We start from the raw sequence: 72,089 nt of genomic DNA, 5'->3' as shown, positions 1-72,089 counted from the left end.
GCATGTGCAATTTACGTAGAGATGTTAATGTCTTATTTGTGTTAAACAGAGGAGCGGCAATCGAAAACCCAAAAAATTCAGAATTCCTAGCATGTTCCGGTTTTTTGTTTTCGGCGAATAAAGTATATGGGCCAATAAAACATAATGTATCACCTAGAGGACAACCCGATTGTTCATAATCACAATCATACACCCGCCTACCATAAACAGGAGCGCGGCAATTGACCAAAAACATTTCAAGTTTACATTTTACACTTTAGGGCCTAACCAGGGTGAATTAGAAGGATTAAACTATTTGATTGCGATCGCCGCACATGTGCACTTTACGAAGAGATGTCAAGGTCTTATATGCGTTAAACAGAGGAGCGGCAAATTAGCGCCTAACGAGGGTGAATTAGAAGGATTAAACTATGTGATTAGGGTGAATTAGAATGATTAAGCTATTTGATAGCGATCGCCGCGCATGTGCAATTTACGTAGAGATGTTAATGTCTTATTTGTGTTAAACAGAGGAGCGGCAATCGAAAACCCAAAAAATTCAGAATTCCTAGCATGTTCCGGTTTTTTGTTTTCGGCGAATAAAGTATATGGGCCAATATAACATAATGTATCACCTAGAGGACAACCCGATTGTTCATAATCACAATCATACACCCGCCTACCATGAACATTAGCGCGGCAATTGACCAAAAACATTTCAAGTTTACATTTTACACTTTGGGGCCTAACCAGGGTGAATTAGAAGGATTAAACTATTTGATTGCGATCGCCGCGCATGTGCAATTTACGTAGAGATGTTAATGTCTTATTTGTGCTAAACAGAGGAGCGGCAATCAAAAACCCAAAAAATTCAGAATTCCTAGCATGTTCCGGTTTTTTGTTTTCGGCGAATAAAGTATATGGGCCAATATAACATAATGTATCACCTAGAGGACAACCCGATTGTTCATAATCACAATCATACACCCGCCTACCATGAACATTAGCGCGGCAATTGACCAAAAACATTTCAAGTTTACATTTTACACTTTGGGGCCTAACCAGGGTGAATTAGAAGGATTAAACTATTTGATTGCGATCGCCGCGCATGTGCAATTTACGTAGAGATGTTAATGTCTTATTTGTGTTAAACAGAGGAGCGGCAATCAAAAACCCAAAAAATTCAGAATTCCTAGCATGTTCCGGTTTTTTGTTTTCGGCGAATAAAGTATATGGGCCAATAAAACATAATGTATCACCTAGAGGACAACCCGATTGTTCATAATCACAATCATACACCCGCCTACCATAAACAGGAGCGCGGCAAATGACCAAAAACATTTCAATTTTACATTTTACACTTTAGCGCCTAACCAGGGTGAATTAGAATGATTAAGCTATTTGATAGCGATCGCCGCGCATGTGCAATTTACGTAGAGATGTTAATGTCTTATTTGTGTTAAACAGAGGAGCGGCAATCGAAAACCCAAAAAATTCAGAATTCCTAGCATGTTCCGGTTTTTTGTTTTCGGCGAATAAGTATATGGGCCAATAAAACATAATGTATCACCTAGAGGACAACCCGATTGTTCATAATCACAATCATACACCCGCCTAGCATAAACAGGAGCGCGGCAAATGACCAAAAACATTTCCATTTTACATTTTACACTTTAGCGCCTAACCAGGGTGAATTAGAAGGATTAAACTATCTGATTACGGTCGCCGCACATGTGCACTTTACGAAGAGATGTCAAGGTCTTATATGTGTTGAACAGAGGAGCGGCAATCGAAAAGCCAAAAAATTCAGAATTCCTAGCATGTTACGGTTTTTTGTTTTCGGCGAATAAAGTATATGGGCCAATAAAACATAATGTATCACCTAGAGGACAACCCGATTGTTCATAATCACAATCATACACCCGCCTACCATAAACAGGAGCGCGGCAAATGACCAAAAACATTTCAATTTTACATTTTACACTTTAGCGCCTAACCAGGGTGAATTAGAATGATTAAACTATTTGATTGCGATCGCCGCGCATGTGCAATTTACGTAGAGATGTTAATGTCTTATTTGTGTTAAACAGAGGAGCGGCAAATTAGCGCCTAACCAGGGTGAATTAGAAGGATTAAACTATCTGATTACGGTCGCCGCACATGTGCACTTTACGAAGAGATGTCAAGGTCTTATATGTGTTGAACAGAGGAGCGGCAATCGAAAAGCCAAAAAATTCAGAATTCCTAGCATGTTACGGTTTTTTGTTTTCGGCGAATAAAGTATATGGGCCAATAAAACATAATGTATCACCTAGAGGACAACCCGATTGTTCATAATCACAATCATACACCCGCCTACCATAAACAGGAGCGCGGCAAATGACCAAAAACATTTCAATTTTACATTTTACACTTTAGCGCCTAACCAGGGTGAATTAGAAGGATTAAACTATCTGATTACGGCCGCCGCACATGTGCACTTTACGTACAGATGTCAATGGCTTATATGTGTTGAACAGAGAAGCGGCAATCTAAAACCAAAAAAAATCAACATTCCTAGCATGTTCCGGTTTTTTGTTTTCGGCGAATAAAGTATATGGGCCAATATAACATAATGTATCACCTAGAGGACAACCCGATTGTTCATAATCACAATCATACACCCGCCTACCATGAACATTAGCGCGGCAATTGACCAAAAACATTTCAAGTTTACATTTTACACTTTGGGGCCTAACCAGGGTGAATTAGAAGGATTAAACTATTTGATTGCGATCGCCGCGCATGTGCAATTTACGTAGAGATGTTAATGTCTTATTTGTGTTAAACAGAGGAGCGGCAATCAAAAACCCAAAAAATTCAGAATTCCTAGCATGTTCCGGTTTTTTGTTTTCGGCGAATAAAGTATATGGGCCAATAAAACATAATGTATCACCTAGAGGACAACCCGATTGTTCATAATCACAATCATACACCCGCCTAGCATAAACAGGAGTGCGGCAAATGACCAAAAACATTTCCATTTTACATTTTACACTTTAGCGCCTAACCAGGGTGAATTAGAATGATTAAGCTATTTGATAGCGATCGCCGCGCATGTGCAATTTACGTAGAGATGTTAATGTCTTATTTGTGTTACACAGAGGAGCGGCAATCGAAAACCCAAAAAATTCAGAATTCCTAGCATGTTCCGGTTTTTTGTTTTCGGCGAATAAAGTATATGGGCCAATATAACATAATGTATCACCTAGAGGACAACCCGATTGTTCATAATCACAATCATACACCCGCCTAGCATAAACAGGAGCGCGGCAAATGACCAAAAACATTTCCATTTTACATTTTACACTTTAGCGCCTAACCAGGGTGAATTAGAATGATTAAGCTATTTGATAGCGATCGCCGCGCATGTGCAATTTACGTAGAGATGTTAATGTCTTATTTGTGTTAAACAGAGGAGCGGCAATCGAAAACCCAAAAAATTCAGAATTCCTAGCATGTTCCGGTTTTTTGTTTTCGGCGAATAAAGTATATGGGCCAATATAACATAATGTATCACCTAGAGGACAACCCGATTGTTCATAATCACAATCATACACCCGCCTACCATGAACATTAGCGCGGCAATTGACCAAAAACATTTCAAGTTTACATTTTACACTTTGGGGCCTAACCAGGGTGAATTAGAAGGATTAAACTATTTGATTGCGATCGCCGCACATGTGCACTTTACGAAGAGATGTCAAGGTCTTATATGCGTTAAACAGAGGAGCGGCAAATTAGCGCCTAACCAGGGTGAATTAGAAGGATTAAACTATTTGATTGCGATCGCCGCGCATGTGCAATTTACGTAGAGATGTTAATGTCTTATTTGTGTTAAACAGAGGAGCGGCAATCGAAAACCCAAAAAATTCAGAATTCCTAGCATGTTCCGGTTTTTTGTTTTCGGCGAATAAAGTATATGGGCCAATATAACATAATGTATCACCTAGAGGACAACCCGATTGTTCATAATCACAATCATACACCCGCCTACCATGAACATTAGCGCGGCAATTGACCAAAAACATTTCAAGTTTACATTTTACACTTTGGGGCCTAACCAGGGTGAATTAGAAGGATTAAACTATTTGATTGCGATCGCCGCGCATGTGCAATTTACGTAGAGATGTTAATGTCTTATTTGTGTTAAACAGAGGAGCGGCAATCAAAAACCCAAAAAATTCAGAATTCCTAGCATGTTCCGGTTTTTTGTTTTCGGCGAATAAAGTATATGGGCCAATAAAACATAATGTATCACCTAGAGGACAACCCGATTGTTCATAATCACAATCATACACCCGCCTACCATAAACAGGAGCGCGGCAAATGACCAAAAACATTTCAATTTTACATTTTACACTTTAGCGCCTAACCAGGGTGAATTAGAATGATTAAGCTATTTGATAGCGATCGCCGCGCATGTGCAATTTACGTAGAGATGTTAATGTCTTATTTGTGTTAAACAGAGGAGCGGCAATCGAAAACCCAAAAAATTCAGAATTCCTAGCATGTTCCGGTTTTTTGTTTTCGGCGAATAAGTATATGGGCCAATAAAACATAATGTATCACCTAGAGGACAACCCGATTGTTCATAATCACAATCATACACCCGCCTAGCATAAACAGGAGCGCGGCAAATGACCAAAAACATTTCCATTTTACATTTTACACTTTAGCGCCTAACCAGGGTGAATTAGAATGATTAAGCTATTTGATAGCGATCGCCGCGCATGTGCAATTTACGTAGAGATGTTAATGTCTTATTTGTGTTAAACAGAGGAGCGGCAATCGAAAACCCAAAAAATTCAGAATTCCTAGCATGTTCCGGTTTTTTGTTTTCGGCGAATAAAGTATATGGGCCAATAAAACATAATGTATCACCTAGAGGACAACCCGATTGTTCATAATCACAATCATACACCCGCCTACCATAAACAGGAGCGCGGCAATTGACCAAAAACATTTCAAGTTTACATTTTACACTTTAGGGCCTAACCAGGGTGAATTAGAAGGATTAAACTATTTGATTGCGATCGCCGCACATGTGCACTTTACGAAGAGATGTCAAGGTCTTATATGCGTTAAACAGAGGAGCGGCAAATTAGCGCCTAACCAGGGTGAATTAGAAGGATTAAACTATGTGATTAGGGTGAATTAGAATGATTAAGCTATTTGATAGCGATCGCCGCGCATGTGCAATTTACGTAGAGATGTTAATGTCTTATTTGTGTTAAACAGAGGAGCGGCAATCGAAAACCCAAAAAATTCAGAATTCCTAGCATGTTCCGGTTTTTTGTTTTCGGCGAATAAAGTATATGGGCCAATATAACATAATGTATCACCTAGAGGACAACCCGATTGTTCATAATCACAATCATACACCCGCCTACCATAAACAGGAGCGCGGCAAATGACCAAAAACATTTCAATTTTACATTTTACACTTTAGCGCCTAACCAGGGTGAATTAGAATGATTAAGCTATTTGATAGCGATCGCCGCGCATGTGCAATTTACGTAGAGATGTTAATGTCTTATTTGTGTTAAAGAGAGGAGCGGCAATCGAAAACCCAAAAAATTCAGAATTCCTAGCATGTTCCGGTTTTTTGTTTTCGGCGAATAAAGTATATGGGCCAATAAAACATAATGTATCACCTAGAGGACAACCCGATTGTTCATAATTACAATCATACACCCGCCTACCATAAACAGGAGCGCGGCAAATGACCAAAAACATTTCAATTTTACATTTTACACAGGCGCCTAACCAGGGTGAATTAGAATGATTAAACTATTTGATTGCGATCGCCGCGCATGTGCAATTTACGTAGAGATGTTAATGTCTTATTTGTGTTAAACAGAGGAGCGGCAAATTAGCGCCTAACCAGGGTGAATTAGAAGGATTAAACTATCTGATTACGGCCGCCGCACATGTGCACTTTACGTACAGATGTCAATGGCTTATATGTGTTGAACAGAGAAGCGGCAATCTAAAACCAAAAAAAATCAACATTCCTAGCATGTTCCGGTTTTTTGTTTTCGGCGAATAAAGTATATGGGCCAATATAACATAATGTATCACCTAGAGGACAACCCGATTGTTCATAATCACAATCATACACCCGCCTACCATGAACATTAGCGCGGCAATTGACCAAAAACATTTCAAGTTTACATTTTACACTTTGGGGCCTAACCAGGGTGAATTAGAAGGATTAAACTATTTGATTGCGATCGCCGCGCATGTGCAATTTACGTAGAGATGTTAATGTCTTATTTGTGTTAAACAGAGGAGCGGCAATCAAAAACCCAAAAAATTCAGAATTCCTAGCATGTTCCGGTTTTTTGTTTTCGGCGAATAAAGTATATGGGCCAATAAAACATAATGTATCACCTAGAGGACAACCCGATTGTTCATAATCACAATCATACACCCGCCTAGCATAAACAGGAGTGCGGCAAATGACCAAAAACATTTCCATTTTACATTTTACACTTTAGCGCGTAACCAGGGTGAACTAGAATGATTAAGCTATTTGATAGCGATCGCCGCGCATGTGCAATTTACGTAGAGATGTTAATGTCTTATTTGTGTTAAACAGAGGAGCGGCAATCGAAAACCCAAAAAATTCAGAATTCCTAGCATGTTCCGGTTTTTTGTTTTCGGCGAATAAAGTATATGGGCCAATAAAACATAATGTATCACCTAGAGGACAACCCGATTGTTCATAATCACAATCATACACCCGCCTAGCATAAACAGGAGCGCGGCAAATGACCAAAAACATTTCCATTTTACATTTTACACTTTAGCGCCTAACCAGGGTGAATTAGAATGATTAAGCTATTTGATAGCGATCGCCGCGCATGTGCAATTTACGTAGAGATGTTAATGTCTTATTTGTGTTAAACAGAGGAGCGGCAATCGAAAACCCAAAAAATTCAGAATTCCTAGCATGTTCCGGTTTTTTGTTTTCGGCGAATAAAGTATATGGGCCAATATAACATAATGTATCACCTAGAGGACAACCCGATTGTTCATAATCACAATCATACACCCGCCTACCATGAACATTAGCGCGGCAATTGACCAAAAACATTTCAAGTTTACATTTTACACTTTGGGGCCTAACCAGGGTGAATTAGAAGGACTAAACTATTTGATTGCGATCGCCGCGCATGTGCAATTTACGTAGAGATGTTAATGTCTTATTTGTGTTAAACAGAGGAGCGGCAATCAAAAACCCAAAAAATTCAGAATTCCTAGCATGTTCCGGTTTTTTGTTTTCGGCGAATAAAGTATATGGGCCAATAAAACATAATGTATCACCTAGAGGACAACCCGATTGTTCATAATCACAATCATACACCCGCCTACCATAAACAGGAGCGCGGCAAATGACCAAAAACATTTCAATTTTACATTTTACACTTTAGCGCCTAACCAGGGTGAATTAGAATGATTAAGCTATTTGATAGCGATCGCCGCGCATGTGCAATTTACGTAGAGATGTTAATGTCTTATTTGTGTTAAACAGAGGAGCGGCAATCGAAAACCCAAAAAATTCAGAATTCCTAGCATGTTCCGGTTTTTTGTTTTCGGCGAATAAGTATATGGGCCAATAAAACATAATGTATCACCTAGAGGACAACCCGATTGTTCATAATCACAATCATACACCCGCCTAGCATAAACAGGAGCGCGGCAAATGACCAAAAACATTTCCATTTTACATTTTACACTTTAGCGCCTAACCAGGGTGAATTAGAATGATTAAGCTATTTGATAGCGATCGCCGCGCATGTGCAATTTACGTAGAGATGTTAATGTCTTATTTGTGTTAAACAGAGGAGCGGCAATCGAAAACCCAAAAAATTCAGAATTCCTAGCATGTTCCGGTTTTTTGTTTTCGGCGAATAAAGTATATGGGCCAATAAAACATAATGTATCACCTAGAGGACAACCCGATTGTTCATAATCACAATCATACACCCGCCTACCATAAACAGGAGCGCGGCAATTGACCAAAAACATTTCAAGTTTACATTTTACACTTTAGGGCCTAACCAGGGTGAATTAGAAGGATTAAACTATTTGATTGCGATCGCCGCACATGTGCACTTTACGAAGAGATGTCAAGGTCTTATATGCGTTAAACAGAGGAGCGGCAAATTAGCGCCTAACCAGGGTGAATTAGAAGGATTAAACTATGTGATTAGGGTGAATTAGAATGATTAAGCTATTTGATAGCGATCGCCGCGCATGTGCAATTTACGTAGAGATGTTAATGTCTTATTTGTGTTAAACAGAGGAGCGGCAATCGAAAACCCAAAAAATTCAGAATTCCTAGCATGTTCCGGTTTTTTGTTTTCGGCGAATAAAGTATATGGGCCAATATAACATAATGTATCACCTAGAGGACAACCCGATTGTTCATAATCACAATCATACACCCGCCTACCATGAACATTAGCGCGGCAATTGACCAAAAACATTTCAAGTTTACATTTTACACTTTGGGGCCTAACCAGGGTGAATTAGAAGGATTAAACTATTTGATTGCGATCGCCGCGCATGTGCAATTTACGTAGAGATGTTAATGTCTTATTTGTGCTAAACAGAGGAGCGGCAATCAAAAACCCAAAAAATTCAGAATTCCTAGCATGTTCCGGTTTTTTGTTTTCGGCGAATAAAGTATATGGGCCAATATAACATAATGTATCACCTAGAGGACAACCCGATTGTTCATAATCACAATCATACACCCGCCTACCATGAACATTAGCGCGGCAATTGACCAAAAACATTTCAAGTTTACATTTTACACTTTGGGGCCTAACCAGGGTGAATTAGAAGGATTAAACTATTTGATTGCGATCGCCGCGCATGTGCAATTTACGTAGAGATGTTAATGTCTTATTTGTGTTAAACAGAGGAGCGGCAATCAAAAACCCAAAAAATTCAGAATTCCTAGCATGTTCCGGTTTTTTGTTTTCGGCGAATAAAGTATATGGGCCAATAAAACATAATGTATCACCTAGAGGACAACCCGATTGTTCATAATCACAATCATACACCCGCCTACCATAAACAGGAGCGCGGCAAATGACCAAAAACATTTCAATTTTACATTTTACACTTTAGCGCCTAACCAGGGTGAATTAGAATGATTAAGCTATTTGATAGCGATCGCCGCGCATGTGCAATTTACGTAGAGATGTTAATGTCTTATTTGTGTTAAACAGAGGAGCGGCAATCGAAAACCCAAAAAATTCAGAATTCCTAGCATGTTCCGGTTTTTTGTTTTCGGCGAATAAGTATATGGGCCAATAAAACACAATGTATCACCTAGAGGACAACCCGATTGTTCATAACCACAATCATACACCCGCCTAGCATAAACAGGAGCGCGGCAAATGACCAAAAACATTTCCATTTTACATTTTACACTTTAGCGCCTAACCAGGGTGAATTAGAAGGATTAAACTATCTGATTACGGTCGCCGCACATGTGCACTTTACGAAGAGATGTCAAGGTCTTATATGTGTTGAACAGAGGAGCGGCAATCGAAAAGCCAAAAAATTCAGAATTCCTAGCATGTTACGGTTTTTTGTTTTCGGCGAATAAAGTATATGGGCCAATAAAACATAATGTATCACCTAGAGGACAACCCGATTGTTCATAATCACAATCATACACCCGCCTACCATAAACAGGAGCGCGGCAAATGACCAAAAACATTTCAATTTTACATTTTACACTTTAGCGCCTAACCAGGGTGAATTAGAATGATTAAACTATTTGATTGCGATCGCCGTGCATGTGCAATTTACGTAGAGATGTTAATGTCTTATTTGTGTTAAACAGAGGAGCGGCAAATTAGCGCCTAACCAGGGTGAATTAGAAGGATTAAACTATCTGATTACGGTCGCCGCACATGTGCACTTTACGAAGAGATGTCAAGGTCTTATATGTGTTGAACAGAGGAGCGGCAATCGAAAAGCCAAAAAATTCAGAATTCCTAGCATGTTACGGTTTTTTGTTTTCGGCGAATAAAGTATATGGGCCAATAAAACATAATGTATCACCTAGAGGACAACCCGATTGTTCATAATCACAATCATACACCCGCCTACCATAAACAGGAGCGCGGCAAATGACCAAAAACATTTCAATTTTACATTTTACACTTTAGCGCCTAACCAGGGTGAATTAGAAGGATTAAACTATCTGATTACGGCCGCCGCACATGTGCACTTTACGTACAGATGTCAATGGCTTATATGTGTTGAACAGAGAAGCGGCAATCTAAAACCAAAAAAAATCAACATTCCTAGCATGTTCCGGTTTTTTGTTTTCGGCGAATAAAGTATATGGGCCAATATAACATAATGTATCACCTAGAGGACAACCCGATTGTTCATAATCACAATCATACACCCGCCTACCATGAACATTAGCGCGGCAATTGACCAAAAACATTTCAAGTTTACATTTTACACTTTGGGGCCTAACCAGGGTGAATTAGAAGGATTAAACTATTTGATTGCGATCGCCGCGCATGTGCAATTTACGTAGAGATGTTAATGTCTTATTTGTGTTAAACAGAGGAGCGGCAATCAAAAACCCAAAAAATTCAGAATTCCTAGCATGTTCCGGTTTTTTGTTTTCGGCGAATAAAGTATATGGGCCAATAAAACATAATGTATCACCTAGAGGACAACCCGATTGTTCATAATCACAATCATACACCCGCCTAGCATAAACAGGAGTGCGGCAAATGACCAAAAACATTTCCATTTTACATTTTACACTTTAGCGCCTAACCAGGGTGAATTAGAATGATTAAGCTATTTGATAGCGATCGCCGCGCATGTGCAATTTACGTAGAGATGTTAATGTCTTATTTGTGTTACACAGAGGAGCGGCAATCGAAAACCCAAAAAATTCAGAATTCCTAGCATGTTCCGGTTTTTTGTTTTCGGCGAATAAAGTATATGGGCCAATATAACATAATGTATCACCTAGAGGACAACCCGATTGTTCATAATCACAATCATACACCCGCCTAGCATAAACAGGAGCGCGGCAAATGACCAAAAACATTTCCATTTTACATTTTACACTTTAGCGCCTAACCAGGGTGAATTAGAATGATTAAGCTATTTGATAGCGATCGCCGCGCATGTGCAATTTACGTAGAGATGTTAATGTCTTATTTGTGTTAAACAGAGGAGCGGCAATCGAAAACCCAAAAAATTCAGAATTCCTAGCATGTTCCGGTTTTTTGTTTTCGGCGAATAAAGTATATGGGCCAATATAACATAATGTATCACCTAGAGGACAACCCGATTGTTCATAATCACAATCATACACCCGCCTACCATGAACATTAGCGCGGCAATTGACCAAAAACATTTCAAGTTTACATTTTACACTTTGGGGCCTAACCAGGGTGAATTAGAAGGATTAAACTATTTGATTGCGATCGCCGCGCATGTGCAATTTACGTAGAGATGTTAATGTCTTATTTGTGTTAAACAGAGGAGCGGCAATCAAAAACCCAAAAAATTCAGAATTCCTAGCATGTTCCGGTTTTTTGTTTTCGGCGAATAAAGTATATGGGCCAATAAAACATAATGTATCACCTAGAGGACAACCCGATTGTTCATAATCACAATCATACACCCGCCTACCATAAACAGGAGCGCGGCAAATGACCAAAAACATTCCAATTTTACATTTTACACTTTAGCGCCTAACCAGGGTGAATTAGAATGATTAAGCTATTTGATAGCGATCGCCGCGCATGTGCAATTTACGTAGAGATGTTAATGTCTTATTTGTGTTAAACAGAGGAGCGGCAATCGAAAATCCAAAAAATTCAGAATTCCTAGCATGTTCCGGTTTTTTGTTTTCGGCGAATAAGTATATGGGCCAATAAAACATAATGTATCACCTAGAGGACAACCCGATTGTTCATAATCACAATCATACACCCGCCTAGCATAAACAGGAGCGCGGCAAATGACCAAAAACATTTCCATTTTACATTTTACACTTTAGCGCCTAACCAGGGTGAATTAGAATGATTAAGCTATTTGATAGCGATCGCCGCGCATGTGCAATTTACGTAGAGATGTTAATGTCTTATTTGTGTTAAACAGAGGAGCGGCAATCGAAAACCCAAAAAATTCAGAATTCCTAGCATGTTCCGGTTTTTTGTTTTCGGCGAATAAAGTATATGGGCGAATAAAACATAATGTATCACCTAGAGGACAACCCGATTGTTCATAATCACAATCATACACCCGCCTACCATAAACAGGAGCGCGGCAATTGACCAAAAACATTTCAAGTTTACATTTTACACTTTAGGGCCTAACCAGGGTGAATTAGAAGGATTAAACTATTTGATTGCGATCGCGCACATGTGCACTTTACGAAGAGATGTCAAGGTCTTATATGTGTTGAACAGAGGAGCGGCAATCGAAAAGCCAAAAAATTCAGAATTCCTAGCATGTTACGGTTTTTTGTTTTCGGCGAATAAAGTATATGGGCCAATAAAACATAATGTATCACCTAGAGGACAACCCGATTGTTCATAATCACAATCATACACCCGCCTACCATAAACAGGAGCGCGGCAAATGACCAAAAACATTTCAATTTTACATTTTACACTTTAGCGCCTAACCAGGGTGAATTAGAATGATTAAACTATTTGATTGCGATCGCCGCGCATGTGCAATTTACGTAGAGATGTTAATGTCTTATTTGTGTTAAACAGAGGAGCGGCAATCGAAAACCCAAAAAATTCAGAATTCCTAGCATGTTCCGGTTTTTTGTTTTCGGCGAATAAAGTATATGGGCCAATAAAACATAATGTATCACCTAGAGGACAACCCGATTGTTCATAATCACAATCATACACCCGCCTAGCATAAACAGGAGCGCGGCAAATGACCAAAAACATTTCCATTTTACATTTTACACTTTAGCGCCTAACCAGGGTGATTTAGAATGATTAAGCTATTTGATAGCGATCGCCGCGCATGTGCAATTTACGTAGAGATGTTAATGTCTTATTTGTGTTAAACAGAGGAGCGGCAATCGAAAACCCAAAAAATTCAGAATTCCTAGCATGTTCCGGTTTTTTGTTTTCGGCGAATAAAGTATATGGGCCAATATAACATAATGTATCACCTAGAGGACAACCCGATTGTTCATAATCACAATCATACACCCGCCTACCATGAACATTAGCGCGGCAATTGACCAAAAACATTTCAAGTTTACATTTTACACTTTGGGGCCTAACCAGGGTGAATTAGAAGGATTAAACTATTTGATTGCGATCGCCGCGCATGTGCAATTTACGTAGAGATGTTAATGTCTTATTTGTGCTAAACAGAGGAGCGGCAATCAAAAACCCAAAAAATTCAGAATTCCTAGCATGTTCCGGTTTTTTGTTTTCGGCGAATAAAGTATATGGGCCAATATAACATAATGTATCACCTAGAGGACAACCCGATTGTTCATAATCACAATCATACACCCGCCTACCATGAACATTAGCGCGGCAATTGACCAAAAACATTTCAAGTTTACATTTTACACTTTGGGGCCTAACCAGGGTGAATTAGAAGGATTAAACTATTTGATTGCGATCGCCGCGCATGTGCAATTTACGTAGAGATGTTAATGTCTTATTTGTGTTAAACAGAGGAGCGGCAATCAAAAACCCAAAAAATTCAGAATTCCTAGCATGTTCCGGTATTTTGTTTTCGGCGAATAAAGTATATGGGCCAATAAAACATAATGTATCACCTAGAGGACAACCCGATTGTTCATAATCACAATCATACACCCGCCTACCATAAACAGGAGCGCGGCAAATGACCAAAAACATTTCAATTTTACATTTTACACTTTAGCGCCTAACCAGGGTGAATTAGAATGATTAAGCTATTTGATAGCGATCGCCGCGCAGGTGCAATTTACGTAGAGATGTTAATGTCTTATTTGTGTTAAACAGAGGAGCGGCAATCGAAAACCCAAAAAATTCAGAATTCCTAGCATGTTCCGGTTTTTTGTTTTCGGCGAATAAGTATATGGGCCAATAAAACATAATGTATCACCTAGAGGACAACCCGATTGTTCATAATCACAATCATACACCCGCCTACCATAAACAGGAGCGCGGCAAATGACCAAAAACATTTCAATTTTACATTTTACACTTTAGCGCCTAACCAGGGTGAATTAGAATGATTAAGCTATTTGATAGCGATCGCCGCGCATGTGCAATTTACGTAGAGATGTTAATGTCTTATTTGTGTTAAACAGAGGAGCGGCAATCGAAAACCCAAAAAATTCAGAATTCCTAGCATGTTCCGGTTTTTTGTTTTCGGCGAATAAGTATATGGGCCAATAAAACATAATGTATCACCTAGAGGACAACCCGATTGTTCATAATCACAATCATACACCCGCCTACCATAAACAGGAGCGCGGCAAATGACCAAAAACATTTCAATTTTACATTTTACACTTTAGCGCCTAACCAGGGTGAATTAGAATGATTAAACTATTTGATTGCGATCGCCGCGCATGTGCAATTTACGTAGAGATGTTAATGTCTTATTTGTGTTAAACAGAGGAGCGGCAAATTAGCGGTGAATTAGAATGATTAAACTATTTGATTGCGATCGCCGCGCATGTGCAATTTACGTAGAGATGTTAATGTCTTATTTGTGTTAAACAGAGGAGCGGCAAATTAGCGCCTAACCAGGGTGAATTAGAAGGATTAAGCTATCTGATTACGGTCGCCACACATGTGCACTTTACGTAGAGATGTCAATGGCTTATATGTGTTGAACAGAGAAGCGGCAATCTAAAACCAAAAAAAATCAACATTCCTAGCATGTTCCGGTTTTTTGTTTTCGGCGAATAAAGTATATGGGCCAATATAACATAATGTATCACCTAGAGGACAACCCGATTGTTCATAATCACAATCATACACCCGCCTACCATGAACATTAGCGCGGCAATTGACCAAAAACATTTCAAGTTTACATTTTACACTTTGGGGCCTAACCAGGGTGAATTAGAAGGATTAAACTATTTGATTGCGATCGCCGCGCATGTGCAATTTACGTAGAGATGTTAATGTCTTATTTGTGTTAAACAGAGGAGCGGCAATCAAAAACCCAAAAAATTCAGAATTCCTAGCATGTTCCGGTTTTTTGTTTTCGGCGAATAAAGTATATGGGCCAATAAAACATAATGTATCACCTAGAGGACAACCCGATTGTTCATAATCACAATCATACACCCGCCTACCATAAACAGGAGCGCGGCAAATGACCAAAAACATTTCAATTTTACATTTTACACTTTAGCGCCTAACCAGGGTGAATTAGAATGATTAAGCTATTTGATAGCGATCGCCGCGCATGTGCAATTTACGTAGAAATGTTAATGTCTTATTTGTGTTAAACAGAGGAGCGGCAATCGAAAACCCAAAAAATTCAGAATTCCTAGCATGTTCCGGTTTTTTGTTTTCGGCGAATAAGTATATGGGCCAATAAAACATAATGTATCACCTAGAGGACAACCCGATTGTTCATAATCACAATCATACACCCGCCTACCATAAACAGGAGCGCGGCAAATGACCAAAAACATTTCAATTTTACATTTTACACTTTAGCGCCTAACCAGGGTGAATTAGAATGATTAAGCTATTTGATAGCGATCGCCGCGCATGTGCAATTTACGTAGAGATGTTAATGTCTTATTTGTGTTAAACAGAGGAGCGGCAATCGAAAACCCAAAAAATTCAGAATTCCTAGCATGTTCCGGTTTTTTGTTTTCGGCGAATAAGTATATGGGCCAATAAAACATAATGTATCACCTAGAGGACAACCCGATTGTTCATAATCACAATCATACACCCGCCTACCATAAACAGGAGCGCGGCAAATGACCAAAAACATTTCAATTTTACATTTTACACTTTAGCGCCTAACCAGGGTGAATTAGAATGATTAAACTATTTGATTGCGATCGCCGCGCATGTGCAATTTACGTAGAGATGTTAATGTCTTATTTGTGTTAAACAGAGGAGCGGCAAATTAGCGGTGAATTAGAATGATTAAACTATTTGATTGCGATCGCCGCGCATGTGCAATTTACGTAGAGATGTTAATGTCTTATTTGTGTTAAACAGAGGAGCGGCAAATTAGCGCCTAACCAGGGTGAATTAGAAGGATTAAGCTATCTGATTACGGTCGCCACACATGTGCACTTTACGTACAGATGTCAATGGCTTATATGTGTTGAACAGAGAAGCGGCAATCTAAAACCAAAAAAAATCAACATTCCTAGCATGTTCCGGTTTTTTGTTTTCGGCGAATAAAGTATATGGGCCAATATAACATAATGTATCACCTAGAGGACAACCCGATTGTTCATAATCACAATCATACACCCGCCTACCATAAACATTAGCGCGGCAATTGACCAAAAACATTTCAAGTTTACATTTTACACTTTAGGGCCTAACCAGGGTGAATTAGAAGGATTAAACTATTTGATTGCGATCGCCGCACATGTGCACTTTACGTACAGATGTCAATGGCTTATATGTGTTGAACAGAGAAGCGGCAATCTAAAACCAAAAAAAATCAACATTCCTAGCATGTTCCGGTTTTTTGTTTTCGGCGAATAAAGTATATGGGCCAATATAACATAATGTATCACCTAGAGGACAACCCGATTGTTCATAATCACAATCATACACCCGCCTACCATAAACATTAGCGCGGCAATTGACCAAAAACATTTCAAGTTTACATTTTACACTTTGGGGCCTAACCAGGGTGAATTAGAAGGATTAAACTATTTGATTGCGATCGCCGCGCATGTGCAATTTACGTAGAGATGTTAATGTCTTATTTGTGTTAAACAGAGGAGCGGCAATCAAAAACCCAAAAAATTCAGAATTCCTAGCATGTTCCGGTTTTTTGTTTTCGGCGAATAAAGTATATGGGCCAATAAAACATAATGTATCACCTAGAGGACAACCCGATTGTTCATAATCACAATCATACACCCGCCTACCATAAACAGGAGCGCGGCAAATGACCAAAAACATTTCAATTTTACATTTTACACTTTAGCGCCTAACCAGGGTGAATTAGAGTGATTAAGCTATTTGATAGCGATCGCCGCGCATGTGCAATTTACGTAGAGATGTTAATGTCTTATTTGTGTTAAACAGAGGAGCGGCAATCGAAAACCCAAAAAATTCAGAATTCCTAGCATGTTCCGGTTTTTTGTTTTCGGCGAATAAGTATATGGGCCAATAAAACATAATGTATCACCTAGAGGACAACCCGATTGTTCATAATCACAATCATACACCCGCCTAGCATAAACAGGAGCGCGGCAAATGACCAAAAACATTTCCATTTTACATTTTACACTTTAGCGCCTAACCAGGGTGAATTAGAATGATTAAGCTATTTGATAGCGATCGCCGCGCATGTGCAATTTACGTAGAGATGTTAATGTCTTATTTGTGTTAAACAGAGGAGCGGCAATCGAAAACCCAAAAAATTCAGAATTCCTAGCATGTTCCGGTTTTTTGTGTTCGGCGAATAAAGTATATGGGCCAATAAAACATATGGTATCACCTAGAGGACAACCCGATTGTTCATAATCACAATCATACACCCGCCTACCATAAACAGGAGCGCGGCAATTGACCAAAAACATTTCAAGTTTACATTTTACACTTTAGGGCCTAACCAGGGTGAATTAGAAGGATTAAACTATTTGATTGCGATCGCCGCACATGTGCACTTTACGAAGAGATGTCAAGGTCTTATATGTGTTGAACAGAGGAGCGGCAATCGAAAAGCCAAAAAATTCAGAATTCCTAGCATGTTACGGTTTTTTGTTTTCGGCGAATAAAGTATATGGGCCAATAAAACATAATGTATCACCTAGAGGACAACCCGATTGTTCATAATCACAATCATACACCCGCCTACCATAAACAGGAGCGCGGCAAATGACCAAAAACATTTCAATTTTACATTTTACACTTTAGCGCCTAACCAGGGTGAATTAGAATGATTAAACTATTTGATTGCGATCGCCGCGCATGTGCAATTTACGTAGAGATGTTAATGTCTTATTTGTGTTAAACAGAGGAGCGGCAAATTAGCGCCTAACCAGGGTGAATTAGAAGGATTAAACTATCTGATTACGGCCGCCGCACATGTGCACTTTACGTACAGATGTCAATGGCTTATATGTGTTGAACAGAGAAGCGGCAATCTAAAACCAAAAAAAATCAACATTCCTAGCATGTTCCAGTTTTTTGTTTTCGGCGAATAAAGTATATGGGCCAATATAACATAATGTATCACCTAGAGGACAACCCTATTGTTCATAATCACAATCATACACCCGCCTACCATAAACATTATCGCGGCAATTGACCAAAAACATTTCAAGTTTACATTTTACACTTTAGGGCCTAACCAGGGTGAATTAGAAGGATTAAACTATTTGATTGCGATCGCCGCACATGTGCACTTTACGAAGAGATGTCAAGGTCTTATATGTGTTGAACAGAGGAGCGGCAATCGAAAACCCAAAAAATTCAGAATTCCTAGCATGTTCCGGTTTTTTGTTTTCGGCGAATAAAGTATATGGGCCAATAAAACATAATGTATCACCTAGAGGACAACACGATTGTTCATAATCACAATCATACACCCGCCTACCATAAACAGGAGCGTGGCAAATGACCAAAAACATTTCCATTTTACATTTTACACTTTAGCGCCTAACCAGGGTGAATTAGAATGATTAAGCTATTTGATAGCGATCGCCGCGCATGTGCAATTTACGTAGAGATGTTAATGTCTTATTTGTGTTAAACAGAGGAGCGGCAATCGAAAACCCAAAAAATTCAGAATTCCTAGCATGTTCCGGTTTTTTGTTTTCGGCGAATAAAGTATATGGGCCAATAAAACATAATGTATCACCTAGAGGACAACCCGATTGTTCATAATCACAATCATACACCCGCCTACCATAAACAGGAGCGCGGCAATTGACCAAAAACATTTCAAGTTTACATTTTACACTTTAGCGCCTAACCAGGGTGAATTAGAATGATTAAACTATTTGATTGCGATCGCCGCGCATGTGCAATTTACGTAGAGATGTTAATGTCTTATTTGTGTTAAACAGAAGAGCCGCAATCGAAAACCCAAAAAGTTCAGAATTCCTAGCATGTTCCGGTTTTTTGTTTTCGGCGAATAAAGTATATGGGCCAATAAAACATAATGTATCACCTAGAGGACAACCCGATTGTTCATAATCACAATCATACACCCGCCTACCATAAACAGGAGCGCGGCAATTGACCAAAAACATTTCAAGTTTACATTTTACACTTTAGGGCCTAACCAGGGTGAATTAGAAGGATTAAACTATTTGATTGCGATCGCCGCGCATGTGCAATTTACGTAGAGATGTTAATGTCTTATTTGTGTTAAACAGAGGAGCGGCAATCAAAAACCCAAAAAATTCAGAATTCCTAGCATGTTCCGGTTTTTTGTTTTCGGCGAATAAAGTATATGGGCCAATAAAACATAATGTATCACCTAGAGGACAACCCGATTGTTCATAATCACAATCATACACCCGCCTACCATAAACAGGAGCGCGGCAAATGACCAAAAACATTTCAATTTTACATTTTACACTTTAGCGCCTAACCAGGGTGAATTAGAATGATTAAGCTATTTGATAGCGATCGCCGCGCATGTGCAATTTACGTAGAGATGTTAATGTCTTATTTGTGTTAAACAGAGGAGCGGCAAATTAGCGCCTAACCAGGGTGAATTAGAAGGATTAAACTATTTGATAGCGATCGCCGCGCATGTGCAATTTACGTAGAGATATCAAGGTCTTATTTGTGTTAAACAGAGGAGCGGCAATCGAAAACCCAAAAAATTCAGAATTCCTAGCATGTTCCGGTTTTTTGTTTTCGGCGAATAAAGTATATGGGCCAATTAAACATAATGTATCACCTAGAGGACAACCCGATTGTTCATAATCACAATCATACACCCGCCTACCATAAACATTAGCGCGGCAAATGACCAAAAACATTTCAATTTTACATTTTACACTTTAGCGCCTAACCAGGGTGAATAAGAATGATTAAGCTATTTGATAGCGATCGCCGCGCATGTGCAATTTACGTAGAGATGTTAATGTCTTATTTGTGTTAAACAGAGGAGCGGCAATCGAAAACCCAAAAAATTCAGAATTCCTAGCATGTTCCGGTTTTTTGTTTTCGGCGAATAAAGTATATGGGCCAATAAAACATAATGTATCACCTAGAGGACAACCCGATTGTTCATAATCACAATCATACATCCGCCTACCATAAACAGGAGCGCGGCAAATGACCAAAAACATTTCCATTTTACATTTTACACTTTAGCTCCTAACCAGGGTGAATTAGAATGATTAAACTATTTGATTGCGATCGCCGCGCATGTGCAATTTACGTAGAGATGTTAATGTCTTATATGTGTTAAACATAGGAGCGGCAAATTAGCGCCTAACCAGGGTGAATTAGAAGGATTAAACTATCTGATTACGGTCGCCGCACATGTGCACTTTACGTAGAGATGTCAATGGCTTATATGTGTTGAACAGAGAAGCGGCAATCTAAAACCAAAAAAAATCAACATTCCTAGCATGTTCCGGTTTTTTGTTTTCGGCGAATAAAGTATATGGGCCAATTAAACATAATCTATCACCTAGAGGACAACCCGATTGTTCATAATCACAATCATACACCCGCCTACCATAAACAGGAGCGCGGCAAATGACCAAAAACATTTCCATTTTACATTTTACACTTTAGCGCCTAACCAGGGTGAATTAGAATGATTAAACTATTTGATTGCGATCGCCGCGCATGTGTAATTTACGTAGAGATGTTAATGTCTTATTTGTGTTGAACAGAGGAGCGGCAATCGAAAAGCCAAAAAATTCAGAATTCCTAGCATGTTACGGTTTTTTGTTTTCGGCGAATAAAGTATATGGGCCAATAAAACATAATGTATCACCTAGAGGACAACCCGATTGTTCATAATCACAATCATACACCCGCCTACCATAAACAGGAGCGCGGCAATTGACCAAAAACATTTCAAGTTTACATTTTACACTTTAGGGCCTAACCAGGGTGAATTAGAAGGATTAAACTATTTGATTGCGATCGCCGCACATGTGCACTTTACGAAGAGATGTCAAGGTCTTATATGTGTTGAACAGAGGAGCGGCAATCGAAAACCCAAAAAATTCAGAATTCCTAGCATGTTCCGTTTTTTTGTTTTCGGCGAATAAAGTATATGGGCCAATTAAACATAATGTATCACCTAGAGGACAACCCGATTGTTCATAATCACAATCATACACCCGCCTACCATAAACAGGAGCGCGGCAAATGACCAAAAACATTTCCATTTTACATTTTACACTTTAGCGCCTAACCAGGGTGAATTAGAATGATTAAACTATTTGATTGCGATCGCCGCGCATGTGCAATTTACGTAGAGATGTTAATGTCTTATTTGTGTTAAACAGAGGAGCCGCAATCGAAAACCCAAAAAATTCAGAATTCCTAGCATGTTCCGGTTTTTTGTTTTCGGCGAATAAAGTATATGGGCCAATAAAACATAATGTATCACCTAGAGGACAACCCGATTGTTCATAATCACAATCATACACCCGCCTACCATAAACAGGAGCGCGGCAAATGACCAAAAACATTTCCATTTTACATTTTACACTTTAGCGCCTAACCAGGGTGAATTAGAATGATTAAGCTATTTGATAGCGATCGCCGCACATGTGCACTTTACGTAGAGATGTCAATGGCTTATATGTGTTGAACAGAGAAGCGGCAATCTAAAACCAAAAAAATCAACATTCCTAGCATGTTCCGGTTTTTTGTTTTCGGCGAATAAAGTATATGGGCCAATATAACATAATGTATCACCTAGAGGACAACCCGATTGTTCATAATCACAATCATACACCCGCCTACCATAAACATTAGCGCGGCAATTGACCAAAAACATTTCAAGTTTACATTTTACACTTTAGGGCCTAACCAGGGTGAATTAGAAGGATTAAACTATTTGATTGCGATCGCCGCACATGTGCACTTTACGAAGAGATGTCAAGGTCTTATGTGTGTTGAACAGAGGAGCGGCAATCGAAAACCCAAAAATTCAGAATTCCTAGCATGTTCCGGTTTTTTGTTTTCGGCGGATAAAGTATATGGGCCAATTAAACATAATGTATCACCTAGAGGACAACCCGATTGTTCATAATCACAATCATACACCCGCCTACCATAAACAGGAGCGCGGCAAATGACCAAAAACATTTCCATTTTACATTTTACACTTTAGCGCCTAACCAGGGTGAATTAGAATGATTAAACTATTTGATTGCGATCGCCGCGCATGTGCAATTTACGTAGAGATGTTAATGTCTTATTTGTGTTAAACAGAGGAGCCGCAATCGAAAACCCAAAAAAAATCAACATTCCTAGCATGTTCCGGTTTTTTGTTTTCGGCGAATAAAGTATATGGGCCAATATAACATAATGTATCACCTAGAGGACAACCCGATTGTTCATAATCACAATCATACACCCGCCTACCATAAACATTAGCGCGGCAATTGACCAAAAACATTTCAAGTTTACATTTTACACTTTAGGGCCTAACCAGGGTGAATTAGAAGGATTAAACTATTTGATTGCGATCGCCGCGCATGTGTAATTTACGTAGAGATGTTAATGTCTTATTTGTGTTAAACAGAGGAGCGGCAAATTAGCGCCTAACCAGGGTGAATTAGAAGGATTAAACTATCTGATTACGGTCGCCGCACATGTGCCCTTTACGTACAGATGTCAATGGCTTATATGTGTTGAACAGAGAAGCGGCAATCTAAAACCAAAAAAATCAACATTCCTAGCATGTTCCGGTTTTTTGTTTTCGGCGAATAAAGTATATGGGCCAATTAAACATAATGTATCACCTAGAGGACAACCCGATTGTTCATAATCACAATCATACACCCGCCTACCATAAACAGGAGCGCGGCAAATGACCAAAAACATTTCCATTTTACATTTTACACTTTAGCGCCTAACCAGGGTGAATTAGAATGATTAAGCTATTTGATAGCGATCGCCGCACATGTGCACTTTACGTAGAGATGTCAATGGCTTATATGTGTTGAACAGAGAAGCGGCAATCTAAAACCAAAAAAATCAACATTCCTAGCATGTTCCGGTTTTTTGTTTTCGGCGAATAAAGTATATGGGCCAATTAAACATAATGTATCACCTAGAGGACAACCCGATTGTTCATAATCACAATCATACACCCGCCTACCATAAACAGGAGCGCGGCAAATGACCAAAAACATTTCCATTTTACATTTTACACTTTAGCGCCTAACCAGGGTGAATTAGAATGATTAAACTATTTGATTGCGATCGCCGCGCATGTGCAATTTACGTAGAGATGTTAATGTCTTATTTGTGTTAAACAGAGGAGCGGCAATCGAAAACCCAAAAAATTCAGAATTCCTAGCATGTTCCGGTTTTTTGTTTTCGGCGAATAAAGTATATGGGCCAATAAAACATAATGTATCACCTAGAGGACAACCCGATTGTTCATAATCACAATCATACACCCGCCTACCATAAACAGGAGCGCGGCAAATGACCAAAAACATTTCAATTTTACATTTTACACTTTAGCGCCTAACCAGGGTGAATTAGAATGATTAAACTATTTGATTGCGATCGCCGCGCATGTGCAATTTACGTAGAGATGTTAATGTCTTATTTGTGTTAAACAGAGGAGCCGCAATCGAAAACCCAAAAAATTCAGAATTCCTAGCATGTTCCGGTTTTTTGTTTTCGGCGAATAAAGTATATGGGCCAATAAAACATAATGTATCACCTAGAGGACAACCCGATTGTTCATAATCACAATCATACACCCGCCTACCATAAACAGGAGCGCGGCAAATGACCAAAAACATTTCCATTTTACATTTTACACTTTAGCGCCTAACCAGGGTGAATTAGAATGATTAAACTATTTGATTGCGATCGCCGCGCATGTGCAATTTACGTAGAGATGTTAATGTCTTATTTGTGTTAAACAGAGGAGCCGCAATCGAAAACCCAAAAAATTCAGAATTCCTAGCATGTTCCGGTTTTTTGTTTTCGGCGAATAAAGTATATGGGCCAATAAAACATAATGTATCACCTAGAGGACAACCCGATTGTTCATAATCACAATCATACACCCGCCTACCATAAACAGGAGCGCGGCAAATGACCAAAAACATTTCCATTTTACATTTTACACTTTAGCGCCTAACCAGGGTGAATTAGAATGATTAAGCTATTTGATAGCGATCGCCGCACATGTGCACTTTACGTAGAGATGTCAATGGCTTATATGTGTTGAACAGAGAAGCGGCAATCTAAAACCAAAAAAATCAACATTCCTAGCATGTTCCGGTTTTTTGTTTTCGGCGAATAAAGTATATGGGCCAATATAACATAATGTATCACCTAGAGGACAACCCGATTGTTCATAATCACAATCATACACCCGCCTACCATAAACATTAGCGCGGCAATTGACCAAAAACATTTCAAGTTTACATTTTACACTTTAGGGCCTAACCAGGGTGAATTAGAAGGATTAAACTATTTGATTGCGATCGCCGCACATGTGCACTTTACGAAGAGATGTCAAGGTCTTATGTGTGTTGAACAGAGGAGCGGCAATCGAAAACCCAAAAATTCAGAATTCCTAGCATGTTCCGGTTTTTTGTTTTCGGCGAATAAAGTATATGGGCCAATTAAACATAATGTATCACCTAGAGGACAACCCGATTGTTCATAATCACAATCATACACCCGCCTACCATAAACAGGAGCGCGGCAAATGACCAAAAACATTTCCATTTTACATTTTACACTTTAGCGCCTAACCAGGGTGAATTAGAATGATTAAACTATTTGATTGCGATCGCCGCGCATGTGCAATTTACGTAGAGATGTTAATGTCTTATTTGTGTTAAACAGAGGAGCCGCAATCGAAAACCCAAAAAAAATCAACATTCCTAGCATGTTCCGGTTTTTTGTTTTCGGCGAATAAAGTATATGGGCCAATATAACATAATGTATCACCTAGAGGACAACCCGATTGTTCATAATCACAATCATACACCCGCCTACCATAAACATTAGCGCGGCAATTGACCAAAAACATTTCAAGTTTACATTTTACACTTTAGGGCCTAACCAGGGTGAATTAGAAGGATTAAACTATTTGATTGCGATCGCCGCGCATGTGTAATTTACGTAGAGATGTTAATGTCTTATTTGTGTTAAACAGAGGAGCGGCAAATTAGCGCCTAACCAGGGTGAATTAGAAGGATTAAACTATCTGATTACGGTCGCCGCACATGTGCCCTTTACGTACAGATGTCAATGGCTTATATGTGTTGAACAGAGAAGCGGCAATCTAAAACCAAAAAAATCAACATTCCTAGCATGTTCCGGTTTTTTGTTTTCGGCGAATAAAGTATATGGGCCAATTAAACATAATGTATCACCTAGAGGACAACCCGATTGTTCATAATCACAATCATACACCCGCCTACCATAAACAGGAGCGCGGCAAATGACCAAAAACATTTCCATTTTACATTTTACACTTTAGCGCCTAACCAGGGTGAATTAGAATGATTAAGCTATTTGATAGCGATCGCCGCACATGTGCACTTTACGTAGAGATGTCAATGGCTTATATGTGTTGAACAGAGAAGCGGCAATCTAAAACCAAAAAAATCAACATTCCTAGCATGTTCCGGTTTTTTGTTTTCGGCGAATAAAGTATATGGGCCAATTAAACATAATGTATCACCTAGAGGACAACCCGATTGTTCATAATCACAATCATACACCCGCCTACCATAAACAGGAGCGCGGCAAATGACCAAAAACATTTCCATTTTACATTTTACACTTTAGCGCCTAACCAGGGTGAATTAGAATGATTAAACTATTTGATTGCGATCGCCGCGCATGTGCAATTTACGTAGAGATGTTAATGTCTTATTTGTGTTAAACAGAGGAGCGGCAATCGAAAACCCAAAAAATTCAGAATTCCTAGCATGTTCCGGTTTTTTGTTTTCGGCGAATAAAGTATATGGGCCAATAAAACATAATGTATCACCTAGAGGACAACCCGATTGTTCATAATCACAATCATACACCCGCCTACCATAAACAGGAGCGCGGCAAATGACCAAAAACATTTCAATTTTACATTTTACACTTTAGCGCCTAACCAGGGTGAATTAGAATGATTAAACTATTTGATTGCGATCGCCGCGCATGTGCAATTTACGTAGAGATGTTAATGTCTTATTTGTGTTAAACAGAGGAGCCGCAATCGAAAACCCAAAAAATTCAGAATTCCTAGCATGTTCCGGTTTTTTGTTTTCGGCGAATAAAGTATATGGGCCAATAAAACATAATGTATCACCTAGAGGACAACCCGATTGTTCATAATCACAATCATACACCCGCCTACCATAAACAGGAGCGCGGCAAATGACCAAAAACATTTCCATTTTACATTTTACACTTTAGCGCCTAACCAGGGTGAATTAGAATGATTAAACTATTTGATTGCGATCGCCGCGCATGTGCAATTTACGTAGAGATGTTAATGTCTTATTTGTGTTAAACAGAGGAGCCGCAATCGAAAACCCAAAAAATTCAGAATTCCTAGCATGTTCCGGTTTTTTGTTTTCGGCGAATAAAGTATATGGGCCAATAAAACATAATGTATCACCTAGAGGACAACCCGATTGTTCATAATCACAATCATACACCCGCCTACCATAAACAGGAGCGCGGCAAATGACCAAAAACATTTCCATTTTACATTTTACACTTTAGCGCCTAACCAGGGTGAATTAGAATGATTAAGCTATTTGATAGCGATCGCCGCACATGTGCACTTTACGTAGAGATGTCAATGGCTTATATGTGTTGAACAGAGAAGCGGCAATCTAAAACCAAAAAAATCAACATTCCTAGCATGTTCCGGTTTTTTGTTTTCGGCGAATAAAGTATATGGGCCAATATAACATAATGTATCACCTAGAGGACAACCCGATTGTTCATAATCACAATCATACACCCGCCTACCATAAACATTAGCGCGGCAATTGACCAAAAACATTTCAAGTTTACATTTTACACTTTAGGGCCTAACCAGGGTGAATTAGAAGGATTAAACTATTTGATTGCGATCGCCGCACATGTGCACTTTACGAAGAGATGTCAAGGTCTTATGTGTGTTGAACAGAGGAGCGGCAATCGAAAACCCAAAAATTCAGAATTCCTAGCATGTTCCGGTTTTTTGTTTTCGGCGAATAAAGTATATGGGCCAATTAAACATAATGTATCACCTAGAGGACAACCCGATTGTTCATAATCACAATCATACACCCGCCTACCATAAACAGGAGCGCGGCAAATGACCAAAAACATTTCCATTTTACATTTTACACTTTAGCGCCTAACCAGGGTGAATTAGAATGATTAAACTATTTGATTGCGATCGCCGCGCATGTGCAATTTACGTAGAGATGTTAATGTCTTATTTGTGTTAAACAGAGGAGCCGCAATCGAAAACCCAAAAAAAATCAACATTCCTAGCATGTTCCGGTTTTTTGTTTTCGGCGAATAAAGTATATGGGCCAATATAACATAATGTATCACCTAGAGGACAACCCGATTGTTCATAATCACAATCATACACCCGCCTACCATAAACATTAGCGCGGCAATTGACCAAAAACATTTCAAGTTTACATTTTACACTTTAGGGCCTAACCAGGGTGAATTAGAAGGATTAAACTATTTGATTGCGATCGCCGCGCATGTGTAATTTACGTAGAGATGTTAATGTCTTATTTGTGTTAAACAGAGGAGCGGCAAATTAGCGCCTAACCAGGGTGAATTAGAAGGATTAAACTATCTGATTACGGTCGCCGCACATGTGCCCTTTACGTACAGATGTCAATGGCTTATATGTGTTGAACAGAGAAGCGGCAATCTAAAACCAAAAAAATCAACATTCCTAGCATGTTCCGGTTTTTTGTTTTCGGCGAATAAAGTATATGGGCCAATTAAACATAATGTATCACCTAGAGGACAACCCGATTGTTCATAATCACAATCATACACCCGCCTACCATAAACAGGAGCGCGGCAAATGACCAAAAACATTTCCATTTTACATTTTACACTTTAGCGCCTAACCAGGGTGAATTAGAATGATTAAGCTATTTGATAGCGATCGCCGCACATGTGCACTTTACGTAGAGATGTCAATGGCTTATATGTGTTGAACAGAGAAGCGGCAATCTAAAACCAAAAAAATCAACATTCCTAGCATGTTCCGGTTTTTTGTTTTCGGCGAATAAAGTATATGGGCCAATTAAACATAATGTATCACCTAGAGGACAACCCGATTGTTCATAATCACAATCATACACCCGCCTACCATAAACAGGAGCGCGGCAAATGACCAAAAACATTTCCATTTTACATTTTACACTTTAGCGCCTAACCAGGGTGAATTAGAATGATTAAACTATTTGATTGCGATCGCCGCGCATGTGCAATTTACGTAGAGATGTTAATGTCTTATTTGTGTTAAACAGAGGAGCGGCAATCGAAAACCCAAAAAATTCAGAATTCCTAGCATGTTCCGGTTTTTTGTTTTCGGCGAATAAAGTATATGGGCCAATAAAACATAATGTATCACCTAGAGGACAACCCGATTGTTCATAATCACAATCATACACCCGCCTACCATAAACAGGAGCGCGGCAAATGACCAAAAACATTTCAATTTTACATTTTACACTTTAGCGCCTAACCAGGGTGAATTAGAATGATTAAACTATTTGATTGCGATCGCCGCGCATGTGCAATTTACGTAGAGATGTTAATGTCTTATTTGTGTTAAACAGAGGAGCCGCAATCGAAAACCCAAAAAATTCAGAATTCCTAGCATGTTCCGGTTTTTTGTTTTCGGCGAATAAAGTATATGGGCCAATAAAACATAATGTATCACCTAGAGGACAACCCGATTGTTCATAATCACAATCATACACCCGCCTACCATAAACAGGAGCGCGGCAATTGACCAAAAACATTTCAAGTTTACATTTTACACTTTAGGGCCTAACCAGGGTGAATTAGAAGGATTAAACTATTTGATTGCGATCGCCGCGCATGTGCAATTTACGTAGAGATATCAAGGTCTTATTTGTGTTAAACAGAGGAGCGGCAATCGAAAACCCAAAAAATTCAGAATTCCTAGCATGTTCCGTTTTTTTGTTTTCGGCGAATAAAGTATATGGGCCAATTAAACATAATGTATCACCTAGAGGACAACCCGATTGTTCATAATCACAATCATACACCCGCCTACCATAAACAGGAGCGCGGCAAATGACCAAAAACATTTCCATTTTACATTTTACACTTTAGCGCCTAACCAGGGTGAATTAGAATGATTAAACTATTTGATTGCGATCGCCGCGCATGTGCAATTTACGTAGAGATGTTAATGTCTTATTTGTGTTAAACAGAGGAGCCGCAATCGAAAACCCAAAAAATTCAGAATTCCTAGCATGTTCCGGTTTTTTGTTTTCGGCGAATAAAGTATATGGGCCAATTAAACATAATGTATCACCTAGAGGACAACCCGATTGTTCATAATCACAATCATACACCCGCCTACCATAAACATTAGCGCGGCAAATGACCAAAAACATTTCAATTTTACATTTTACACTTTAGCGCCTAACCAGGGTGAATTAGAATGATTAAGCTATTTGATAGCGATCGCCGCGCATGTGCAATTTACGTAGAGATGTTAATGTCTTATTTGTGTTAAACAGAGGAGCGGCAAATTAGCGCCTAACCAGGGTGAATTAGAAGGATTAAACTATCTGATTACGGTCGCCGCACATGTGCACTTTACGTAGAGATGTCAATGGCTTATATGTGTTGAACAGAGAAGCGGCAATCTAAAACCAAAAAAAATCAACATTCCTAGCATGTTCCGGTTTTTTGTTTTCGGCGAATAAAGTATATGGGCCAATTAAACATAATCTATCACCTAGAGGGCAACCCGATTGTTCATAATCACAATCATACACCCGCCTACCATAAACATTAGCGCGGCAATTGACCAAAAACATTTCAAGTTTACATTTTACACTTTAGGGCCTAACCAGGGTGAATTAGAAAGATTAAACTATTTGATTGCGATCGCCGCACATGTGCACTTTACGAAGAGATGTCAAGGTCTTATATGTGTTGAACAGAGGAGCGGCAATCGAAAACCCAAAAATTCAGAATTCCTAGCATGTTCCGTTTTCTTGTTTTCGGCGAATAAAGTATATGGGCCAATTAAACATAATGTATCACCTAGAGGACAACCCGATTGTTCATAATCACAATCATACACCCGCCTACCATAAACAGGAGCGCGGCAAATGACCAAAAACATTTCCATTTTACATTTTACACTTTAGCGCCTAACCAGGGTGAATTAGAATGATTAAACTATTTGATTGCGATCGCCGCGCATGTGCAATTTACGTAGAGATGTTAATGTCTTATTTGTGTTTAACAGAGGAGCCGCAATCGAAAACCCAAAAAATTCAGAATTCCTAGCATGTTCCGGTTTTTTGTTTTCGGCGAATAAAGTATATGGGCCAATAAAGCATAATGTATCACCTAGAGGACAACCCGATTGTTCATAATCACAATCATACATCCGCCTACCATAAACAGGAGCGCGGCAAATGACCAAAAACATTTCCATTTTACATTTTACACTTTAGCTCCTAACCAGGGTGAATTAGAATGATTAAACTATTTGATTGCGATCGCCGCGCATGTGCAATTTACGTAGAGATGTTAATGTCTTATTTGTGTTAAACATAGGAGCGGCAAATTAGCGCCTAACCAGGGTGAATTAGAAGGATTAAACTATCTGATTACGGTCGCCGCACATGTGCACTTTACGTAGAGATGTCAATGGCTTATATGTGTTGAACAGAGAAGCGGCAATCTAAAACCAAAAAAAATCAACATTCCTAGCATGTTCCGGTTTTTTGTTTTCGGCGAATAAAGTATATGGGCCAATTAAACATAATCTATCACCTAGAGGGCAACCCGATTGTTCATAATCACAATCATACACCCGCCTACCATAAACAGGAGCGCGGCAAATGACCAAAAACATTTCAATTTTACATTTTACACTTTAGCGCCTAACCAGGGTGAATAAGAATGATTAAGCTATTTGATAGCGATCGCCGCGCATGTGCAATTTACGTAGAGATGTTAATGTCTTATTTGTGTTAAACAGAGGAGCGGCAATCGAAAACCCAAAAAATTCAGAATTCCTAGCATGTTCCGGTTTTTTGTTTTCGGCGAATAAAGTATATGGGCCAATAAAGCATAATGTATCACCTAGAGGACAACCCGATTGTTCATAATCACAATCATACATCCGCCTACCATAAACAGGAGCGCGGCAAATGACCAAAAACATTTCCATTTTACATTTTACACTTTAGCTCCTAACCAGGGTGAATTAGAATGATTAAACTATTTGATTGCGATCGCCGCGCATGTGCAATTTACGTAGAGATGTTAATGTCTTATTTGTGTTAAACATAGGAGCGGCAAATTAGCGCCTAACCAGGGTGAATTAGAAGGATTAAACTATCTGATTACGGTCGCCGCACATGTGCACTTTACGTAGAGATGTCAATGGCTTATATGTGTTGAACAGAGAAGCGGCAATCTAAAACCAAAAAAAATCAACATTCCTAGCATGTTCCGGTTTTTTGTTTTCGGCGAATAAAGTATATGGGCCAATTAAACATAATCTATCACCTAGAGGGCAACCCGATTGTTCATAATCACAATCATACACCCGCCTACCATAAACATTAGCGCGGCAATTGACCAAAAACATTTCAAGTTTACATTTTACACTTTAGGGCCTAACCAGGGTGAATTAGAAAGATTAAACTATTTGATTGCGATCGCCGCACATGTGCACTTTACGAAGAGATGTCAAGGTCTTATATGTGTTGAACAGAGGAGCGGCAATCGAAAACCCAAAAATTCAGAATTCCTAGCATGTTCCGTTTTCTTGTTTTCGGCGAATAAAGTATATGGGCCAATTAAACATAATGTATCACCTAGAGGACAACCCGATTGTTCATAATCACAATCATACACCCGCCTACCATAAACAGGAGCGCGGCAAATGACCAAAAACATTTCCATTTTACATTTTACACTTTAGCGCCTAACCAGGGTGAATTAGAATGATTAAACTATTTGATTGCGATCGCCGCGCATGTGCAATTTACGTAGAGATGTTAATGTCTTATTTGTGTTTAACAGAGGAGCCGCAATCGAAAACCCAAAAAATTCAGAATTCCTAGCATGTTCCGGTTTTTTGTTTTCGGCGAATAAAGTATATGGGCCAATAAAACATAATGTATCACCTAGAGGACAACCCGATTGTTCATAATCACAATCATACACCCGCCTACCATAAACAGGAGCGCGGCAAATGACCAAAAACATTTCCATTTTACATTTTACACTTTAGCGCCTAACCAGGGTGAATTAGAATGATTAAGCTATTTGATAGCGATCGCCGCACATGTGCACTTTACGTAGAGATGTCAATGGCTTATATGTGTTGAACAGAGAAGCGGCAATCTAAAACCAAAAAAATCAACATTCCTAGCATGTTCCGGTTTTTTGTTTTCGGCGAATAAAGTATATGGGCCAATATAACATAATGTATCACCTAGAGGACAACCCGATTGTTCATAATCACAATCATACACCCGCCTACCATAAACATTAGCGCGGCAATTGACCAAAAACATTTCAAGTTTACATTTTACACTTTAGGGCCTAACCAGGGTGAATTAGAAGGATTAAACTATTTGATTGCGATCGCCGCACATGTGCAATTTACGAAGAGATGTCAAGGTCTTATATGTGTTGAACAGAGGAGCGGCAATCGAAAACCCAAAAATTCAGAATTCCTAGCATGTTCCGGTTTTTTGTTTTCGGCGAATAAAGTATATGGGCCAATTAAACATAATGTATCACCTAGAGGACAACCCGATTGTTCATAATCACAATCATACACCCGCCTACCATAAACATTAGCGCGGCAATTGACCAAAAACATTTCAAGTTTACATTTTACACTTTAGGGCCTAACCAGGGTGAATTAGAAGGATTAAACTATTTGATTGCGATCGCCGCACATGTGCACTTTACGAAGAGATGTCAAGGTCTTATATGTGTTGAACAGAGGAGCCGCAATCGAAAACCCAAAAAAAATCAACATTCCTAGCATGTTCCGGTTTTTTGTTTTCGGCGAATAAAGTATATGGGCCAATATAACATAATGTATCACCTAGAGGACAACCCGATTGTTCATAATCACAATCATACACCCGCCTACCATAAACATTAGCGCGGCAATTGACCAAAAACATTTCAAGTTTACATTTTACACTTTAGGGCCTAACCAGGGTGAATTAGAAGGATTAAACTATTTGATTGCGATCGCCGCACATGTGCACTTTACGAAGAGATGTCAAGGTCTTATATGTGTTGAACAGAGGAGCGGCAATCGAAAACCCAAAAAATTCAGAATTCCTAGCATGTTCCGGTTTTTTGTTTTCGGCGAATAAAGTATATGGGCCAATAAAACATAATGTATCACCTAGAGGACAACCCGATTGTTCATAATCACAATCATACACCCGCCTACCATAAACAGGAGCGCGGCAAATGACCAAAAACATTTCAATTTTACATTTTACACTTTAGCGCCTAACCAGGGTGAATTAGAATGATTAAACTATTTGATAGCGATCGCCGCGCATGTGCAATTTACGTAGAGATGTTAATGTCTTATTTGTGTTAAACAGAGGAGCGGCAAATTAGCGCCTAACCAGGGTGAATTAGAAGGATTAAACTATCTGATTACGGTCGCCGCACATGTGCACTTTACGTACAGATGTCAATGGCTTATATGTGTTGAACAGAGGAGCGGCAATCGAAAACCCAAAAAATTCAGAATTCCTAGCATGTTCCGGTTTTTTGTTTTCGGCGAATAAAGTATATGGGCCAATAAAACATAATGTATCACCTAGAGGACAACCCGATTGTTCATAATCACAATCATACACCCGCCTACCATAAACAGGAGCGCGGCAAATGACCAAAAACATTTCAATTTTACATTTTACACTTTAGCGCCTAACCAGGGTGAATTAGAATGATTAAACTATTTGATTGCGATCGCCGCGCATGTGCAATTTACGTAGAGATGTTAATGTCTTATTTGTGTTAAACAGAGGAGCCGCAATCGAAAACCCAAAAAAAATCAACATTCCTAGCATGTTCCGGTTTTTTGTTTTCGGCGAATAAAGTATATGGGCCAATATAACATAATGTATCACCTAGAGGACAACCCGATTGTTCATAATCACAATCATACACCCGCCTACCATGAACATTAGCGCGGCAATTGACCAAAAATATTTCAAGTTTACATTTTACACTTTGGGGCCTAACCAGGGTGAATTAGAAGGATTAAACTATTTGATTGCGATCGCCGCGCATGTGCAATTTACGTAGAGATGTTAATGTCTTATTTGTGTTAAACAGAGGAGCGGCAATCAAAAACCCAAAAAATTCAGAATTCCTAGCATGTTCCGGTTTTTTGTTTTCGGCGAATAAAGTATATGGGCCAATAAAACATAATGTATCACCTAGAGGACAACCCGATTGTTCATAATCACAATCATACACCCGTCTACCATAAACAGGAGCGCGGCAAATGACCAAAAACATTTCAATTTTACATTTTACACTTTAGCGCCTAACCAGGGTGAATTAGAATGATTAAGCTATTTGATAGCGATCGCCGCGCATGTGCAATTTACGTAGAGATGTTAATGTCTTATTTGTGTTAAACAGAGGAGCGGCAATCGAAAACCCAAAAAATTCAGAATTCCTAGCATGTTCCGGTTTTTTGTTTTCGGCGAATAAAGTATATGGGCCAATAAAACATAATGTTTCACCTAGAGGACAACCCGATTGTTCATAATCACAATCATACACCCGCCTACCATAAACAGGAGCGCGGCAAATGACCAAAAACATTTCAATTTTACATTTTACACTTTAGCGCCTAACCAGGGTGAATTAGAATGATTAAGCTATTTGATAGCGATCGCCGCGCATGTGCAATTTACGTAGAGATGTTAATGTCTTATTTGTGTTAAACAGAGGAGCGGCAATCGAAAACCCAAAAAATTCAGAATTCCTAGCATGTTCCGGTTTTTTGTTTTCGGCGAATAAAGTATATGGGCCAATAAAACATAATGTATCACCTAGAGGACAACCCGATTGTTCATAATCACAATCATACACCCGCCTACCATAAACAGGAGCGCAGCAAATGACCAAAAACATTTCCATTTTACATTTTACACTTTAGCGCCTAACCAGGGTGAATTAGAATGATAAAGCTATTTGATAGCGATCGCCGCACATGTGCACTTTACGTAGAGATGTCAATGGCTTATATGTGTTGAACAGAGAAGCGGCAATCTAAGACCAAAAAAAATCAACATTCCTAGCATGTTCCGGTTTTTTGTTTTCGGCGAATAAAGTATATGGGCCAATATAACATAATGTATCACCTAGAGGACAACCCGATTGTTCATAATCACAATCATACACCCGCCTACCATAAACATTAGCGCGGCAATTGACCAAAAACATTTCAAGTTTACATTTTACACTTTAGGGCCTAACCAGGGTGAATTAGAAGGATTAAACTATTTGATTGCGATCGCCGCACATGTGCACTTTACGAAGAGATGTCAAGGTCTTATATGTGTTGAACAGAAGAGCGGCAATCGAAAACCCAAAAAATTCAGAATTCCTAGCATGTTCCGGTTTTTTGTTTTCGGCGAATAAAGTATATGGGCCAATAAAACATAATGTATCACCTAGAGGACAACCCGATTGTTCATAATCACAATCATACACCCGCCTACCATAAACAGGAGCGCGGCAAATGACCAAAAACATTTCAATTTTACATTTTACACTTTAGCGCCTAACCAGGGTGAATTAGAATGATTAAACTATTTGATTGCGATCGCCGCGCATGTGCAATTTACGTAGAGATGTTAATGTCTTATTTGTGTTAAACAGAGGAGCGGCAAATTAGCGCCTAACCAGGGTGAATTAGAAGGATTAAACTATCTGATTACGGCCGCCGCACATGTGCACTTTACGTACAGATGTCAATGGCTTATATGTGTTGAACAGAGAAGCGGCAATCTAAAACCAAAAAAAATCAACATTCCTAGCATGTTCCGGTTTTTTGTTTTCGGCGAATAAAGTATATGGGCCAATATAACATAATGTATCACCTAGAGGACAACCCGATTGTTCATAATCACAATCATACACCCGCCTACCATAAACATTAGCGCGGCAATTGACCAAAAACATTTCAAGTTTACATTTTACACTTTAGGGCCTAACCAGGGTGAATTAGAAGGATTAAACTATTTGATTGCGATCGCCGCACATGTGCACTTTACGAAGAGATGTCAAGGTCTTATATGTGTTGAACAGAGGAGCGGCAATCGAAAACCCAAAAAATTCAGAATTCCTAGCATGTTCCGGTTTTTTGTTTTCGGCGAATAAAGTATATGGGCCAATAAAACATAATGTATCACCTAGAGGACAACCCGATTGTTCATAATCACAATCATACACCCGCCTACCATAAACAGGAGCGCGGCAAATGACCAAAAACATTTCAATTTTACATTTTACACTTTAGCGCCTAACCAGGGTGAATTAGAATGATTAAACTATTTGATAGCGATCGCCGCGCATGTGCAATTTACGTAGAGATGTTAATGTCTTATTTGTGTTAAACAGAGGAGCGGCAAATTAGCGCCTAACCAGGGTGAATTAGAAGGATTAAACTATCTGATTACGGTCGCCGCACATGTGCACTTTACGTACAGATGTCAATGGCTTATATGTGTTGAACAGAGGAGCGGCAATCGAAAACCCAAAAAATTCAGAATTCCTAGCATGTTCCGGTTTTTTGTTTTCGGCGAATAAAGTATATGGGCCAATAAAACATAATGTATCACCTAGAGGACAACCCGATTGTTCATAATCACAATCATACACCCGCCTACCATAAACAGGAGCGCGGCAAATGACCAAAAACATTTCAATTTTACATTTTACACTTTAGCGCCTAACCAGGGTGAATTAGAATGATTAAACTATTTGATTGCGATCGCCGCGCATGTGCAATTTACGTAGAGATGTTAATGTCTTATTTGTGTTAAACAGAGGAGCCGCAATCGAAAACCCAAAAAAAATCAACATTCCTAGCATGTTCCGGTTTTTTGTTTTCGGCGAATAAAGTATATGGGCCAATATAACATAATGTATCACCTAGAGGACAACCCGATTGTTCATAATCACAATCATACACCCGCCTACCATGAACATTAGCGCGGCAATTGACCAAAAATATTTCAAGTTTACATTTTACACTTTGGGGCCTAACCAGGGTGAATTAGAAGGATTAAACTATTTGATTGCGATCGCCGCGCATGTGCAATTTACGTAGAGATGTTAATGTCTTATTTGTGTTAAACAGAGGAGCGGCAATCAAAAACCCAAAAAATTCAGAATTCCTAGCATGTTCCGGTTTTTTGTTTTCGGCGAATAAAGTATATGGGCCAATAAAACATAATGTATCACCTAGAGGACAACCCGATTGTTCATAATCACAATCATACACCCGCCTACCATAAACAGGAGCGCGGCAAATGACCAAAAACATTTCAATTTTACATTTTACACTTTAGCGCCTAACCAGGGTGAATTAGAATGATTAAGCTATTTGATAGCGATCGCCGCGCATGTGCAATTTACGTAGAGATGTTAATGTCTTATTTGTGTTAAACAGAGGAGCGGCAATCGAAAACCCAAAAAATTCAGAATTCCTAGCATGTTCCGGTTTTTTGTTTTCGGCGAATAAAGTATATGGGCCAATAAAACATAATGTTTCACCTAGAGGACAACCCGATTGTTCATAATCACAATCATACACCCGCCTACCATAAACAGGAGCGCGGCAAATGACCAAAAACATTTCAATTTTACATTTTACACTTTAGCGCCTAACCAGGGTGAATTAGAATGATTAAGCTATTTGATAGCGATCGCCGCGCATGTGCAATTTACGTAGAGATGTTAATGTCTTATTTGTGTTAAACAGAGGAGCGGCAATCGAAAACCCAAAAAATTCAGAATTCCTAGCATGTTCCGGTTTTTTGTTTTCGGCGAATAAAGTATATGGGCCAATAAAACATAATGTATCACCTAGAGGACAACCCGATTGTTCATAATCACAATCATACACCCGCCTACCATAAACAGGAGCGCAGCAAATGACCAAAAACATTTCCATTTTACATTTTACACTTTAGCGCCTAACCAGGGTGAATTAGAATGATAAAGCTATTTGATAGCGATCGCCGCACATGTGCACTTTACGTAGAGATGTCAATGGCTTATATGTGTTGAACAGAGAAGCGGCAATCTAAGACCAAAAAAAATCAACATTCCTAGCATGTTCCGGTTTTTTGTTTTCGGCGGATAAAGTATATGGGCCAATATAACATAATGTATCACCTAGAGGACAACCCTATTGTTCATAATCACAATCATACACCCGCCTACCATAAACATTATCGCGGCAATTGACCAAAAACATTTCAAGTTTACATTTTACACTTTAGGGCCTAACCAGGGTGAATTAGAAGGATTAAACTATTTGATTGCGATCGCCGCACATGTGCACTTTACGAAGAGATGTCAAGGTCTTATATGTGTTGAACAGAAGAGCGGCAATCGAAAACCCAAAAAATTCAGAATTCCTAGCATGTTCCGGTTTTTTGTTTTCGGCGAATAAAGTATATGGGCCAATAAAACATAATGTATCACCTAGAGGACAACCCGATTGTTCATAATCACAATCATACACCCGCCTACCATAAACAGGAGCGCGGCAAATGACCAAAAACATTTCAATTTTACATTTTACACTTTAGCGCCTAACCAGGGTGAATTAGAATGATTAAACTATTTGATTGCGATCGCCGCGCATGTGCAATTTACGTAGAGATGTTAATGTCTTATTTGTGTTAAACAGAGGAGCGGCAAATTAGCGCCTAACCAGGGTGAATTAGAAGGATTAAACTATCTGATTACGGCCGCCGCACATGTGCACTTTACGTACAGATGTCAATGGCTTATATGTGTTGAACAGAGAAGCGGCAATCTAAAACCAAAAAAAATCAACATTCCTAGCATGTTCCGGTTTTTTGTTTTCGGCGGATAAAGTATATGGGCCAATATAACATAATGTATCACCTAGAGGACAACCCTATTGTTCATAATCACAATCATACACCCGCCTACCATAAACATTATCGCGGCAATTGACCAAAAACATTTCAAGTTTACATTTTACACTTTAGGGCCTAACCAGGGTGAATTAGAAGGATTAAACTATTTGATTGCGATCGCCGCACATGTGCACTTTACGAAGAGATGTCAAGGTCTTATATGTGTTGAACAGAGGAGCGGCAATCGAAAACCCAAAAAATTCAGAATTCCTAGCATGTTCCGGTTTTTTGTTTTCGGCGAATAAAGTATATGGGCCAATAAAACATAATGTATCACCTAGAGGACAACACGATTGTTCATAATTACAATCATACACCCGCCTACCATAAACAGGAGCGCGGCAAATGACCAAAAACATTTCAATTTTACATTTTACACTTTAGCGCCTAACCAGGGTGAATTAGAATGATTAAACTATTTGATTGCGATCGCCGCGCATGTGCAATTTACGTAGAGATGTTAATGTCTTATTTGTGTTAAACAGAGGAGCGGCAAATTAGCGCCTAACCAGGGTGAATTAGAAGGATTAAACTATCTGATTACGGCCGCCGCACATGTGCACTTTACGTACAGATGTCAATGGCTTATATGTGTTGAACAGAGAAGCGGCAATCTAAAACCAAAAAAAATCAACATTCCTAGCATGTTCCGGTTTTTTGTTTTCGGCGAATAAAGTATATGGGCCAATATAACATAATGTATCACCTAGAGGACAACCCTATTGTTCATAATCACAATCATACACCCGCCTACCATAAACATTATCGCGGCAAATGACCAAAAACATTTCCATTTTACATTTTACACTTTAGCGCCTAACCAGGGTGAATTAGAATGATTAAGCTATTTGATAGCGATCGCCGCGCATGTGCAATTTACGTAGAGATGTTAATGTCTTATTTGTGTTAAACAGAGGAGCGGCAATCGAAAACCCAAAAAATTCAGAATTCCTAGCATGTTCCGGTTTTTTGTTTTCGGCGAATAAAGTATATGGGCCAATAAAACATAATGTATCACCTAGAGGACAACCCGATTGTTCATAATCACAATCATACACCCGCCTACCATAAACAGGAGCGCGGCAATTGACCAAAAACATTTCAAGTTTACATTTTACACTTTAGGGCCTAACCAGGGTGAATTAGAAGGATTAAACTATTTGATTGCGATCGCCGCACATGTGCACTTTACGAAGAGATGTCAAGGTCTTATATGTGTTGAACAGAGGAGCGGCAATCGAAAACCCAAAAAATTCAGAATTCCTAGCATGTTCCGGTTTTTTGTTTTCGGCGAATAAAGTATATGGGCCAATAAAACATAATGTATCACCTAGAGGACAACCCGATTGTTCATAATCACAATCATACACCCGCCTACCATAAACAGGAGCGCGGCAAATGACCAAAAACATTTCAATTTTACATTTTACACTTTAGCGCCTAACCAGGGTGAATTAGAATGATTAAGCTATTTGATAGCGATCGCCGCGCATGTGCAATTTACGTAGAGATGTTAATGTCTTATTTGTGTTAAACAGAGGAGCGGCAAATTAGCGCCTAACCAGGGTGAATTAGAAGGATTAAACTATTTGATTGCGATCGCCGCGCATGTGCAATTTACGTAGAGATGTTAATGTCTTATTTGTGTTAAACAGAGGAGCGGCAATCAAAAACCCAAAAAATTCAGAATTCCTAGCATGTTCCGGTTATTTGTTTTCGGCGAATAAAGTATATGGGCCAATAAAACATAATGTATCACCTAGAGCACAACCCGATTGTTCATAATCACAATCATACACCCGCCTACCATAAACAGGAGCGCGGCAAATGACCAAAAACATTTCAATTTTACATTTTACACTTTAGCGCCTAACCAGGGTGAATTAGAATGATTAAGCTATTTGATAGCGATCGCCGCGCATGTGCAATTTACGTAGAGATGTTAATGTCTTATTTGTGTTAAACAGAGGAGCGGCAAATTAGCGCCTAACCAGGGTGAATTAGAAGGATTAAACTATTTGATAGCGATCGCCGCGCATGTGCAATTTACGTAGAGATATCAAGGTCTTATTTGTGTTAAACAGCGGAGCGGCAATCGAAAACCCAAAAAATTCAGAATTCCTAGCATGTTCCGGTTTTTTGTTTTCGGCGAATAAAGTATATGGGCCAATAAAACATAATGTATCACCTAGAGGACAACCCGATTGTTCATAATCACAATCATACATCCGCCTACCATAAACAGGAGCGCGGCAAATGACCAACAACATTTCCATTTTACATTTTACACTTTAGCGCCTAACCAGGGTGAATTAGAATGATTAAACTATTTGATTGCGATCGCCGCGCATGTGCAATTTACGTAGAGATGTTAATGTCTTATTTGTGTTAAACAGAGGACCGGCAAATTAGCGCCTAACCAGGGTGAATTAGAAGGATTAAACTATCTGATTACGGTCGCCGCACATGTGCACTTTACGTAGAGATGTCAATGGCTTATATGTGTTGAACAGAGAAGCGGCAATCTAAAACCAAAAAAAATCAACATTCCTAGCATGTTCCGGTTTTTTGTTTTCGGCGAATAACGTATATGGGCCAACTAAACATAATCTATCACCTAGAGGACAACCCGATTGTTCATAATCACAATCATACACCCGCCTACCATAAACATTAGCGCGGCAATTGACCAAAAACATTTCAAGTTTACATTTTACACTTTAGGGCCTAACCAGATTGAATTAGAAGGATTAAACTATTTGATTGCGATCGCCGCACATGTGCACTTTACGAAGAGATGTCAAGGTCTTATATGTGTTGAACAGAGGAGCGGCAATCGAAAACCCAAAAAATTCAGAATTCCTAGCATGTTCCGTTTTTTTGTTTTCGGCGAATAAAGTATATGGGCCAATTAAACATAATGTATCACCTAGAGGACAACCCGATTGTTCATAATCACAATCATACACCCGCCTACCATAAACAGGAGCGCGGCAAATGACCAAAAACATTTCCATTTTACATTTTACACTTTAGCGCCTAACCAGGGTGAATTAGAATGATTAAACTATTTGATTGCGATCGCCGCGCATGTGCAATTTACGTAGAGATGTTAATGTCTTATTTGTGTTAAACAGAGGAGCCGCAATCGAAAACCCAAAAAATTCAGAATTCCTAGCATGTTCCGGTTTTTTGTTTTCGGCGAATAAAGTATATGGGCCAATAAAACATAATGTATCACCTAGAGGACAACCCGATTGTTCATAATCACAATCATACACCCGCCTACCATAAACAGGAGCGCGGCAATTGACCAAAAACATTTCCATTTTACATTTTACACTTTAGCGCCTAACCAGGGTGAATTAGAATGATTAAGCTATTTGATAGCGATCGCCGCACATGTGCACTTTACGTAGAGATGTCAATGGCTTATATGTGTTGAACAGAGAAGCGGCAATCTAAAACCAAAAAAATCAACATTCCTAGCATGTTCCGGTTTTTTGTTTTCGGCGAATAAAGTATATGGGCCAATATAACATAATGTATCACCTAGAGGACAACCCGATTGTTCATAATCACAATCATACACCCGCCTACCATAAACATTAGCGCGGCAATTGACCAAAAACTTTTCAAGTTTACATTTTACACTTTAGGGCCTAACCAGGGTGAATTAGAAGGATTAAACTATTTGATTGCGATCGCCGCACATGTGCACTTTACGAAGAGATGTCAAGGTCTTATATGTGTTGAACAGAAGAGCGGCAATCGAAAACCCAAAAATTCAGAATTCCTAGCATGTTCCGGTTTTTTGTTTTCGGCGAATATAGTATATGGGCCAATTAAACATAATGTATCACCTAGAGGACAACCCGATTGTTCATAATCACAATCATACACCCGCCTACCATAAACAGGAGCGCGGCAAATGACCAAAAACATTTCCATTTTACATTTTACACTTTAGCGCCTAACCAGGGTGAATTAGAATGATTAAACTATTTGATTGCGATCGCCGCGCATGTGCAATTTACGTAGAGATGTTAATGTCTTATTTGTGTTAAACAGAGGAGCCGCAATCGAAAACCCAAAAAAAATCAACATTCCTAGCATGTTCCGGTTTTTTGTTTTCGGCGAATAAAGTATATGGGCCAATATAACATAATGTATCACCTAGAGGACAACCCGATTGTTCATAATCACAATCATACACCCGCCTACCATAAACATTAGCGCGGCAATTGACCAAAAACATTTCAAGTTTACATTTTACACTTTAGGGCCTAACCAGGGTGAATTAGAAGGATTAAACTATTTGATTGCGATCGCCGCACATGTGCACTTTACGAAGAGATGTCAAGGTCTTATATGTGTTGAACAGAGGAGCGGCAATCGAAAACCCAAAAAATTCAGAATTCCTAGCATGTTCCGGTTTTTTGTTTTCGGCGAATAAATTATATGGGCCAATAAAACATAATGTATCACTTAGAGGACAACCCGATTGTTCATAATCACAATCATACACCCGCCTACCATAAACAGGAGCGCGGCAAATGACCAAAAACATTTCAATTTTACATTTTACACTTTAGCGCCTAACCAGGGTGAATTAGAATGATTAAACTATTTGATAGCGATCGCCGCGCATGTGCAATTTACGTAGAGATGTTAATGTCTTATTTGTGTTAAACAGAGGAGCGGCAAATTAGCGCCTAACCAGGGTGAATTAGAAGGATTAAACTATCTGATTACGGTCGCCGCACATGTGCACTTTACGTACAGATGTCAATGGCTTATATGTGTTGAACAGAGAAGCGGCAATCTAAAACCAAAAAAAATCAACATTCCTAGCATGTTCCGGTTTTTTGTTTTCGGCGAATAAAGTATATGGGCCAATATAACATAATGTATCACCTAGAGGACAACCCGATTGTTCATAATCACAATCATACACCCGCCTACCATGAACATTAGCGCGGCAATTGACCAAAAACATTTCAAGTTTACATTTTACACTTTGGGGCCTAACCAGGGTGCATTAGAAGGATTAAACTATTTGATTGCGATCGCCGCGCATGTGCAATTTACGTAGAGATGTTAATGTCTTATTTGTGTTAAACAGAGGAGCGGCAATCAAAAACCCAAAAAATTCAGAATTCCTAGCATGTTCCGGTTTTTTGTTTTCGGCGAATAAAGTATATGGGCCAATAAAACATAATGTATCACCTAGAGGACAACCCGATTGTTCATAATCACAATCATACACCCGCCTACCATAAACAGGAGCGCGGCAAATGACCAAAAACATTTCAATTTTACATTTTACACTTTAGCGCCTAACCAGGGTGAATTAGAATGATTAAGCTATTTGATAGCGATCGCCGCGCATGTGCAATTTACGTAGAGATGTTAATGTCTTATTTGTGTTAAACAGAAGAGCGGCAATCGAAAACCCAAAAAATTCAGAATTCCTAGCATGTTCCGGTTTTTTGTTTTCGGCGAATAAAGTATATGGGCCAATAAAACATAATGTATCACCTAGAGGACAACCCGATTGTTCATAATCACAATCATACACCCGCCTAGCATAAACAGGAGCGCGGCAAATGACCAAAAACATTTCCATTTTACATTTTACACTTTAGCGCCTAACCAGGGTGAATTAGAATGATTAAGCTATTTGATAGCGATCGCCGCGCATGTGCAATTTACGTAGAGATGTTAATGTCTTATTTGTGTTAAACAGAGGAGCGGCAATCGAAAACCCAAAAAATTCAGAATTCCTAGCATGTTCCGGTTTTTTGTTTTCGGCGAATAAAGTATATGGGCCAATAAAACATAATGTATGACCTAGAGGACAACCCGATTGTTCATAATCACAATCATACACCCGCCTACCATAAACAGGAGCGCGGCAATTGACCAAAAACATTTCAAGTTTACATTTTACACTTTAGGGCCTAACCAGGTTGAATTAGAAGGATTAAACTATTTGATTGCGATCGCCGCACATGTGCACTTTACGAAGAGATATCAAGGTCTTATATGTGTTGAACAGAGGAGCGGCAATCGAAAAGCCAAAAAATTCAGAATTCCTAGCATGTTACGGTTTTTTGTTTTCGGCGAATAAAGTATATGGGCCAATAAAACATAATGTATCACCTAGAGGACAACCCGATTGTTCATAATCACAATCATACACCCGCCTACCATAAACAGGAGCGTGGCAAATGACCAAAAACATTTCCATTTTACATTTTACACTTTAGCGCCTAACCAGGGTGAATTAGAATGATTAAGCTATTTGATAGCGATCGCCGCGCATGTGCAATTTACGTAGAGATGTTAATGTCTTATATGTGTTGAACAGAGGAGCGGCAATCCAAAAACCAAAAAATTCAGAATTCCTAGCATGTTCCGGTTTTTTGTTTTCGGCGAATAAAGTATATGGGCCAATAAAACATAATGTATCACCTAGAGGACAACCCGATTGTTCATAATCACAATCATACATCCGCCTACCATAAACAGGAGCGCGGCAAATGACCAAAAACATTTCAAGTTTACATTTTACACTTTAGGGCCTAACCAGGGTGAATTAGAAGGATTAAACTATTTGATTGCGATCGCCGCGCATGTGCAATTTACGTAGAGATGTTAATGTCTTATTTGTGTTAAACAGAGGAGCGGCAAATTAGCGCCTAACCAGGGTGAATTAGAAGGATTAAACTATCTGATTACGGTCGCCGCACATGTGCACTTTACGTAGAGATGTCAATGGCTTATATGTGTTGAACAGAGAAGCGGCAATCTAAAACCAAAAAAAATCAACATTCCTAGCATGTTCCGGTTTTTTGTTTTCGGCGAATAAAGTATATGGGCCAATTAAACATAATCTATCACCTAGAGGACAACCCGATAGTTCATAATCGCAATCATACACCCGCCTACCATAAACATTAGCGCGGCAATTGACCAAAAACATTTCAAGTTTACATTTTACACTTTAGGGCCTAACCAGGGTGAATTAGAAGGATTAAACTATTTGATTGCGATCGCCGCACATGTGCACTTTACGAAGAGATGTCAAGGTCTTATATGTGTTGAACAGAGGAGCGGCAATCGAAAACCCAAAAAATTCAGAATTCCTAGCATGTTCCGGTTTTTTGTTTTCGGCGAATAAAGTATATGGGCCAATTAAACATAATGTATCACCTAGAGGACAACCCGATTGTTCATAATCACAATCATACACCCGCCTACCATAAACAGGAGCGCGGCAAATGACCAAAAACATTTCCATTTTACATTTTACACTTTAGCGCCTAACCAGGGTGAATTAGAATGATTAAACTATTTGATTGCGATCGCCGCGCATGTGCAATTTACGTAGAGATGTTAATGTCTTATTTGTGTTAAACAGAGGAGCCGCAATCGAAAACCCAAAAAATTCAGAATTCCTAGCATGTTCCGGTTTTTTGTTTTCGGCGAATAAAGTATATGGGCCAATAAAACATAATGTATCACCTAGAGGACAACCCGATTGTTCATAATCACAATCATACATTCGCCTACCATAAACAGGAGCGCGGCAAATGACCAAAAACATTTCCATTTTACATTTTACACTTTAGCGCCTAACCAGGGTGAATTAGAATGATTAAGCTATTTGATAGCGATCGCCGCACATGTGCACTTTACGTAGAGATGTCAATGGCTTATATGTGTTGAACAGAGAAGCGGCAATCTAAAACCAAAAAAATCAACATTCCTAGCATGTTCCGGTTTTTTGTTTTCGGCGAATAAAGTATATGGGCCAATATAACATAATGTATCACTTAGAGGACAACCCGATTGTTCATAATCACAATCATACACCCGCCTACCATAAACATTAGCGCGGCAATTGACCAAAAACATTTCAAGTTTACATTTTACACTTTAGGGCCTAACCAGGGTGAATTAGAAGGATTAAACTATTTGATTGCGATCGCCGCACATGTGCACTTTACGAAGAGATGTCAAGGTCTTATATGTGTTGAACAGAGGAGCGGCAATCGAAAACCCAAAAATTCAGAATTCCTAGCATGTTCCGGTTTTTTGTTTTCGGCGAATAAAGTATATGGGCCAATTAAACATAATGTATCACCTAGAGGACAACCCGATTGTTCATAATCACAATCATACACCCGCCTACCATAAACAGGAGCGCGGCAAATGACCAAAAACATTTCCATTTTACATTTTACACTTTAGCGCCTAACCAGGGTGAATTAGAATGATTAAACTATTTGATTGCGATCGCCGCGCATGTGCAATTTACGTAGAGATGTTAATGTCTTATTTGTGTTAAACAGAGGAGCCGCAATCGAAAACCCAAAAAAAATCAACATTCCAACATGTTCCGGTTTTTTGGTTTCGGCGAATAAAGTATATGGGCCAATATAACATAATGTATCACCTAGAGGACAACCCGATTGTTCATAATCACAATCATACACCCGCCTACCATGAACATTAGCGCGGCAATTGACCAAAAACATTTCAATTTTACATTTTACACTTTAGCGCCTAACCAGGGTGAATGAAAATGATTAAGCTATTTGATAGCGATCGCCGCGCATGTGCAATTTACGTAGAGATGTTAATGTCTTATTTGTGTTAAACAGAGGAGCGGCAATCGAAAACCAAAAAATTCAGAATTCCTAGCATGTTCCGGTTTTTTGTTTTTTGCGAATAAAGTATATGGGCCAATAAAACATAATGTATCACCTAGAGGACAACCCGATTGTTCATAATCACAATCATACACCCGCCTAGCATAAACAGGAGCGCGGCAAATGACCAAAAACATTTCCATTTTACATTTTACACTTTAGCGCCTAACCAGGGTGAATTAGAATGATTAAGCTATTTGATAGCGATCGCCGCGCATGTGCAATTTACGTAGAGATGTTAATGTCTTATTTGTGTTGAACAGAGAAGCGGCAATCTAAAACCAAAAAAAATCAACATTCCTAGCATGTTCCCGTTTTTTGTTTTCGGCGAATAAAGTATATGGGCCAATATAACTTAATGTATCACCTAGAGGACAACCCGATTGTTCATAATCACAATCATACACCCGCCTACCATAAACATTATCGCGGCAATTGACCAAAAACATTTCAAGTTTACATTTTACACTTTAGGGCCTAACCAAGGTGAATTAGAAGGATTAAACTATTTGATTGCGATCGCCGCACATGTGCACTTTACGAAGAGATGTCAAGGTCTTATATGTGTTGAACAAAGGAGCGGCAATCGCAAACCCCAAAAATTCAGAATTCCTAGCTTGTTCTGGTTTTTTGTTTTCGGCGAATAAAGTATATGGACCAATTAAACATAATGTATCACCTAGAGGACAACCCGATTGTTCATAATCACAATCATACACCCGCCTACCATAAACAGGAGCGCGGCAAATGACCAAAAACATTTCCATTTTACATTTTACACTTTAGCGCCTAACCAGGGTGAATTAGAATGATTAAGCTATTTGATAGCGATCGCCGCACATGTGCACTTTACGTAGAGATGTCAATGGCTTATATGTGTTGAACAGAGAAGCGGCAATCTAAAACCAAAAAAAATCAACATTCCAAGCATGTTCCGGTTTTTTGTTTTCGGCGAATAAAGTATATGGGCCAATATAACATAATGTATCACCTAGAGGACAACCCGATTGTTCATAATCACAATCATACACCCGCCTACCATAAACATTACCGCGGCAATTGACCAAAAACATTTCAAGTTTACATTTTACACTTTAGGGCCTAACCAGGGTGAATTAGAAGGATTAAACTATTTGATTGCGATCGCCGCACATGTACACTTTACGTAGAGATGTTAATGTCTTATTTGTGTTAAACAGAGGAGCCGCAATCGAAAACCCAAAAAATTCAGAATTCCTAGCATGTTCCGGTTTTTTGTTTTCGGCGAATAAAGTATATGGGCCAATAAAACATAATGTATCACCTAGAGGACAACCCGATTGTTCATAATCACATTCATACACCCGCCTACCATAAACAGGAGCGCGGCAAATGACCAAAAACATTTCCATTTTACATTTTACACTTTAGCGCCTAACCAGGGTGAATTAGAATGATTAAGCTATTTGATAGCGATCGCCGCACATGTGCACTTTACGTAGAGATGTCAATGGCTTATATGTGTTGAACAGAGAAGCGGCAATCTAAAACCAAAAAAAATCAACATTCCTAGCATGTTCCGGTTTTTTGTTTTCGGCGAATAAAGTATATGGGCCAATATAACTTAATGTATCACCTAGAGGACAACCCGATTGTTCATAATCACAATCATACACCCGCCTACCATAAACATTATCGCGGCAATTGACCAAAAACATTTCAAGTTTACATTTTACACTTTAGGGCCTAACCAAGGTGAATTAGAAGGATTAAACTATTTGATTGCGATCGCCGCACATGTGCACTTTACGAAGAGATGTCAAGGTCTTATATGTGTTGAACAGAGGAGCGGCAATCGCAAACCCAAAAAATTCAGAATTCCTAGCTTGTTCCGGTTTTTTGTTTTCGGCGAATAAAGTATATGGACCAATTAAACATAATGTATCACCTAGAGGACAACCCGATTGTTCATAATCACAATCGTACACCCGCCTACCATAAACAGGAGCGCGGCAAATGACCAAAAACATTTCCATTTTACATTTTACACTTTAGCGCCTAACCAGGGTGAATTAGAATGATTAAGCTATTTGATAGCGATCGCCGCACATGTGCACTTTACGTAGAGATGTCAATAGCTTATATGTGTTGAACAGAGAAGCGGCAATCTAAAACCAAAAAAAATCAACATTCCAAGCATGTTCCGGTTTTTTGTTTTCGGCGAATAAAGTATATGGGCCAATATAACATAATGTATCACCTAGAGGACAACCCGATTGTTCATAATCACAATCATACACCCGCCTACCATAAACATTATCGCGGCAATTGACCAAAAACATTTCAAGTTTACATTTTACACTTTAGGGCCTAACCAGGGTGAATTAGAAGGATTAAACTATTTGATTGCGATCGCCGCACATGTACACTTTACGTAGAGATGTTAATGTCTTATTTGTGTTAAACAGAGGAGCCGCAATCGAAAACCCAAAAAATTCAGAATTCCTAGCATGTTCCGGTTTTTTGTTTTCGGCGAATAAAGTATATGGGCCAATAAAACATAATGTATCACCTAGAGGACAACCCGATTGTTCATAATCACATTCATACACCCGCCTACCATAAACAGGAGCGCGGCAAATGACCAAAAACATTTCCATTTTACATTTTACACTTTAGCGCCTAACCAGGGTGAATTAGAATGATTAAGCTATTTGATAGCGATCGCCGCACATGTGCACTTTACGTAGAGATGTCAATGGCTTATATGTGTTGAACAGAGAAGCGGCAATCTAAAACCAAAAAAAATCAACATTCCTAGCATGTTCCGGTTTTTTGTTTTCGGCGAATAAAGTATATGGGCCAATATAACTTAATGTATCACCTAGAGGACAACCCGATTGTTCATAATCACAATCATACACCCGCCTACCATAAACATTATCGCGGCAATTGACCAAAAACATTTCAAGTTTACATTTTACACTTTAGGGCCTAACCAAGGTGAATTAGAAGGATTAAGCTATTTGATTGCGATCGCCGCACATGTGCACTTTACGAAGAGATGTCAAGGTCTTATATGTGTTGAACAGAGGAGCGGCAATCGCAAACCCAAAAAATTCAGAATTCCTAGCTTGTTCCGGTTTTTTGTTTTCGGCGAATAAAGTATATGGACCAATTAAACATAATGTATCACCTAGAGGACAACCCGATTGTTCATAATCACAATCATACACCCGCCTACCATAAACAGGAGCGCGGCAATTGACCAAAAACATTTCAAGTTTACATTTTACACTTTAGGGCCTAACCAGGGTGAATTAGAAGGATTAAACTATTTGATTGCGATCGCCGCACATGTGCACTTTACGAAGAGATGTCAAGGTCTTATATGTGTTGAACAGAGGAGCGGCAATCGAAAACCCAAAAAATTCAGAATTCCTAGCATGTTCCGGTTTTTTGTTTTCGGCGAATAAAGTATATGGGCCAATTAAACATAATGTATCACCTAGAGGACAACCCGATTGTTCATAATCACAATCATACACCCGCCTACCATAAACAGGAGCGCGGCAAATGACCAAAAACATTTCCATTTTACATTTTACACTTTAGCGCCTAACCAGGGTGAATTAGAATGATTAAGCTATTTGATAGCGATCGCCGCACATGTGCACTTTACGTAGAGATGTCAATGGCTTATATGTGTTGAACAGAGGAGCGGCAATCGCAAACCCAAAAAATTCAGAATTCCTAGCTTGTTCCGGTTTTTTGTTTTCGGCGAATAAAGTATATGGACCAATTAAACATAATGTATCACCTAGAGGACAACCCGATTGTTCATAATCACAATCATACACTCGCCTACCATAAACAGGAGCGCGGCAATTGACCAAAAACATTTCAAGTTTACATTTTACACTTTAGGGCCTAACCAGGGTGAATTAGAAGGATTAAACTATTTGATTGCGATCGCCGCACATGTGCACTTTACGAAGAGATATCAAGGTCTTATATGTGTTGAACAGAGGAGCGGCAATCGAAAAGCCAAAAAATTCAGAATTCCTAGCATGTTACGGTTTTTTGTTTTCGGCGAATAAAGTATATGGGCCAATATAACATAATGTATCACCTAGAGGACAACCCGATTGTTCATAATCACAATCATACACCCGCCTACCATAAACATTATCGCGGCAATTGACCAAAAACATTTCAAGTTTACATTTTACACTTTAGGGCCTAACCAAGGTGAATTAGAAGGATTAAACTATTTGATTGCGATCGCCGCACATGTGCACTTTACGAGGAGATGTCAAGGTCTTATATGTGTTGAACAGAGGAGCGGCAATCGAAAACCCAAATAATTCAGAATTCCTAGCATGTTCCGGTTTTTTGTTTTCGGCGAATAAAGTATATGGGCCAATTAAACATAATGTATCACCTAGAGGACAACCCGATTGTTCATAATCACAATCATACACCCGCCTACCATAAACAGGAGCGCGGCAAATGACCAAAAACATTTCCATTTTACATTTTACACTTTAGCGCCTAACCAGGGTGAATTAGAATGATTAAGCTATTTGATAGCGATCGCTGCACATGTGCACTTTACGTAGAGATGTCAAGGTCTTATATGTGTTGAACAGAAGAGCGGCAATCGAAAACCCAAAAAATTCAGAATTCCTAGCATGTTCCGGTTTTTTGTTTACGGCGAATAAAGTATATGGGCCAATAAAACATAATGTATCACCTAGAGGACAACCCGATTGTTTATAATCACAATCATACACCCGCCTACCATAAACATTAGCGCGGCAATTGACCAAAAACATTTCAAGTTTACATTTTACACTTTAGGGCCTAACCAGGGTGAATTAGAAGGATTAAACTATTTGATTGCGATCGCCGCACATGTGCACTTTACGAAGAGATGTCAAGGTCTTATATGTGTTGAGCAGAAGAGCGGCAATCGAAAACCCAAAAAATTCAGAATTCCTAGCATGTTCCGGTTTTTTGTTTTCGGCGAATAAAGTATATGGGCCAATAAAACATAATGTATCACCTAGAGGACAACCCGATTGTTTATAATCACAATCATACACCCGCCTACCATAAACAGGAGCGTGGCAAATGACCAAAAACATTTCCATTTTACATTTTAGACTTTAGCGCCTAACCAGGGTGAATTAGAATGATTAAACTATTTGATTGCGATCGCCGCGCATGTGCAATTTACGTAGAGATGTTAATGTCTTATTTGTGTTAAACAGAGGAGCCGCAATCGAAAACCCAAAAAATTCAGAATTCCTAGCATGTTCCGGTTTTTTGTTTTCGGCGAATAAAGTATATGGGCCAATAAAACATAATGTATCACCTAGAGGACAACCCGATTGTTCATAATCACAATCATACACCCGCCTACCATAAACAGGAGCGCGGCAAATGACCAAAAACATTTCCATTTTACATTTTACACTTTAGCGCCTAACCAGGGTGAATTAGAATGATTAAGCTATTTGATAGCGATCGCCGCACTTGTGCACTTTACGTAGAGATGTCAATGGCTTATATGTGTTGAACAGAGAAGCGGCAATCTAAAACCAAAAAAAATCAACATCCCTAGCATGTTCCGGTTTTTTGTTTTCGGCGAATAAAGTATATGGGCCAATATAACATAATGTATCACCTAGAGGACAACCCGATTGTTCATAATCACAATCATACACCCGCCTACCATATACATTATCGCGGCAATTGATAAAAACATTTCAAGTTTACATTTTACACTTTAGGGCCTAACCAGGGTGAATTAGAAGGATTAAACTATTTGATTGCGATCGCCGCACATGTACACTTTACGAAGAGATGTCAAGGTCTTATATGTGTTGAACAGAGGAGCGGCAATCGAAAACCCAAAAAATTCAGAATTCCTAGCATGTTCCGGTTTTTTGTTTTCGGCGAATAAAGTATATGGGCCAATTAAACATAATGTATCACCTAGAGGACAACCCGATTGTTCATAATCACAATCATACACCCGCCTACCATAAACAGGAGCGCGGCAAATGACCAAAAACATTTCCATTTTACATTTTACACTTTAGCGCCTAACCAGGGTGAATTAGAATGATTAAGCTATTTGATAGCGATCGCCGCACATGTGCACTTTACGTAGAGATGTCAATGGCTTATATGTGTTGAACAGAGAAGCGGCAATCTAAAACCAAAAAAAATCAACATTCCAAGCATGTTCCGGTTTTTTGTTTTCGGCGAATAAAGTATATGGGCCAATATAACATAATGTATCACCTAGAGGACAACCCGATTGTTCATAATCACAATCATACACCCGCCTACCATAAACATTATCGCGGCAATTGACCAAAAACATTTCAAGTTTACATTTTACACTTTAGGGCCTAACCAGGGTGAATTAGAAGGATTAAACTATTTGATTGCGATCGCCGCACATGTACACTTTACGTAGAGATGTTAATGTCTTATTTGTGTTAAACAGAGGAGCCGCAATCGAAAACCCAAAAAATTCAGAATTCCTAGCATGTTCCGGTTTTTTGTTTTCGGCGAATAAAGTATATGGGCCAATAAAACATAATGTATCACCTAGAGGACAACCCGATTGTTCATAAGCACATTCATACACCCGCCTACCATAAACAGGAGCGCGGCAAATGACCAAAAACATTTCCATTTTACATTTTACACTTTAGCGCCTAACCAGGGTGAATTAGAATGATTAAGCTATTTGATAGCGATCGCCGCACATGTGCACTTTACGTAGAGATGTCAATGGCTTATATGTGTTGAACAGAGAAGCGGCAATCTAAAACCAAAAAAAATCAACATTCCTAACATGTTCCGGTTTTTTGTTTTCGGCGAATAAAGTATATGGGCCAATATAACTTAATGTATCACCTAGAGGACAACCCGATTGTTCATAATCACAATCATACACCCGCCTACCATAAACATTATCGCGGCAATTGACCAAAAACATTTCAAGTTTACATTTTACACTTTAGGGCCTAACCAAGGTGAATTAGAAGGATTAAACTATTTGATTGCGATCGCCGCACATGTGCACTTTACGAAGAGATGTCAAGGTCTTATATGTGTTGAACAGAGGAGCGGCAATCGCAAACCCAAAAAATTCAGAATTCCTAGCTTGTTCCGGTTTTTTGTTTTCGGCGAATAAAGTATATGGACCAATTAAACATAATGTATCACCTAGAGGACAACCCGATTGTTCATAATCACAATCATACACCCGCCTACCATAAACAGGAGCGCGGCAAATGACCAAAAACATTTCCATTTTACACTTTAGCGCCTAACCAGGGTGAATTAGAATGATTAAGCTATTTGATAGCGATCGCCGCACATGTGCACTTTACGTAGAGATGTCAATCGCTTATATGTGTTGAACAGAGAAGCGGCAATCTAAAACCAAAAAAAATCAACATTCCTAGCATGTTCCGGTGTTTTGTTTTGCGGCGAATAAAGTATATGGGCCAATATAACATAATGTATCACCTAGAGGACAACCCGATTGTTCATAATCACAATCATACACCCGCCTACCATAAACATTAGCGCGGCAATTGACCAAAAACATTTCAAGGTTACATTTTACACTTTAGGGCCTAACCAGGGTGAATTAGAAGGATTAAACTATTTGATTGCGATCGCCGCACATGTGCACTTTACGAAGAGATGTCAAGGTCTTATATGTGTTGAACAGAAGAGCGGCAATCGAAAACCCAAAAAATTCAGAATTCCTAGCATGTTCCGGTTTTTTGTTTTCGGCGAATAAAGTATATGGGCCAATAAAACATAATGTATCACCTAGAGGACAACCCGATTGTTTATAATCACAATCATACACCCGCCTACCATAAACATGAGCGTGGCAAATGACCAAAAACATTTCCATTTTACATTTTAGACTTTAGCGCCTAACCAGGGTGAATTAGAATGATTAAACTATTTGATTGCGATCGCCGCGCATGTGCAATTTACGTAGAGATGTTAATGTCTTATTTGTGTTAAACAGAGGAGCCGCAATCGAAAACCCAAAAAATTCAGAATTCCTAGCATGTTCCGGTTTTTTGTTTTCGGCGAATAAAGTATATGGGCCAATATAACATAATGTATCACCTAGAGGACAACCCGATTGTTCATAATCACAATCATACACCCGCCTACCATAAACATTAGCGCGGCAATTGACCAAAAACATTTCAAGTTTACATTTTACACTTTAGGGCCTAACCAGGGTGAATTAGAAGGATTAAACTATTTGATTGCGATCGCCGCACATGTGCACTTTACGAAGAGACGTCAAGGTCTTATATGTGTTGAACAGAAGAGCGGCAATCGAAAACCCAAAAAATTCAGAATTCCTAGCATGTTCCGGTTTTTTGTTTTCGGCGAATAAAGTATATGGGCCAATAAAACATAATGTATTACCTAGAGGACAACCCGATTGTTTATAATCACAATCATACACCCGCCTACCATAAACAGGAGCGCGGCAAATGACCAAAAACATTTCAATTTTACATTTTACACTTTAGCGCCTAACCAGGGTGAATTAGAATGATTAAGCTATTTGATAGCGATCGCCGCGCATGTGCAATTTACGTAGAGATGTTAATGTCTTATTTGTGTTAAACAGAGGAGCGGCAATCAAAAACCCAAAAAATTCAGAATTCCTAGCATGTTCCGGTTTTTTGTTTTCGGCGAATAAAGTATATGGGCCAATAAAACATAATGTATCACCTAGAGGACAACCCGATTGTTCATAATCACAATCATACACCCGCCTAGCATAAACAGGAGCGCGGCAAATGACCAAAAAACATTTCCATTTTACATTTTACACTTTAGGGCCTAACCAGGGTGAATTAGAAGGATTAAACTATTTGATTGCGATCGCCGCACATGTGCACTTTACGAAGAGACGTCAAGGTCTTATATGTGTTGAACAGAAGAGCGGCAATCGAAAACCCAAAAAATTCAGAATTCCTAGCATGTTCCGGTTTTTTGTTTTCGGCGAATAAAGTATATGGGCCAATATAACATAATGTATCACCTAGAGGACAACCCGATTGTTCATAATCACAATCATACACCCGCCTACCATGAACATTAGCGCGGCAATTGACCAAAAACATTTCAACTTTACATTTTACACTTTGGAGCCTAACCAGGGTGAATTAGAAGGATTAAACTATTTGATTGCGATCGCCGCGCATGTGCAATTTACGTAGAGATGTTAATGTCTTATTTGTGTTAAACAGAGGAGCGGCAATCAAAAACCCAAAAAATTCAGAATTCCTAGCATGTTCCGGTTTTTTGTTTTCGGCGAATAAAGTATATGGGCCAATAAAACATAATGTATCACCTAGAGGACAACCCGATTGTTCATAATCACAATCATACACCCGCCTAGCATAAACAGGAGCGCGGCAAATGACCAAAAAACATTTCCATTTTACATTTTACACTTTAGGGCCTAACCAGGGTGAATTAGAAGGATTAAACTATATGATTGCGATCGCCGCACATGTGCACTTTACGAAGAGATGTCAAGGTCTTATATGTGTTGAACAGAGGAGCGGCAATCGAAAAGCCAAAAAATTCAGAATTCCTAGCATGTTACGGTTTTTTGTTTTCGGCGAATAAAGTATATGGGCCAATAAAACATAATGTATCACCCAGAGGACAACCCGATTGTTTATAATCACAATCATTCACCCGCCTACCATAAACAGGAGCGCGGCAAATGACCAAAAACATTTCAATTTTACATTTTACACTTTAGCGCCTAACCAGGGTGAATTAGAATGATTAAGCTATTTGATAGCGATCGCCGCGCATGTGCAATTTACGTAGAGATGTTAATGTCTTATATGTGTTGAACAGAGGAGCGGCAATCAAAAACCCAAAAAATTCAGAATTCCTAGCATGTTCCGGTTTTTTGTTTTCGGCGAATAAAGTACATGGGCCAATAAAACATAATGTGTCACCTAGAGGACAACCCGATTGTTCATAATCACAATCATACACCCGCCTAGCATAAACAGGAGCGCGACAAATGACCAAAAACATTTCCATTTTACATTTTACACTTTAGCGCCTAACCAGGGTGAATTAGAATGATTAAGCTATTTGATAGCGATCGCCGCGCATGTGCAATTTACGTAGAGATGTTAATGTCTTATTTGTGTTAAACAGAGGAGCGGCAATCGAAAACCCAAAAAATTCAGAATTCCTAGCATGTTCCGGTTTTTTGTTTTCGGCGAATAAAGTATATGGGCCAATAAAACATAATGTATCACCTAGAGGACAACCCGATTGTTCATAATCACAATCATACACCCGCCTACCATAAACAGGAGCGCGGCAAATGACCAAAAACATTTCCATTTTACATTTTACACTTTAGCGCCTAACCAGGGTGAATTAGAATGATTAAGCTATTTGATAGCGATCGCCGCGCATGTGCAATTTACGTAGAGATGTTAATGTCTTATTTGTGTTAAACAGAGGAGCGGCAATCGAAAACCCAAAAAAATCAACATTCCTAGCATGTTCCGGTTTTTTGTTTTCGGCGAATAAAGTATATGGGCCAATAAAACATAATGTATCACCTAGAGGACAACCCGATTGTTCATAATCACAACCATACACCCGCCTACCATAAACAGGAGCGCGGCAAATGACCAAAAACATTTCCATTTTACATTTTACACTTTAGCGCCTAACAAGGGTGAATTAGAATGATTAAGCTATTTGATAGCGATCGCCGCACATGTGCACTTTACGTAGAGATGTCAATGGCTTATATGTGTTGAACAGAGAAGCGGCAATCTAAAACCAAAAAAAATCAACATTCCTAGCATGTTCCGGTTTTTTGTTTTCGGCGAATAAAGTATATGGGCCAATATAACATAATGTATCACCTAGAGGACAACCCGATTGTTCATAATCACAATCATACACCCGCCTACCATCAACATTAGCGCGGCAATTGACCAAAAACATTTCAAGTTTACATTTTACACTTTAGGGCCTAACCAGGGTGAATTAGAAGGATTAAACTATTTGATTGCGATCGCCGCACATGTGCACTTTACGAAGAGATGTTAATGTATTATTTGTGTTAAACAGAGGAGCGGCAATCGAAAACCCAAAAAATTCAGAATTCCTAGCATGTTCCGGTTTTTTGTTTTCGGCGAATAAAGTATATGGGCCAATAAAACATAATGTATCACCTAGAGGACAACCCGATTGTTCATAATCACAATCATACACCCGCCTAGCATAAACAGGAGCGCGGCAAATGACCAAAAACATTTCCATTTTACATTTTACACTTTAGCGCCTAACCAGGGTGAATTAGAATGATTAAGCTATTTGATAGCGATCGCCGCGCATGTGCAATTTACGTAGAGATGTTAATGTCTTATTTGTGTTAAACAGAGGAGCGGCAATCGAAAACCCAAAAAATTCAGAATTCCTAGCATGTTACGGTTTTTTGTTTTCGGCGAATAAAGTATATGGGCCAATAAAACATAATGTATCACCTAGAGGACAACCCGATTGTTTATAATCACAATCATTCACCCGCCTACCATAAACAGGAGCGCGGCAAATGACCAAAAACATTTCAATTTTACATTTTACACTTTAGCGCCTAACCAGGGTGAATTAGAATGATTAAACTATTTGATTGCGATCACCGCGCATGTGCAATTTACGTAGAGATGTTAATGTCTTATTTGTGTTAAACAGAGGAGCGGCAATCGAAAACCCAAAAAATTCAGAATTCCTAGCATGTTCCAGTTTTTTGTTTTCGGCGAATAAAGTATATGGGCCAATAAAACATAATGTATCACCTAGAGGACAACCCGATTGTTCATAATCACAATCACACACCCGCCTACCATAAACAGGAGCGTGGCAAATGACCAAAAACATTTCAATTTTACATTTTACACTTTAGCGCCTAACCAGGGTGAATTAGAATGATTAAACTATTTGATTGCGATCACCGCGCATGTGCAATTTACGTAGAGATGTTAATGTCTTATTTGTGTTAAACAGAGGAGCGGCAATCGAAAACCCAAAAAATTCAGAATTCCTAGCATGTTACGGTTTTTTGTTTTCGGCGAATAAAGTATATGGGCCAATAAAACATAATGTATCACCTAGAGGACAACCCGATTGTTCATAATCACAATCACACACCCGCCTACCATAAACAGGAGCGTGGCAAATGACCAAAAACATTTCAATTTTACATTTTACACTTTAGCGCCTAACCAGGGTGAATTAGAATGATTAAACTATTTGATTGCGATCACCGCGCATGTGCAATTTACGTAGAGATGTTAATGTCTTATTTGTGTTAAACAGAGGAGCGGCAATCGAAAACCCAAAAAATTCAGAATTCCTAGCATGATACGGTTTTTTGTTTTCGGCGAATAAAGTATATGGGCCAATAAAACATAATGTATCACCTAGAGGACAACCCGATTGTTCATAATCACAATCACACACCCGCCTACCATAAACAGGAGCGTGGCAAATGACCAAAAACATTTCAATTTTACATTTTACAGTTTAGCGCCTAACCAGGGTGAATTAGAATGATTAAGCTATTTGAAAGCGATCGCCGCGCATGTGCAATTTACGTAGAGATGTTAATGTCTTATTTGTGTTAAACAGAGGAGCGGCAATCGAAAACCCAAAAAATTCAGAATTCCTAGCATGTTACGGTTTTTTGTTTTCGGCGAATAAAGTATATGGGCCAATAAAACATAATGTATCACCTAAAGGACAACCCGATTGTTCATAATCACAATCATACACCCGCCTACCATAAACAGGAGCGTGGCAAATGACCAAAAACATTTCAATTTTACATTTTACACTTTAGCGCCTAACCAGGGTGAATTAGAATGATTAAACTATTTGATTGCGATCACCGCGCATGTGCAATTTACGTAGAGATGTTAATGTCTTATTTGTGTTAAACAGAGGAGCGGCAATCGAAAACCCAAAAAATTCAGAATTCCTAGCATGTTCCAGTTTTTTGTTTTCGGCGAATAAAGTATATGGGCCAATAAAACATAATGTATCACCTAGAGGACAACCCGATTGTTCATAATCACAATCACACACCCGCCTACCATAAACAGGAGCGTGGCAAATGACCAAAAACATTTCAATTTTACATTTTACACTTTAGCGCCTAACCAGGGTGAATTAGAATGATTAAACTATTTGATTGCGATCACCGCGCATGTGCAATTTACGTAGAGATGTTAATGTCTTATTTGTGTTAAACAGAGGAGCGGCAATCGAAAACCCAAAAAATTCAACATTCCTAGCATGTTCCGGTTTTTTGTTTTCGGCGAATAAAGTATATGGGCCAATATAACATAATGTATCACCTAGAGGACAACCCGATTGTTCATAATCACAATCATACACCCGCTTACCGTAAACATTAGCGCGGCAATTGACCAAAAACATTTCAAGTTTACATTTTACACTTTAGGGCCTAACCAGGGTGAATTAGAAGGATTAAACTATTTGATTGCGATCGCCGCGCATATGCAATTGACGTAGAGATGTTAATGTCTTATTTGTGTTAAACAGAGGAGCGGCAATCGAAAACCCAAAAAATTCAGAATTCCTAGCATGTTCCGGTTTTTTGTTTTCGGCGAATAAAGTATATGGGCCAATAAAACATAATGTATCACCTAGAGGACAACCCGATTGTTCATAATCACAATCATACACCCGCCTACCATAAACAGGAGCGTGGCAAATGACCAAAAACATTTCAATTTTACATTTTACACTTTAGCGCCTAACCAGGGTGAATTAGAATGATTAAACTATTTGATTGCGATCACCGCGCATGTGCAATTTACGTAGAGATGTTAATGTCTTATTTGTTTTAAACAGAGGAGCGGCAATCGAAAACCCAAAAAATTCAACATTCCTAGCATGTTCCGGTTTTTTGTTTACGGCGAATAAAGTATATGGGCCAATATAACATAATGTATCACCTAGAGGACAACCCGATTGTTCATAATCACAATCATACACCCGCTTACCATAAACATTAGCGCGGCAATTGACCAAAAACATTTCAAGTTTACATTTTACACTTTAGGGCCTAACCAGGGTGAATTAGAAGGATTAAACTATCTGATTACGGTCGCCGCACATGTGCACTTTACGTAGAGATGTCAATGGCTTATATGTGTTGAACAGAGAAGCGGCAATCTAAAACCAAAAAAAATCAACATTCCTAGCATGTTCCGGTTTTTTGGTTTCGGCGAATAAAGTATATGGGCCAATATAACATAATGTATCACCTAGAGGTCAACCCGATTGTTCATAATCACAATCATACACCCGCTTACCATAACCATTAGCGCGGCAATTGACCAAAAACATTTCAAGTTTACATTTTACACTTTAGGGCCTAACCAGGGTGAATTAGAAGGATTAAACTATTTGATTGCGATCGCCGCGCATATGCAATTTACGTAGAGATGTTAATGTCTTATTTGTGTTAAACAGAGGAGCGGCAATCGAAAACCCAAAAAATTCAGAATTCCTAGCATGTTCCGGTCTTTTATTTTCGGCGAATAAAGTATATGGGCCAATAAAACATAATGTATCACCTAGAGGACAACCCGATTGTTCATAATCACAATCATACACCCGCCTACCATAAACAGGAGCGCGGCAAATGACCAAAAACATTTCAATTTTACATTTTACACTTTAGCGCCTAACCAGGGTGAATTAGAATGATTAAACTATTTGATTGCGATCGCCGCGCATGTGCAATTTACGTAGAGATGTTAATGTCTTATTTGTGTTAAACAGAGGACCGGCAAATTAGCGCCTAACCAGGGTGAATTAGAAGGATTAAACTATCTGATTACGGTCGCCGCACATGTGCACTTTACGTAGAGATGTCAATGGCTTATATGTGTTGAACAGAGAAGCGGCAATCTAAAACCAAAAAAAATCAACATTCCTAGCATGTTTCGGTTTTTTGTTTTCGGCGAATAAAGTATATGGGCCAATATAACATAATGTATCACCTAGAGGACAACCCGATTGTTCATAATCACAATCATACACCCGCCTACCATAAACATTAGCGCGGCAATTGACCAAAAACATTTCAAGTTTACATTTTACACTTTAGGGCCTAACCAGGGTGAATTAGAAGGATTAAACTATTTGATTGCAATCGCCGCACATGTGCACTTTACGAAGAGATGTCAAGGTCTTATATGTGTTCAACAGAGGAGCGGCAATCGAAAACCCAAAAAATTCAGAATTCCTAGCATGTTCCGGTTTTTTGTTTTCGGCGAATAAAGTATATGGGCCAATAAAACATAATGTATCACCTAGAGGACAACCCGATTGTTCATAATCACAATCATACACCCGCCTACCATAAACAGGAGCGTGGCAAATGACCAAAAACATTTCAATTTTACATTTTACACTTTAGCGCCTAACCAGGGTGAATTAGAATGATTAAACTATTTGATTGCGATCACCGCGCATGTGCAATTTACGTAGAGATGTTAATGTCTTATTTGTGTTAAAGAGAGGAGCGGCAATCGAAAACCCAAAAAATTCAGAATTCCTAGCATGTTCCGGTTTTTTGTTTTCGGCGAATAAAGTATATGGGCCAATAAAACATAATGTATCACCTAGAGGACAACCCGATTGTTCATAATTACAATCATACACCCGCCTACCATAAACAGGAACGCGGCAAATGACCAAAAACATTTCAATTTTACACTTTAGCGCCTAACCAGGGTGAATTAGAATGATTAAACTATTTGATTGCGATCGCGGCGCATGTGCAATTTACGTAGAGATGTTAATGTCTTATTTGTGTTAAACAGAGGAGCGGCAAATTAGCGCCTAACCAGGGTGAATTAGAAGGATTAAACTATCTGATTACGGCCGCCGCACATGTGCACTTTACGTATAGATGTCAATGGCTTATATGTGTTGAACAGAGAAGCGGCAATCTAAAACCAAAAAAAATCAACATTCCTAGCATGTTCCGGTTTTTTGTTTTCGGCGAATAAAGTATATGGGCCAATATAACATAATGTATCACCTAGAGGACAACCCGATTGTTCATAATCACAATCATACACCCGCCTACCATGAACATTAGCGCGGCAATTGACCAAAAACATTTCAAGTTTACATTTTACACTTTGGGGCCTAACCAGGATAAATTAGAAGGATTAAACTATTTGCTTGCGATCGCCGCGCATGTGCAATTTACGTAGAGATGTTAATGTCTTATTTGTGTTAAACAGAGGAGCGGCAATCAAAAACCCAAAAAATTCAGAATTCCTAGTATGTTCCGGTTTTTTGTTTTCGGCGAATAAAGTATATGGGCCAATAAAACATAATGTATCACCTAGAGGACAACCCGATTGTTCATAATCACAATCATACACCCGCCTAGCATAAACAGGAGTCCGGCAAATGACCAAAAACATTTCCATTTTACATTTTACACTTTAGCGCCTAACCAGGGTGAATTAGAATGATTAAGCTATTTGATAGCGATCGCCGCGCATGTGCAATTTACGTAGAGATGTTAATGTCTTATTTGTGTTAAACAGAGGAGCGGCAATCGAAAACCCAAAAAATTCAGAATTCCTAGCATGTTCCGGTTTTTTGTTTTCGGCGAATAAAGTATATGGGCCAATAAAACATAATGTATCACCTAGAAGACAACCCGATTGTTCATAATCACAATCATACACCCGCCTAGCATAAACAGGAGCGCGGCAAATGACCAAAAACATTTCCATTTTACACTTTAGCGCCTAACCAGGGTGAATTAGAATGATTAAGCTATTTGATAGCGATCGCCGCGCATGTGCAATTTACGTAGAGATGTTAATGTCTTATTTGTGTTAAACAGAGGAGCGGCAATCGAAAACCCAAAAAATTCAGAATTCCTAGCATGTTCCGGTTTTTTGTTTTCGGCGAATAAAGTATATGGGCCAATAAAACATAATGTATCACCTAGAGGACAACCCGATTGTTCATAATCACAATCATACACCCGCCTACCATGAACATTAGCGCGGCAATTGACCAAAAACATTTCAAGTTTACATTTTACACTTTGGGGCCTAACCAGGGTGAATTAGAAGGATTAAACTATTTGATTGCGATCGCCGCGCATGTGCAATTTACGTAGAGATGTTAATGTCTTATTTGTGTTAAACAGAGGAGCGGCAATCAAAAACCCAAAAAATTCAGAATTCCTAGCATGTTCCGGTTTTTTGTTTTCGGCGAATAAAGTATATGGGCCAATAAAACATAATGTATCACCTAGAGGACAACCCGATTGTTCATAATCACAATCATACACCCGCCTACCATAAACAGGAGCGCGGCAAATGACCAAAAACATTTCAATTTTACATTTTACACTTTAGCGCCCAACCAGGGTGAATTAGAATGATTAAGCTATTTGATAGCGATCGCCGCGCATGTGCAATTTACGTAGAGATGTTAATGTCTTATTTGTGTTAAACAGAGGAGCGGCAATCGAAAACCCAAAAAATTCAGAATTCCTAGCATGTTCCGGTTTTTTGTTTTCGGCGAATAAAGTATATGGGCCAATAAAACATAATGTATCACCTAGAGGACAACCCGATTGTTCATAATCACAATCATACACCCGCCTAGCATAAACAGGAGCGCGGCAAATGAACAAAAACATTTCCATTTTACATTTTACACTTTAGCGCCTAACCAGGGTGAATTAGAATGATTAAGCTATTTGATAGCGATCGCCGCGCATGTGCAATTTACGTAGAGATGTGAATGTCTTATTTGTGTTAAACAGAGGAGCGGCAATCGAAAACCCAAAAAATTCAGAATTCCTAGCATGTTCCGGTTTTTTGTTTTCGGCGAATAAAGTATATGGGCCAATATAACATAATGTATCACCTAGAGGACAACCCGATTGTTCATAATCACAATCATACACCCGCCTACCATGAACATTAGCGCGGCAATTGACCAAAAACATTTCAAGTTTACATTTTACACTTTGGGGCCTAACCAGGGTGAATTAGAAGGATTAAACTATTTGATTGCGATCGCCGCGCATGTGCAATTTACGTAGAGATGTTAATGTCTTATTTGTGTTAAACAGAGGAGCGGCAATCGAAAACCCAAAAAATTCAGAATTCCTAGCATGTTCCGGTTTTTTATTTTCGGCGAATAAAGTATATGGGCCAATAAAACATAATGTATCACTTAGAGGACAACCCGATTGTTCATAATCACAATCATACACCCGCCTACCATAAACAGGAGCGCGGCAAATGACCAAAAACATTTCAATTTTACATTTTACACTTTAGCGCCTAACCAGGGTGAATTAGAATGATTAAACTATTTGATTGCGATCGCCGCGCATGTGCAATTTACGTAGAGATGTTAATGTCTTATTTGTGTTAAACAGAGGAGCGGCAAATTAGCGCATAACCAGGGTGAATTAGAAGGATTAAACTATCTGATTACGGTCGCCGCACATGTGCACTTTACGAAGAGATGTCAAGGTCTTATATGTGTTGAACAGAGGAGCGGCAATCGAAAAGCCAAAAAATTCAGAATTCCTAGCATGTTACGGTTTTTTGTTTTCGGCGAATAAAGTATATGGGCCAATAAAACATAATGTATCACCTAGAGGACAACCCGATTGTTCATAATCACAATCATACACCCGCCTACCATAAACAGGAGCGCAGCAAATGACCAAAAACATTTCAATTTTACATTTTACACTTTAGCGCCTAACCAGGGTGAATTAGAAGGATTAAACTATCTGATTACGGCCGACGCACATGTGCACTTTACGTGCAGATGTCAATGGCTTATATGTGTTGAACAGAGAAGCGGCAATCTAAACCCAAAAAAAATCAACATTCCTAGCATGTTCCGGTTTTTTGTTTTCGGCGAATAAAGTATATGGGCCAATATAACATAATGTATCACCTAGAGGACAACCCGATTGTTCATAATCACAATCATACACCCGCCTACCATGAACATTAGCGCGGCAATTGACCAAAAACATTTCAAGTTTACATTTTACACTTTGGGGCCTAACCAGGGTGAATTAGAAGGATTAAACTATTTGATTGCGATCGCCGCGCATGTGCAATTTACGTAGAGATGTTAATGTCTTATTTGTGTTAAACAGAGGAGCGGCAATCAAAAACCCAAAAAATTCAGAATTCCTAGCATGTTCCGGTTTTTTGTTTTCGGCGAATAAAGTATATGGGCCAATAAAACATAATGTATCACCTAGAGGACAACCCGATTGTTCATAATCACAATCATACACCCGCCTAGCATAAACAGGAGTGCGGCAAATGACCAAAAACTTTTCCATTTTACATTTTACACTTAAGCGCCTAACCAGGGTGAATTAGAATGATTAAGCTATTTGATAGCGATCGCCGCGCATGTGCAATTTACGTAGAGATGTTAATGTCTTATTTGTGTTAAACAGAGGAGCGGCAATCGAAAACCCAAAAAATTCAGAATTCCTAGCATGTTCCGGTTTTTTGTTTTCGGCGAATAAAGTATATGGGCCAATATAACATAATGTATCACCTAGAGGACAACCCGATTGTTCATAATCACAATCATACACCCGCCTAGCATAAACAGGAGCGCGGCAAATGACCAAAAACATTTCCATTTTACATTTTACACTTTAGCGCCTAACCAGGGTGAATTAGAATGATTAAGCTATTTGATAGCGATCGCCGCGCATGTGCAATTTACGTAGAGATGTTAATGTCTTATTTGTGTTAAACAGAGGAGCGGCAATCGAAAACCCAAAAAATTCAGAATTCCTAGCATGTTCCGGTTTTTTGTTTTCGGCGAATAAAGTATATGGGCCAATATAACATAATGTATCACCTAGAGGACAACCCGATTGTTCATAATCACAATCATACACCCGCCTACCATGAACATTAGCGCGGCAATTGACCAAAAACATTTCAAGTTTACATTTTACACTTTGGGGCCTAACCAGGGTGAATTAGAAGGATTAAACTATTTGATTGCGATCGCCGCGCATGTGCAATTTACGTAGAGATGTTAATGTCTTATTTGTGTTAAACAGAGGAGCGGCAATCGAAAACCCAAAAAATTCAGAATTCCTAGCATGTTCCGGTTTTTTGTTTTCGGCGAATAAAGTATATGGGCCAATATAACATAATGTATCACCTAGAGGACAACCCGATTGTTCAAAATCACAATCATACACCCGCCTACCATGAACATTAGCGCGGCAATTGACCAAAAACATTTCAAGTTTACATTTTACACTTTGGGGCCTAACCAGGGTGAATTAGAAGGATTAAACTATTTGATTGCGATCGCCGCGCATGTGCAATTTACGTAGAGATGTTAATGTCTTATTTGTGTTAAACAGAGGAGCGGCAATCAAAAACCCAAAAAATTCAGAATTCCTAGCATGTTCCGGTTTTTTGTTTTCGGCGAATAAAGTATATGGGCCAATAAAACATAATGTATCACCTAGAGGACAACCCGATTGTTCATAATCACAATCATACACCCGCCTACCATGAACATTAGCGCGGCAATTGACCAAAAACATTTCAAGTTTACATTTTACACTTTGGGGCCTAACCAGGGTGAATTAGAAGGATTAAACTATTTGATTGCGATCGCCGCGCATGTGCAATTTACGTAGAGATGTTAATGTCTTATTTGTGTTAAACAGAGGAGCGGCAATCAAAAACCCAAAAAATTCAGAATTCCTAGCATGTTCCGGTTTTTTGTTTTCGGCGAATAAAGTATATGGGCCAATAAAACATAATGTATCACCTAGAGGACAACCCGATTGTTCATAATCACAATCATACACCCGCCTACCATAAACAGGAGCGCGGCAAATGACCAAAAACATTTCAATTTTACATTTTACACTTTAGCGCCCAACCAGGGTGAATTAGAATGATTAAGCTATTTGATAGCGATCGCCGCGCATATGCAATTTACGTAGAGATGTTAATGTCTTATTTGTGTTAAACAGAGGAGCGGCAATCGAAAACCCAAAAAATTCAGAATTCCTAGCATGTTCCGGTTTTTTGTTTTCGGCGAATAAGTATATGGGCCAATAAAACATAATGTATCACCTAGAGGACAACCCGATTGTTCATAATCACAATCATACACCCGCCTACCATAAACAGGAGCGCGGCAATTGACCAAAAACATTTCAAGTTTACATTTTACACTTTAGGGCCTAACCAGGGTGAATTAGAATGATTAAGCTATTTGATAGCGATCGCCGCGCATGTGCAATTTACGTAGAGATGTTAATGTCTTATTTGTGTTAAACAGAGGAGCGGCAATCGAAAACCCAAAAAATTCAGAATTCCTAGCATGTTCCGGTTTTTTGTTTTCGGCGAATAAAGTATATGGGCCAATAAAACATAATGTATCACCTAGAGGACAACCCGATTGTTCATAATCACAATCATACACCCGCCTACCATAAACAGGAGCGCGGCAATTGACCAAAAACATTTCAAGTTTACATTTTACACTTTAGGGCCTAACCAGGGTGAATTAGAAGGATTAAACTATTTGATTGCGATCGCCGCGCATGTGCACTTTACGAAGAGATGTCAAGGTCTTATATGTGTTGAACAGAGGAGCGGCAATCGAAAAGCCAAAAAATTCAGAATTCCTAGCATGTTACGGTTTTTTGTTTTCGGCGAATAAAGTATATGGGCCAATAAAACATAATGTATCACCTAGAGGACAACCCGATTGTTCATAATCACAATCATACACCCGCCTACCATAAACAGGAGCGCGGCAAATGACCAAAAACATTTCAATTTTACATTTTACACTTTAGCGCCTAACCAGGGTGAATTAGAATGATTAAACTATTTGATTGCGATCGCCGCGCATGTGCAATTTACGTAGAGATGTTAATGTCTTATTTGTGTTAAACAGAGGAGCGGCAAATTAGCGCCTAACCAGGGTGAATTAGAAGGATTAAACTATCTGATTAGGGTGAATTAGAATGATTAAGCTATTTGATAGCGATCGCCGCGCATGTGCAATTTACGTAGAGATGTTAATGTCTTATTTGTGTTAAACAGAGGAGCGGCAATCGAAAACCCAAAAAATTCAGAATTCCTAGCATGTTCCGGTTTTTTGTTTTCGGCGAATAAAGTATATGGGCCAATAAAACATAATGTATCACCTAGAGGACAACCCGATTGTTCATAATCACAATCATACACCCGTCTAGCATAAACAGGAGCGCGGCAAATGAACAAAAACATTTCCATTTTACATTTTACACTTTAGCGCCTAACCAGGGTGAATTAGAATGATTAAGCTATTTGATAGCGATCGCCGCGCATGTGCAATTTACGTAGAGATGTGAATGTCTTATTTGTGTTAAACAGAGGAGCGGCAATCGAAAACCCAAAAAATTCAGAATTCCTAGCATGTTCCGGTTTTTTGTTTTCGGCGAATAAAGTATATGGGCCAATATAACATAATGTATCACCTAGAGGACAACCCGATTGTTCATAATCACAATCATACACCCGCCTACCATGAACATTAGCGCGGCAATTGACCAAAAACATTTCAAGTTTACATTTTACACTTTGGGGCCTAACCAGGGTGAATTAGAAGGATTAAACTATTTGATTGCGATCGCCGCGCATGTACAATTTACGTAGAGATGTTAATGTCTTATTTGTGCTAAACAGAGGAGCGGCAATCAAAAACCCAAAAAATTCAGAATTCCTAGCATGTTCCGGTTTTTTGTTTTCGGCGAATAAAGTATATGTGCCAATATAACATAATGTATCACCTAGAGGACAACCCGATTGTTCATAATCACAATCATACACCCGCCTACCATGAACATTAGCGCGGCAATTGACCAAAAACATTTCAAGTTTACATTTTACACTTTGGGGCCTAGCCAGGGTGAATTAGAAGGATTAAACTATTTGATTGCGATCGCCGCGCATGTGCAATTTACGTAGAGATGTTAATGTCTTATTTGTGTTAAACAGAGGAGCGGCAATCAAAAACCCAAAAAATTCAGAATTCCTAGCATGTTCCGGTTTTTTGTTTTCGGCGAATAAAGTATATGGGCCAATAAAACATAATGTATCACCTAGAGGACAACCCGATTGTTCATAATCACAATCATACACCCGCCTACCATAAACAGGAGCGCGGCAAATGACCAAAAACATTTCAATTTTACATTTTACACTTTAGCGCCTAACCAGGGTGAATTAGAATGATTAAGCTATTTGATAGCGATCGCCGCGCATGTGCAATTTACGTAGAGATGTTAATGTCTT

This window comes from Bactrocera oleae, chromosome 5 (assembly GCF_042242935.1).
Source record: "Bactrocera oleae isolate idBacOlea1 chromosome 5, idBacOlea1, whole genome shotgun sequence".
In the NCBI taxonomy this organism is placed as follows: Eukaryota; Metazoa; Arthropoda; class Insecta; order Diptera; family Tephritidae; genus Bactrocera; species Bactrocera oleae.
Note: the sequence above shows the minus strand (reverse complement) of the source record.